This window comes from Echiichthys vipera, assembly GCF_963691815.1.
Source record: "Echiichthys vipera genome assembly, chromosome: 2".
NCBI classification, from domain to species: domain Eukaryota; kingdom Metazoa; phylum Chordata; class Actinopteri; order Perciformes; family Trachinidae; genus Echiichthys; species Echiichthys vipera.
Genome location: NC_139827.1, coordinates 9442867 through 9513529, shown reverse-complemented (window position 1 = coordinate 9513529; position 70663 = coordinate 9442867). Strand labels below are relative to the sequence as shown.

The 70663-nt window shown below is 39.4% G+C and overlaps 5 protein-coding genes across 11 annotated transcripts; 1 reads left to right on the top strand and 4 right to left on the bottom strand.

The window, feature by feature from the left end:
• Positions 1 to 913: 913 nt before the first annotated feature.
• LOC310965067 (oxysterol-binding protein 1-like) lies at positions 914 to 14029 on the bottom strand. Of its 3 annotated transcripts, none has more exons than XM_083938469.1 (16): positions 13927 to 14029; positions 11518 to 11688; positions 11016 to 11224; positions 10699 to 10861; positions 10483 to 10594; positions 10199 to 10397; positions 9948 to 10065; positions 9772 to 9835; positions 9485 to 9652; positions 9142 to 9387; positions 8903 to 9023; positions 8722 to 8825; positions 8511 to 8606; positions 7386 to 7570; positions 7066 to 7295; positions 914 to 3746 (listed from the first exon to the last, which is right to left on the bottom strand). In XM_083938469.1, exons 2-16 carry the CDS (start codon positions 11649 to 11651, stop codon positions 3604 to 3606), a joined length of 2292 nt encoding a protein of 763 aa, XP_083794595.1. In that variant the 5' UTR covers positions 11652 to 11688; positions 13927 to 14029; the 3' UTR covers positions 914 to 3603. The 3 variants fall into 3 exon arrangements, with proteins under 3 accessions (XP_083794595.1, XP_083794596.1, XP_083794594.1); XM_083938470.1 differs by lacking the exon at positions 914 to 3746 and adding an exon at positions 5198 to 6919; XM_083938468.1 differs by lacking the exon at positions 914 to 3746 and having other exon boundaries at positions 5198 to 7295.
• A 2276-nt stretch (positions 14030 to 16305) lies between these two features.
• sart1 (spliceosome associated factor 1, recruiter of U4/U6.U5 tri-snRNP) lies at positions 16306 to 19079 on the bottom strand. Its single transcript, XM_083935044.1, has one exon. The coding sequence runs from the start codon at positions 18778 to 18780 to the stop codon at positions 16459 to 16461; it is 2322 nt and encodes a 773-aa protein (XP_083791170.1). The 5' UTR covers positions 18781 to 19079; the 3' UTR covers positions 16306 to 16458.
• Positions 19080 to 19506: 427 nt separating this feature from the next.
• pcm1 (pericentriolar material 1) lies at positions 19507 to 40080 on the top strand. 5 transcript variants are annotated; one of them, XM_083932210.1, is made up of 40 exons: positions 19507 to 19638; positions 21126 to 21240; positions 21969 to 22217; positions 23363 to 23689; positions 24342 to 24512; positions 25103 to 25222; positions 25517 to 25703; positions 25938 to 26047; positions 26309 to 26582; positions 26671 to 26821; positions 27120 to 27335; positions 27863 to 28038; positions 28547 to 28776; positions 29223 to 29368; positions 29479 to 29608; positions 29712 to 29882; positions 29999 to 30177; positions 30439 to 30648; positions 30732 to 31026; positions 31255 to 31400; positions 31497 to 31723; positions 32232 to 32412; positions 32505 to 32815; positions 32911 to 33063; positions 33228 to 33284; positions 33484 to 33656; positions 34435 to 34566; positions 35283 to 35415; positions 35840 to 36007; positions 36127 to 36224; positions 36436 to 36570; positions 36684 to 36887; positions 36989 to 37048; positions 37139 to 37289; positions 38091 to 38239; positions 38337 to 38400; positions 38497 to 38705; positions 38902 to 38994; positions 39107 to 39230; positions 39408 to 40080. In XM_083932210.1, the coding sequence occupies exons 2-40, from the start codon at positions 21145 to 21147 to the stop codon at positions 39431 to 39433; spliced, it is 6432 nt and encodes a 2143-aa protein (XP_083788336.1). In that variant the 5' UTR covers positions 19507 to 19638; positions 21126 to 21144; the 3' UTR covers positions 39434 to 40080. The 5 variants fall into 5 exon arrangements, with proteins under 5 accessions (XP_083788336.1, XP_083788334.1, XP_083788337.1 ...); XM_083932208.1 differs by having other exon boundaries at positions 29996 to 30177; XM_083932209.1 differs by lacking the exon at positions 19507 to 19638 and adding an exon at positions 20131 to 20267 and having other exon boundaries at positions 29996 to 30177.
• A 1093-nt stretch (positions 40081 to 41173) lies between these two features.
• On the bottom strand, positions 41174 to 48173 carry asah1b (N-acylsphingosine amidohydrolase (acid ceramidase) 1b). Its single transcript, XM_083937607.1, has 14 exons — positions 48037 to 48173; positions 47858 to 47904; positions 46011 to 46101; positions 45839 to 45925; positions 45663 to 45741; positions 45490 to 45564; positions 45353 to 45398; positions 45097 to 45241; positions 44908 to 44962; positions 44721 to 44802; positions 43512 to 43643; positions 42979 to 43102; positions 41912 to 41968; positions 41174 to 41838 (listed from the first exon to the last, which is right to left on the bottom strand). Exons 1-14 carry the CDS (start codon positions 48103 to 48105, stop codon positions 41749 to 41751), a joined length of 1179 nt encoding a protein of 392 aa, XP_083793733.1. The 5' UTR covers positions 48106 to 48173; the 3' UTR covers positions 41174 to 41748.
• A 2677-nt stretch (positions 48174 to 50850) lies between these two features.
• frg1 (FSHD region gene 1) lies at positions 50851 to 62307 on the bottom strand. Its single transcript, XM_083935797.1, has 9 exons — positions 62174 to 62307; positions 60832 to 60899; positions 59680 to 59802; positions 57201 to 57258; positions 56723 to 56837; positions 55192 to 55296; positions 54909 to 55000; positions 52120 to 52230; positions 50851 to 51015 (listed from the first exon to the last, which is right to left on the bottom strand). Exons 1-9 carry the CDS (start codon positions 62230 to 62232, stop codon positions 50979 to 50981), a joined length of 768 nt encoding a protein of 255 aa, XP_083791923.1. The 5' UTR covers positions 62233 to 62307; the 3' UTR covers positions 50851 to 50978.
• Positions 62308 to 70663: the final 8356 nt, after the last annotated feature.

The window sequence follows — 70663 nt, the reverse complement described above, 5'->3', positions numbered from 1 at the left end:
AAAAATTGTTTACTAAATGTGGTTTCAAAGTGCTCTCCACTCCTTTAGGAATACATACATCATGACCCAAAGTACGTCACATTTAAATATAATAATATAAAATACTGGAATTAGCCTGTAAATGATGACAACACTGATTAAAGTTAAACTCCCCCAAATCCCCAGAGAAGTCCCTGACCGGAAGTTGCCATTTCCATAGTAAGAGCATCTATGAAGACAGTAAATATATATATATATATATTTAATTCAGAAGCCTGTGATCGATATCATCAGCCCATTTAAAACATTACATTTATATTAACTCACAAAAAAAAAATCCAAAAATCTGATTTGAATATTGTATTACTAAGCATTTCCAGACATTTAAATTAGATTTTTTTTTTTAAAGAACAGAATAAATATAAAGTGGGAATTTCAAAATAAAGGCGCATTTTAAAGATGTCGATATGAATTAATATTTTAGATGATACTGGATCGTTGATAATTTAATATACATATCAGGATTAGCGTTTTCTACCCTATCAGAAATACTTTAATAATCCCAGGGTGAAATAGTTTTGTTTTTGTTTTTTTTAATTGAAATTATTTATTATTATTAAAAACTGTTTACTAAATGTGGTTTCAAAGTGCTCTCCACTCTTTTAGGAATACATATCATGAAATCTGCTTTATTGACCCAAAGTACGTCACATTTAAATATAATAAATATAAAATACTTGAATTAGCCTGTAAATGATGACACTTCTTTAAAGTTTCATAACTCCCCCAAATCACCAGAGAAGTCCCTGCTTCTGATGTTGATGTAGTTTTAAAGAAAATACCAAAAGATTTGCACTTCATCTCCATTCAGATTTTAATTTCATCCTCCTCTAACACAATCCTGCTAATAAAAGTGAAACTGCATTGAAGGACAGAAAAGGTGAAAAGTATGCTCAGAACAGTGAGTCGACACATATGTACAGTATATTTTAACTAGTGTACACACAGTATGTTTGCAATTACTGAACATGGTTTATGATTTCTTTTCAAAATGAACTCCCAAAATGACAAACTCTTTCAGATTATATGTATATATGTTGAAAAAGACAGGAACGTGAAATCTGTAATCTAAGAGACGCAGAGTAGCATCAAGAATTACATTCATGTGTGTAAATAATGTGTGAAAGAACAGTAAATCAAACTAAGGGGTGGTTCAGATCAAAACAAATTAATATCATTTAAAGTAAAGTTAAGACAATGAAAATGCATTCAGTTCTGGGTAAACAATGAAAAAGAAAACAAAATAAAAAGTGCATCACCGCCATTAGATTCTCTATAACCAGTCAATATCACAACTCAATTACTTCACTATTTAATTTATTTACACAGAAATATTTGCAACATGTTGTGTGATCTTCATTTTCAGTGTTCTCCTTTAAGTACACTTGAAATTTAAAATGAAATTTAGATTTTTCATCGATCGCATACCTTCCACTCATTTCACAGACAAAGACAAACACGACGACTGAACTCAAGTTTTTGCAGTTTTAAAGATCTCGCTTCACACTTTTCATATTGTGCCACATGTACACACACTGAGGCACTCTTATTGCTGTCTGTTAAGAAAATACACTCACAACACACGACTAAAATAACCTACACCAAGATTAAAGCTATGATCAATACGTTTGAAGGAAACCGGGACGACAAAAACACTTGCCTCGCATTTCCCTTCACTTGACGAATCATCAAGCCGGCAGAAATCGGCACGACGCTCAGATCTGCCGCTCTTAAAATGAATTTCAACCGCTCAAATGGTGAGCCTCAACATTTACTCTGAAGGCAGAATTGAAATTAATCCAAATATTAATGAGGGCAAACATTTTAGGTATGATAATTAAAAGTTAGAAATGTGTGTACTGGGATTGAGAATCATAAGACTTTTATCTTAAATATAAGGATTAGTGTCAGTCTCATACACAATATAACTGAATTTTACACAGCTCTCTCTCTGAATAACTTAATAAGTTGGTAGCTACACTCTTTTAATAGCAACCTAACATTCATTTTTAGTTTGAGCACAAATAAAAAATGGATCTGCTGCCCATCCTATATGTCGGGGGAACGCGATGTTGCCTCGTAGTTCTGGGTCATGGTGTTTCACAAAACGTGATTTTTCACAGACGTCTACAAGACAGATTTACAGGATTTTCTCTGTAAAACTTGAAAATAACTTCTGTTGTAATGAAAGCTAAAGAATGGGATCAATTAATAATGCTATAAAATGATTGTACGTATAATTACTAACTCAAAAAGTGGATATAGTTACTCTGAAGGGAAAAATACAGGAAAAACAAACAAAAGAGACAGTTATGAACGTCTTCCCTGATGGCTGGAAATAGTGCCACTGGCATTTTTACACTTCATATTTGGTGCCACCATCTCAAATCATATAGCATTCACTATGTTATTAAATAAAGAACATATATTAAACATGATGTGCTAAGAAAAGTCATTATTCTTCAATAAAAATGGATAGAAAAAACAAAACGGTTTATTCTTATAGTGAAAAAAGGTAATAAAAAACTGCTTATATATGTAGTGAAGTATGTAGAACCAGAAAGGATCTTAACGTGACTAAACCAGACTCAACTGGGCCAGAATATGAGGAGTGATATAATCATAATTAACAACTTTCACATCTCTTCACTGCTACCATTTATTTTTACAGGGCGGTCGGGGACATATTTTGAAATGCACTAGTTAAGAGCTATAATTTGAAAAAAGGCTAATATGTAGATATAGTATCCCTCCAGAGTTGTTTCACTTCAGGGCATAAAGTAGCACCACAAAATACCATAAAATCAAAGGCAAACTATAAATCACGTCTTGGTGTTTGTGACATTTCATACCAGTCCAAAGATAATTGTTGAAATACCCGATTAATTAATTCTTAAAGATCATTTATCCCTATTTTGTCAGAACCAGTGAAGCCCATGCATCTAGAGTATGCATTTTACATGGTCTGAAACAGGTGTAGTGAATATTCACTATTAAAAACATTGGGTAAGATTAAACTTTGACTCACAGTAGCACTGTGCTGTGGGAGCTGCATTACTTTAATTGTAAAAGTTGTCAGAGTCAGGAGTGCACAACAACAACAAAAAAATGACATGTTAGGTAGTAGCTCACTCACTCTCAGCAAACCTTGTATTGTGTAAAATATCATCTGGATGAATTATGCCCTTGAATAGTGCTTTTAAAGAAAATGCATAAAGACAATCCCAGAATAAGTTGCTGCCAGATGCAACTTGAAGGCTGTACCAAAGAACCCTGGACTGAGAACAAGCAGTGGAACAAGATAAACATCAGTGTTTGAGAGGCAGTGAGAGGGAATTCTGAACACTTATTAGCTGCAATGTTACAACAATGCTATTGTGTGCACTGTAATCTACGTTGGGGGTTAAGTCCAGATGCCCATAACCCTGAGCAAATCACTGCTGGAGAAGGGGAGCTGAGTGGAGTGATCATTTGAAGCGACGCCCACTGAGATAGGTTGATGTCAAGCTTTCGCTGATGTAAGATCTGAACACCACAGAGCAAAACAGGCCGACTCAGCTGGGATCAGAAGATGCCGGGGCACATGTCCCAGTTGCCTTGGTCCTTCGCCTCCCAGTAACCGCCCTTGTAGACGTGCAAGGTCTCCCCGGAAACGGTGTCGTCCAACTTCTCAAACCACATTGCTTGGTAGTTGTCTGGATGAGCGCCTAAAGGTAAAAAAAGAGAAAACTTTTAACAAAGAAGAAGCTTTAGAGGGACCTGGGGTGAGAGTTAAGAAGCCACTGATCCACGACAACACATCATGCTTTAATTTAGCCGATGGTCTCAGACGGTTGACTAAGAGATATTCTGATGTCTTAGTCTTCAGATGCAACGCTTTCAAACCAAAAACAAAAGAGGCAAATTAAAGATGTACTCCATGAAATTCCCAATTTGCTCCTCTGCCATATGTGGAGAGAATCAGCCTCATAACTAATGCCCTGACTGCCCAGGACCACGGTACACTGTGCACTGAGCACTGACAGACAAAATGCTACTCTACACTATTCGGTTTGTATCAAATCTACAGTGAACTACAATCTTCTATAAAGGTTCACTAAAGACTACCAACACAAAAAAATTTATTTGGAAAAAAAAAAGCAAAACAGGGGATAATAGAGTGCTACAGGGATGACACATTTTTGTAGGCTGACCTGGAAGTTAGCATCGCCCTGGTTCTCATGACAAAAAGCAAAACTATTCTTGCATAAAATAAACTCTGTTGCAAACAGAAGTTTATGATACTAACATGTTGTGTTTAGCAAGATAATCTTCTTGGATAATAACCACTTTTATGATTATTGAAGCGAAAAATGCAATCGTAAGAAGTAAAAAGCTAATATCTGTCTATAAATAAACTATATCATCCACTAGCCTCCAACTGATTTTTGTTTGTACGATGAGATGACGTTTGTAGTCATTTAGCCCCTTGTTAGCAGCCGCCTAGCTTAAAGTGAAATTCCTGCGTAAAAATCGACACTTGCACACATCATCAGACATCAGAGACAGGTTTTTCCTGTATAAACTATTAACGGAGAAATCCCGGAGAGTCGCAAACAGCTGTTCGTGGCCAACACTGATTAGCTCGGGGCAGTAAGGTGAAGGTATTAAAACAGCTTTTTTAACCACTAATACTGCTCAAAGTAACACCAAACCTCTGCAGCAACATGAGAAGAGTCCCTACACATTAACTGAAGTATCAACAACGTAGTTAATGAACCTGGAGTTAAATAACAGAGTGTTTTGAAAGACTTACCTACTGGCCCCGGTACCAGCTCCTCTCATAGTAAAGTCCATTCAAGTCGATTAGCAAATGCAATCCAAAAGGAAGGAGCCCATTGGTGCTTTGTTTTATGTGTAGGGAATCGAATGCTACTGCAGAGGTTTGGTGTCATTTTGAGCCGTATAAGTGGTTAAAAAAGACGTTTTAATACCTTCATCGTACTGCCCCGAGCTAATTAGTGTTAGCGACTCTCTCGGATTTCTCCGTTTAAAGTTGTTACACAAAAAAAAAAACTGTCTCGATGGCTTATTTGTTGTGTGCAAGTGTCGAAAAAGACCATGGGATGATTTTACCATTGTATTTCACTTTGAGCCTGTGTTAACCAGAGACCTTATTTCAGGCATCTGACCAAAACCCATTCAAGAAACCCACTGACTTCAAGACGAGGGAACCACCAGTGCAAAAATGCTAACTCATTTCCAGGTTTTACGACTCATTCCTGCAGCACTCTGTGGACAGCAACACTGATGTTACTTGCTTTTGACTTGAGCTCCATAGGGACCTTCATTGCCTTCCACTAAGAAACACCAAGTTACAAAAGATGTGAAAAGGAAATGGTGAACAGAGGGGTTTTTGATCTAGATTAAATTACTAGAAAAAAGTGAAATAATTGTACTATATGCGTTATGTCATCATCAGAATACTTGCTTAGATAAGGGGCGAGTGATGGTCCATAAGGGGCTGAAAACAGAAGAATTAAGGATGAATCTTTGACAGTTAAGACATAAAGGTTTGGGTACGATCTGACAGCGGATTAAATGTAAGAGGCTACTTGCATGCAACAGGCGTATGAGGGGGAGAGTCCTCTGTGTCAGCTTAACACCAGCACACAAAAGAAAGATGTGAATCCAGAACTCAAACAGTATGCAAATCCACACAAATTTCTTGTTCATGTCCATTTTAGAAGTTCTGTGTGTAGCATTGGATGTACCATGAGAGATAAATGTACTAATCGTCAACAAAAGACCTTATTCAAAAGACAACTTGACAACTCTATCTTGTACATCGCTACCTTTCTCAAAGAGGATCTCTGTTTCTTAAGTTAAGATATCTTTGTCTGCACTAAACTGTCTTCTTCCCATTTGTGTTGTAAAGAAATATATACTTTTTGTGCAATAAAACCATCAATTTCAAACAAGCAAACGATTCAATCTGACTTAGATTTAACGACAAATGGTAAAAAAATTTAGTTATGGTATTCAAATTGGTATCTGGCCATTTGTAGCTCTTTCATTGAGTTATTTCTCGACAATTATCAACACTTGTTTGAGTAACTGCAATCACAGAGCTCATTGGCTTTATAGTCTGATTATGATTTAACCACTGGGACCAACAGCGAATGTTTTGCGCTTTCCGGTGTAGCCGGCAGATATCTGGGCAAAGACTTCCTCTTCCAAGAAGCCGTTATTGTTTATGGCCCGATTAGCATTTATGCGTATAAATCCAGATAAATAATAATATAAAAGCGAATTCAAAGCAAAATTGTCATCAGTTTACGTGCGTGCAACCAAAACATGCTCATACGTGATTGCTCAACACTACTCGGGCTACAAACAGAAACCAGACTGCTACTGCAACCCAAATCTTGTCCCGTTGCCTACAGATTCTACATTCATGTGCAGAATCTGTTTATAGAGATTAGAGTCACAGTGAAGTCGCTAGTATTGAGAAACAAGCCTGTCAACCTCACTTGGATATATTAAATATGGGTAATTTCTTACTCACGGCTCTGTTAAAATGCTACACATAGCACCTTTAAAAGTACATATAACGTTAAGCTACAAAGTGATACTTGCTTTCATCAGAAGCCTCATTTGCTTCTGTGCCAGTCTCCACTGCATCAGCTAAATGGAAAAGAAATGGATGAAGGGATGGAAAAGTGTTTGAAAGAGGATGTGGAAGACATTTAGCTCCTTCCTGTTACATACACAAACATACTGTACATGTGTTTTTGCATCTAGAGTTCATATGTAGTGTAGATCAAGGGGGTGGGGAAAGGACTGAGAGAAGAGTACTTGCTTTTAAAAGGTGAATCATTGATTGACTCCTCAATGACAGCTTAGGGTTGAGACAGAGAAGATAGGCAGACAGGGTATTCCAAGACACACAAAGTGGACATAAGATGAATGGACAGAAAGACATTGAACAGAAACACAAGACGAATAGACTCCACAAAACACTGTCCTTTTTCTTTTCTGTTTTACCTTCCTCGGGGGAGCTGGCTGCTTTAACAGCCTCCCTCTCCCTTTCTCTGCGGACGATGCGCTGTTTCTCTTCCAGCCTCTGTTTCTCCGCGTTAGCCTCGTCCCAGCGGCCGTCCTCCATTAACCTCTGGTCAGGGCGTCGTCGACTGTCTGTTGGTGCCACTCCCTCCTCAGGTTCATTGAGAGTCAAGGCCAGTGAGGAGAAGAAATACATGTTCTCTGCTCCCTCTCTGTAAAGTCATCACCATAAAATATCAACAGTTTCCAAGCTTCATTAGTTTAAAAGCACTTTGAACTTTCTCAATTCCACCAAAACTCACGGTAAAGGATTCTTTCTCCAGATTTCTTTGGCTTTGAGGGTCTGATAGACGGTCCTCTGTTTGCCTTCGGTGCCGTTCTCGCCTTTACTGCTCTGCATTACCCTGGACAACTCCATCTTCTCATCCCAGGTTCCTGATAGCACGTAATGGGCCTTCCCATCTTTATCTGTTACTACTCCTGTTACCTGAGAGAGAAAAAAACTCAGCTTTCAGTTAAGAGTGTAATCAACAGTAAGCAGTACAGGGATTCACATTCAACGCAATTTAATACTACAGCTCTGCCATTAGTTCTTCTGTCACAGCGTTTAGAATGTGCCGTTTCTGTTGATATTGTGGTTTATTAGTAAAATTAGTATAAATTTGATTATATTTATTTATCACTGAAGTCTAAAGCTAATGGTGGTGTTGTGTTGGACTACATTATATTAAGAGGTGTTGCTAATGTTTTACAGGGGGGGGTACAGGGGGCAGAATATTAAAAACCCTTCAATATAATAACCGCAGTCAACGCCATCACTAACTATGACCTCAGTGCTAAAAGGTTACTTAATTAATACATCAGTGTCAGAACACTAAAAAAAATCTAGGCATCATAAAGATAGACTTTATGGCAGAACATTTTTATTTGATCAAATTAGACTTCATAAACATAGTCTATTTAATCAAACATAATGGTTTCTATCAATTACAATTGAAATTGAATTTGTTGAACCTATAGAGATCATCCTAATTAGAATACGGCATCAAATCTCCATCTATATTACTGTTAAAGTTGAACGTAGCCGGAAATCCCAGACCAGTTTTAAGTTTAAAATCTAACCAGTTGTTCCTTGTTCACCAAATCTTCCAGAAATACATTCAGTTATTTTTTACATAACCTGTTCACTCACAGACAAACAAAACTTATGAACAAGAGCTGTACTTTATTCAGAGCATTAACACAGCTGCAAAAAAATATCTGAAGTCGTGAAGACATTCCCAGACGATTTTTCAGTTTAATTTCGACTACAGCTCCTTCTTCTCTTTTTGTATATACAATATTGCACATCATCCTGTAAAGAGGTATATCAGCTCTGTCTTTCTAGAGCCTTTATGATAAAGAAAACCAAATAAAGAAGAGCCTACCTTTCTTGGTACGTCTCTGGAGAAGTAACTGTAGGGAGCAAACTTGAGGTGGCAGCGATCTCCTGTCCTGTGGTTCACGACATCTATCTCCCCTGACTGGACGGGGACAAAGGAAAGTTTTGCCATTGAAGACTAGCAGAATAATAAGCAAACCTTTCTATAAAAACATCTATGTCATTTATTTATCCTTAAGTTCTGTCAGCGTTGTTACCTGGTCAATCCATAATTTTCCAACGATGATGTTGTGTACTGTTGTGGTCACTTTCTTCCAAGAATAGTGATTGTTGCTCTTGTCAAATAAACACTGGATAGAACCTGGGGATAGAGAGAGGATAATGTTTTAATTTGCTCACCCAAAGTATAAACGTCATATTTGGTCTGCACAGACTCACCCAAAGGCATGATAGAGAGATATTTTCCTCTAAACTTGCTGGCCAGGGTAATTTCTTGTCTGAGGGTCCAGCCCTTTTCAGATATGGCATGGTGAGCTGCAGCAGGTGGATGGTGACTCACCTGAGAGAAGGTGGCAAAGTCATGATTTAACTTTGATTTAACGCAATTCAAGCAATTAAACATGTTCGCATAAACATCCTTGAAGCTTGTTTGTTGTTCCAGCGTGTTTTTAAAGTACCTGTTCACAAAGGGAGCGGTAGCCACAATCTCTCAGCCGATCGAGCTCAAAGGTTTCTCCCAGCAGAGGATTAAAAGGTTTTCCTGTGCGGTGGACAGTGGTGGAGTAGGAAGAGACTGTGAAAGCGGCCACATAACACATCTGCTCCAGTGAGCTCTGGCATTTAGCAGCCTTATCCAGCAGCTCATAGTACTCCAGGTCTTCAGATAGACGTTGCAGCATCGAGATGGGCTCGTTGAAATTCACCTAGTAAGTACGAAGTCACAGAGAGAAGAAGTCTGATTACTTCTGATTCCTCTTGTGAGGAAAAGCTTGGATAGCAACATGAGTGCATGTTTCTTACAGGCATTGGTATCTTTGAGAGCTCCTTCCCAATACAGTTCTTCATGATGCTCCACAGATTGAGGTAATAGTTGGGCTTGTCAGGGATACGAGTCCGTCTTTGTCTAACTGGCTCTAGCTCAAGAGGCTGTGGAGACTCTGGGTTGGATGCCAAAGACAGTTCATCAAACTGGAAGGAGAGAATGAAAACAGCCTTAAGAATCAGGTGACTGTGGCATGTTGACAAGCAGCGGAGAAGACAAGTCAATGAAAAATCAAAAATTGCAGGTAAAAACAAAGTCAACACACATTTACCGACTGGTCGTCCATTCCAATCTCACTGCTGAGCCCACTAACGTTGCTGCCAGATCTCCTGGTGGACGGATAAAAAAAGGAATGAAGTTAAAAACGTAAAACAGAAGAAAACAAGGTTGAGATTAAGAAATAAAATCAGTGACATTTGATAAAGACAGACAGTTAATAACCTGTGATATTTGGGGTCAGCAGGGACAGTGATAAACCCTGCTGGGTCTTCCATAGCATCAAAGAACTCATTATCATCATCATCCTCGTCACTGGCATCACCTTTTCCTGAAACACCACCTAAAGTAAAGAGAGACAGTGGAAGAATGAATGACTAAATGACTCAACTGGGCTCAGTTAATTGGAGTAGGTACGTAGCATTGCGGGCATACTTTGAGTAACTTGAAGTCGAGTTAGGTAATGAGAACCGTACCTTTGTTACTGAGGGCAGGATTGCTGAATGAAGAGGGGAGAACTGTAGCTCCTCTGAAAGCTCTTTCTAAGTGATTGTGCTGCTTAGCCAGCTGCTCCAGAGTCTCCTCCAGCCGTATCCTCTGGTCTCTTTCGACCTGTAAGGCCTTCTGCCAACGCTTACCGTGGTTCTGGGCCAGGGAGAGGAAGTCTCTACATGCCTTGGGGAACATGCAAAAACAAGAGCAACATTTCATTAAAAGGAGTCAACAACATTGTTGTGCATTCATCACTTGGGCGACTTACATTAATCATGGCATTAGAGGTGATTCTAAACAGTGTGGCTCTCTCTGTGACTTGTCTCATCTTTTCCCCCATGTCGCCTCCGACACGAATCCCCTCCAGTTCTGACAAAGACCTGTGTGTTTGTGTGGAATAAAGGAATAACTTAATGTAGGAACAAAAATAAAGTTAAGGTTTTTTTTCTGAAGCAATCAAACTGCCCAGTCTGATAATCGATACCTCTGGAGGGCAGACCCATGCTTGACGATGAGATCATTGCAGGTGTTGAGGTCCTCCACTTTGCTGCCGAGTGTGCGTAGTGTTGACTGGATTTCTAAGTTACGACAGCCTCCACCCTGTCCTGAGGTGGGGGGTACGGCGGGACAATCATCACCGGAGTCATCTAAGGGAGAGAATGGGAAAGATAATATCACCAAAAACAAAGATGTCATGTGTTACACACAGAGAAATACACACATTCTTGCCTGACAGCTGCTGCTATATAAGCTGTTTAGGCTTTTCTATGCAACATAATCCAACATATTTTTCCCTCTCACCAGATTCCGCCTGCATGTGGACGGCCTTTGCCTTGGCGAGCTCCAGAGCAGTGATCCATCGTTGGCGCTCTACTTCCGAGCTGGCCTTCAGGTGGTATGTCTGTGCACCTCCATTGGAAATCACAAAATTGCACGAGTCCTCTACAGCAATATTGGCTGTGGCCAAGTTGATGGTGCCTCGGCATGTGTGACCCATCTCTGCCTGTGTCCTGGAGACAAACAGAATGAAGGGCAAACAATGCAGAGTTTCTGAATCCCTGTTTTGTTTCATGGGAATGTTTTTTTCCTTTAAAGGAAACTGTACATTTGCTTAAAATTGTGCATACAGAGTGCTATATAAATACTCATTTGAGTGCACGCAAACACTGGGTTATGCCTGAGAAAATTGTCCCCTTGTGTTTTACTACTGTGGCTTCCTGTTGAGCAAGGCATAAAAATAAAAATAAATCACTGAAAAAAATATACATTTAATTACAAATTCAGGCATATACATGTAACTTACCTGTAGTAAGACAGCAGTCCATTGCTGAGAACAAACCAGCGCCTCTGGTAACCTTTAATATAGTTAGTCCATTTGAAGAGCCAACCCTTGTACGTGTCTCCAGGGGTTGGAGTTGGGGGCTTAGGCTCCGACATCACAAGAGCCTGTGGTTTTACTTGGTAGAATTATAGCCTGTTAAAAAGAAGAAAAAAACTAAATCAACATTTACATTGTTATAAATTGTTGTTGGTCTGCTTAATGCACACTTGAAACATGAAATGTTTACACAAACTGGTCTTCTTGTAGACACTGTCATCAAAGAGTAAAGTGGCTTGTTAATGCCAATGCCTTTAGATTCATTAGGTCATTCATTGTAATCCTATCAAGACATTGTTGTGGTTGTTTTGTCAGTCATCATTAACCATATATACCACAGTGTAAACTCAAACAGTAAATAATGACTTAGGCTGAAGCAAAAGCTTGTAAATGCCTATCCTTCTTTCTTATTGATGAATTCTACCCACGTCAGAAGAAGAAGAAAAAGAAAATAAGGAAACCAAGATACAAGTAATTCAATTATTCACATTTGTAACCCTCAAAAATAGCATTGCAAACCATTTTCTTGAAAATCAAAATAGAGTGGCATTGGCCTTGTTCGAATAATTTAACCCCCACAATAAAAATGCATCTACTTTGACAACATTACTTAACACTACATGAGCTATGAACGTGACGTAAATCCCTTGAAGCCCCCAAAATATACTCAGCTGGTTTCTACAATGTTGATAGTTTGAAGCTTGGATTCAATGTTAATGTGGAGAACTGCACTGCACTACAAAGCCTAAGTGCAGCAATCATGTTAAATCACTCATAACATGATTTCTGCACAGTTTGGGATAATAATTATTAAATGGCAAACTAGAATTGTTAGAAATTCAATGACTACCGATGCAGCTAAGTTATATATGAATGCAATGATGTCACATTTCACATACTGTCTGGCCAGTTTTGCACAAGCCAATAAAACAACACTAAAACCACTTTAAATGCTACATAAACAAACCCTTAAAGTCCTAGACTAGAAGTCAAACACTTACCACCATTGTCCTATTTTAAAGAAGCATAAACTTCGGAGTTGGGACAACCTAATAACGTATGCCAATATTTGCTTTATTTCTTTTAATTTTACATAATAAAGCCCACCCCAACTCTTCAACAGTGTGTTACTCAGAGGTCAGATACAAGCCGGACAACCAGAGGCTCATCCAGGGGAGACTGTGTTGTACCGTTTAGAAAAAAGTGCCTTCAGCCTCTCAGGAGTGCAATTCAGTACCAGGTGCCATCAGAAACATTAGTTCTTACCTTTTCAGGACAGCTGAAAATGTGTCTCATGGATTGACAGTTATGTGCACATTAGGACTGCAAATGCTCCCCCTGCTGACTTCTTGGTTACAGTCTCATCCTGTGCTCGGGTCCTGTCTTGTGTCGTGCATGTGTTAGTGTCTAAATCATTCTGTTGGTGCTGTGTGTTTGTGCTTCATGCTGCTGTATATGTTTGTCCTGCTTGTTTGAGCTCTCTGCTGCTGTATATGTGCTTGTATGTAAATGCATTTGTCCTGTTTTAAACTGCTGCATAATGTTATAATATCCACAGGGTATAATGTCTTGTGTATGCTGGGTGTTTATTTTCTTATCTATTTGCCTCTGTGTGTCAATTTGTTCTTACAATGTTGTTTTGTTCTTGTAAATATTTGCTTATGCATGCATTTTATCTTTGTAAGTTTAGGTTGCCTTTTGAATATCGGGCCAGGGCCTACAGATGCAAACTAGTCTCTTTGGCTAACTCTGGCTCACTAAAGCTGGGTTGTTGATTAGTGTGCAATGTCCCAGAAATAAACAAATAAATTAATAAATAAAGTAAACCAGAATCCATCATCAGTGTGCTAAATATTAATTCGTTGGGACAATGAACAAACTTTAAATACATTTTTTTTTTTTACCTTTAATGTTTTTGTAGTTTGTGCACTTGGGCTTTGTAGGGCAGTGCAGATGATCACATAAAAACAAATGGTTCAGTGCTGACATGACTCCTAATACTCTGTTTAGCTATAAACGTTCAACATTAACTCTTGCTGCATTGTAACGGCAGAAAAGACAGGTCATTTTCCGCGATGACAGACAAGAGTCAAGTTAACACAGCTTGGAAAATGTTCAGTTGCTTCGAGGAACAAGAAGCCAATTCTGAACACCAAAGCTACTTAAAACAGTGTCCGTCACTAAGCTCACGGCTAGCTGCACAAACAGGAAGCTGTCAAACAGCCCGACACGTCACAGAAACGATGCTGACGGTCATTTACAACTGTCTCATCTAAGTCCGACATTTGAAGTGACATTGAGACATTATCGTAGTTTCATGAGGAATACTCTTACCGTGCAAGCCTTTAGCCGCGGTGTGCATGTCGTGTCGGGTAAAGCGGTGTTAGCTCGCTGGTGTCAGCGCTGCTAACTACTTTCATGGAAGAGAAGCTTCTTCTTCTACTGATTTATGGCGGAACGCAAACCAACGTTCAAGGCGCAGACCGCCACCTACTGTCCGGAGTGTGTGACACCAGGCTCCATTTAATTCGATTCAATTCAATTTTATTTATAGTGCCAAATCATAACAAAAGTTATCTCATGACACTTTACAAACTAGGTATAGACCACACTCTATGACTTATTTATGATAAACATAGACCCAATAAATCCCCCGTAGAGTACGGTGGCAACGAAAACCTTCCCTATCATCTCCTGGGCACTGCCGAGGTGCTGTTGAGCAAGGCACCGAACCCCCAACTGCTCGGGGCGCTGGTCACTGGCAGCCCCCTCGCTCTAAAATCTCTCCTTAATGGGGCGGCAGTAGCTCAGTCCATAGGTGACTTGGCTGGGAACTGTAGGGTCGTTGATTCAAGTCCCTGTGTGGACCATGTATGGACCATGTGTGGAGCGTGGACTAGTGGCTGGAGAGGTGCCAGTTCATCTCCTGGGCACTGCTGAGGTGCTGTTGAGCAAGGCACCGAACCCCCAACTGCTCGGGGCGCCGGTCACTGGCAGCCCCCTCACTCTAACATCTCTCCTTAATTGCATGTATAGGTCCTGTCTGTGCATGTGTGTATTTCGGGCCTGCGTGTGTAACATGATTAATAATAAGAGTGAAAAAAATTCAATTTCCCCGTTGAGGGATAAATAAAGTAAATCTTATTATTATTATTACAGGCAGGAACGTCAGACAGACCCAGCTCTGTGGGGGACGGTCTTGACCGGCTAGCTTCAGGTTACATTGTTAGATTATTTAAAATAAATAATGATGATGATGATGATGATGATGGGAAAAGAAGAAACAGGAAAAACAACCTGCCTACAAGTTCTTCTTCTTCTTCCACGGTCCTTACACCTTTTACGGGGTCAAATTCAAGCACTTTCAAGGTCGATTTTTAAGCTTTTCCAGCACCTTACAGTTGTGATAAATTACACATTTCTACGAATACATTGAAAATGATCATTGCACTCTTTTGTTTACTAAAATCAGGCTAAAAGACATGGTATTATGTTATAAACAACTAAAATTGACGGTAATACCAGCAGGATAAGATATTCAATTACATTTATATTTTATACATATTTGTTGTGAAAGAAATGTGGATACAATTTCAAGCATTTTCAAGTTATTTATCCAAAATTCAAGTATTTTCAAGCACCCCTACAAACCCTGTTCTTTGAGGTTTTATGGCGCTTAAGTTGTACCGTTGCGTTATTCCCTCCCTCTGGTTTTACTCTTCCTCAATGTCCTTTTCCCCTGCTGCATGATGTAACCCATTTACACTGACCTCTACCTACCCTGGTTTCTGTTTCTATTTTATCATTACTTCTCTCTTCTGCATGTTACTAAAATATGATTATGTTTATCCACCATGAAAAATGCACCGTTATACCTACTTTATTTTCAGTGGTGAGGTACTGTAAGTATTGAGTATTTTTATTTTAGACTTATTGTGCTTTTTACCCCATGTTTACAAGTTATTTTGCAGGCTCAGATTAATGGCATATGACCAATAAACAAAGCATGATGTATTATTATGAACAAAGATTAGACTTTATTGATCCCTCGCTGATATTCACAAGCTACCTGGCAGTTTATGTTATTGTTCCAGCTGGAGCATTAAAGTAACGTGAACATCAATAACTGTAATTCAATAATATTCTGAAATGGGCCATTCTGCATAATGAGTACCTTCTCTTTTTATTAATTATATTTTGATAGTAATACTTTTGTACTTTTACATATTGATTGTAATTTGTAAAGCATGGTTATCAGTGCTCTTCCTGTAAAAAATCAAATTAAAAAACCTACACATAGTGTTGGTATAATTTAACAACTAGGATGAAACCATAGCAGTGGAAACGTTAATGTGAAGTTGCGCAAAGCATTTTTAGTGTCTTGGGTTTTGCATTTTGTTTACTGTCATTTCTAATTATTTTGTAAACCACATTTAACTTAAAAACCTAAATCTACTTCTGCTACTTAGAATCAGAATCCAAATGATGATGACTTTTGTAATAAATACTTATTCCCATTCATTGCTACAGGACCTGTTCCCAACCTCATGCCACAAAATGCGCACTAGCTAAAATTAAACATTAAAAATAGTTGCATTAACAGATTTAGGTTCTCAGTAAAAGAATATTCTCAAGCTGAAGACAGTTAACTTTTGAGTTACCCTTGGCTTTGTAAAATAGCAACACAGAAAATAAACATTCATCTAATTTGTATTCATTTTATTGAACAACTCTTAACTACAACAACAAAGCTTGTATGAAGTAGGCATGACATTGGAGCAATTACTTTACTTACAACATCTTATGTGTATGCGTATAGCTATCAGTGTATGTTTGTGTGTGACATAATTAAATCTTCCCCCAGACTTATTTTGTGATGGTGTTTGCATTCATACTTTTCCCACTCCCGCTAAGCACAATGTACGGTGTTTTCTGAGATTTCTGCTTCTCTTGAAGCAGAGCCACCGTCCCTAGAGGAGTATCACTGCTGCTCATCTTCTTCAGCAGCGCCTCTTCCTCCAGCTTTTTCATCCTCCTCTCTGTCTTCATCTTTCCAGATCCTTTCCCATGGAATCGATGTGAAAGCTGCCTGAAAGCTTCTTTTGGAGTGAGTCTCCGGCCGGATTCATCCACATACTCAATCTTGACATCAGGCTTATAGCCATCCTTATCCTTGAAGTCTTGTGTAAAGCCTCTGTATTCTTCTCTGCGACTGTACTTGTCATCAAAGCCCATCTTGTCCTCAATGCAGTAGTTGTCATTTGGCAAGGCGCCTTTTGGTGCCCTGACACGGGCTATCTTCATCATTTCAGTGTCCAATAGACCTTTGTTTTTGCACAGCAGCAAGGCAGCAGCGAGACCAGAGTTGACAATGGGCTCTTCGTCCAAAATGGTGGCAGAGGCTGTGGTGAAATCTGGCTGTTTCACCTCTTCGTCCAAGTTAACTGTGCTCCATCCAACGTTCTCGTCCATTTCTGAGTCTGAGCCCCCGGCATCGTCTTTCTCTTGTTCCTCTTCAAAGTCCATAATGTCCTCTTGGTCCTCTCTGTTGCCTGACAGGCCATAAGTTGGAATATCACCCAGAGTTCTGCAAAACTCTGAGGTGGCGTTGAAAACAATGTTGTTCTTCTTGTCGGGGTCGTTGTCATTGTCAGCTTTATCAAGTGCTTTAATCTGCTGTGCAACCTTCTCCCCGGAGTCTTTGAGAAGCTGCTTCTGCCTCAGCTTCCTCTGTTTCTCCAGTTGTTTCTGCAGCTCCTGCTCTGCCTCATCCTCCTCAATTACAGTTGGCTCAGGAGGTGTAAAATCTTCCTCATCACTAATGTCCATTTCTGCCATCCTAACATCATCAGACATTTGGGGGATATTGCGTGGCGATGTGCTCTTCTCTTCCTCCCCCTCCTTTACTTCCTCAACGTTTTCATCTATCGGTTTGCGGCCTCGACCACGTGCCCTGGAGCCAAAATCAGTGCTGCGGGTGTCATCAATGGAAAGCTCATCTGCAGTTGACTGCTTCTTCCTGATCTTCTTCACGCGGCGTTTTGTCTTTTTAAAGCCCACCATTTCCTGAGGTGTGTAATACTCAGAGGCGATACTGAGTGCAGGCATTTCCAAGGACTGGGCTTGATTTCGTAGAGCCTCTCTCATTGCCTGCAGCTCCCGCTCTCGCTCCCCATCAGCAAAGCCCCCTGTATTCAACCGGAAACTCTTTTTCTTTTCACCCTCAATTTCCTCATCGTATTTTGACAGAACAGAGTGGGACTTCAAATCAACCATGTCGTCCACACTCTCCTCTTCTTCATAGGGCTTGTAATCTGGCTTTTTCTTCTTTAACTCCACATTCTTTTCTGCTTTTTCCTTGTCCACTAGGCCCACATTTACAAGCACATCTTCCTTCTCTTCAAGCACACCCTTGTCTTCTAGGGTCAGGATGACAGTCTGGCCCTCGTTGAAGGAATCCACTTTGTGCTGGACTTTAAGCCCCTTGAGATCTTGAGATGTGTAGGCCTCCTTTCTGCCTTGTCCAAACTCCTCCTCTACCAGACTGCTGACACCAAACTCCTCATCCATCTCTTGGAGAAGTTTGGCTCTTTTCTCTGCCATTTCTTTTTCTTTGGCCAGCTTTCTGCTTTTCTCAACCCAAGCAGCTGCGTCATCCAGCCAGTCCTCCTCTGCTAGGGTCTTGACTTTCCCCAGTTTCTGGTTCTGGATGCGTTTTTCTTTCATAGCCGCAAGCTTCTCTCTCATATCTTTCTGTTTCTTGATGAGAGCAGGGTTGATAGTCTCAGCCACCACCGGTTCCTCTTTGGTGCCGAGCTCCTTCTTGTTCTCATTTAACTCCAGAGGTTTCAGACCCAGCTTGGCTCTGAGTTTGTTGGTCTCCTCAATGCTGAGAGACGCATCTCCACTTGCAGACTGAGGCTCGATTTCTTTATTGCTTTCTTCAAACCCAAGATCGACCTTCTCCTTCTTCACCCGTGGCTCCCCGGTGCTCCTTTCACCTTTGCCGCGGCTCTCCCGTCCGCCTCTGTCCCGGGACCTGGAGCGTTTTCGTTTGTCTTTATCCCGAGTCGCATCCCGGTCGGCATCTCTCTCTCGGTCCTTATGGCGATGTTTCTTATGCTCCCGACGGCGCTCTTCCGTGTCTTTGTCGCGGCTTTTGTCCTTGCGTTTCTTGGACGAACCCATTCTTTTCTTGGCAGATTACGTAAAAAAAAAAGAAACAAGTGTTGGATAATGGAAGGAAAAACAAAAACGTTGCCTGTTGTCCTTCGCGAACTAGCTCACATTAGCTTTGGAAGCTAAGTGGCTAACCGTCGACACAACTCACTCAGTGCGGAGCCGAGAATTAAATCTTACATCCACAATCCGAGATTAATCAACGATGAGTGAGGATGGGAAAAAATTAGTATGTCTGGGTTTTCTTTAAGTCACTTTTTATCCACCAAAGCTCCGCGTTCGGGGTTCACAACTTCATGGTCGTCAAACAAACGTCTGCAACCAACAATATGACTGTTTCCTGCTAACGCACTTCCTGTAGTCAAACAAGGCTAATCGAAGAAGGCTGGGTCACCAAAAAAGTATGACCTTTGGGGTATGACACATGCGAAATGCTGTTAGTGTATTTCTAAATGTATAAATAATAACATGCATTAAATTGTCCAAAGACAGTCAAACAAAGGAATGAAGAATAATAAAAACGAAAACTTATTCTCGTTCTGTGAAAGTACGACAGCTATTGAGCCTCTCGGCAAACTGCGCATGTGCCGTAACCCCAAAGCTCAGACATTTTTCTTTAGGTGACCTTCTTCTATTAGCCTTGTGGTCGAAGCTCAGTTAGTATCTAATGCAACGTTATACTGCCACCTGCTGTACGGGAGTGTTAATATCAGGCCAAGATCACATCCATGAGTTGCTTCGTTCTTTTGGGACCGATAATAAGACGTTATTATTTATCAAATGGCTTTCAGAGATCATTTGTAAAAGCTTTGCTGCAATATACGAAGTGCTAGGCAACGGCATTTCCTGCTCATTTGACTCTGAATGGTAATACCAACGTCCCTTGTCTTAAATTGTATATGCTAACTTAGCAAGCGCAGTTTTATACAACATGACTTTAAAGTTAGCTCCGTGTTGAGCAGCTGCTCTTAAGCGAAGGTAAGCTAACACTAGCGCGTTAAAGTTATCTCAGCAAGCTTGTCCACTTTTCGCTACTTTGTTAGCATACGGTCTTGTGATTGTTTATAATTGACACACATACACACACACAGAAAACGCTAAGTGGTGTGTCGCTTGACCGATACGAGAGTTAGCTGGTGCAGCTCGGGGTTATTGGGTTATTGCTTGTTACCATGGCGATTGTGGGAGAGAACGGTTGTTTAAAGTTAAGCTAACCAACGTTCCGAGCGACTGTCGCTATTGTTTTTTTCCCGGGAATTCGAGCGGGCCACACACACACACAGTCACACACAGTCTCACACACACACACACACACACACAGTCTCAGACACACACGCACTCAAACACAAAACTCACTAACGGCAGCTAACGTTGAACAGTTAAGGGACAGGTCACAAAAATAGCTAGTAACGTTAGCTTTGTTATCGTGAACGTACTGATGTTTTCAAGCTGGTCGTGATTGAAGAGCTACCGTTAGCTAAAGTTAACGGCTGTTGGTAAGACATGACGCATTTGATGCTTCAGTTTAACGTCAACTGTTATTTGTAACGGTTAGGAACGTAACGTAACGAATGGCCGATGTGTCTTTACTCTTTATGTTAGCTTACTAAGGTTAGTGATCCATTCCGTAACTTCACTACAGTTAAATGTCATGTTTGCTGTCGTTATTAGGCACTAACTTACAGTGACAGGTATGAAGCTCACATCGTTAAACTAAGGTTAACCGTACTGGATTTTTTAAAAACATATTTCTCCTGAAATTCCCTTTCTTGTTTGTTCTTTTAATGTAGGTCACTGGTTCTCAAACTGTGGTACTCAAGCTCTCTTTGGTGGTACTTGGAGGAATCTCCACAATAAAAAAGGAAACAAAATCAACATAATACTAAGAAAATAATCTGTGAAATGTAATTTAAAATAAGTTTAGCATTTCCTGTCATATTTTTGTTTCAATATCAGCCTAGTAAGGTAGTCCCAGCCATGAATTGCGAGCTAAACTGTGATGGCGAGATAGTAAGTAAAATAATTAGTTTGAAAACACTGACATGTCAGTTCGGATGCGTCCTAGCGTGGCTGTTGCTGATGACAGTCAACAATAAATAATCTTCTGATTAGGAATAAACATTCCTGTCTGTAGCTGAATAGTGTCGGTCTACGCTACTTTATTTTAACATTGGTCTTAGTGGTGGTACTTGAGAGAGGTTGTACATCATGTACAAAGTTTGAGAACCACTGATGTAGGTTAAATATGTATAACAAGCTTGTAGTTCTGTGTGATGGTCATCAGTAACATACTTTTTATAACTTGCCTTTCGATTTGTGTGGTGACCAGTATACATTGTTGTTGTGCATTCCAGCAAACTGTGAGTGGGTGACATGGCAACTGGAGGCACTCCTTTTGATGACAGCGCGGAAGAGCTGCACAACTGGACCGTAACCAATGGCAGTCTGGAAGATAGACTCAACAACCTGGTAAGGGCTCCTCACAACCTTTTGTTGAAGACAGTTGACTTTTATTATCCGGCCATTTCCATCCAACTGTTAATTGCAATATGCTATAATATATATCACTGTCTGCTCACTATCATGGCTTATTAATGCCATGATATTTACACAATATGCATCAGTCCCTATTCAAGTAAACATATGTGCATACAACATTGTATCCTTAGCTGCGGGCCGGATCGAACTTCGACCTAGATCCAAAAGATTTAAATATCCAGATTACAGAAGAACAATGGCATCATAGTTTGAAACAACTCAATGAATGCTCTAATAATGTGAAAAACGGTCTAATACAATTCAAAATGGTACATAGGTTGCACATCTCCAGATCTAAGATAAGTAAATGTTTCCCCCCGGTTCTGTCTCTGTGCTATAAGTGTCAATCTATTGAAGCCACTCTTGTAAACTGTTATATAATATGTCCTAAGATCAGGGTCTGAAATTAGTTTTTTTCCTCATCTGCCACTGTAGGGATGGGAATTGAGTGGTTCAAGTTGACAAACAGATTGTAATCAAAATTGTATGCATCCAAGCTTTTCAGTTTCTTTTATCAATGCAGCATATTGTGTGGTCATTGCAAAACAATGACGTCAAGCTCATACGCTGCTGGAAACTGTCTGTGCATGACACAAAATAAATGACTCACTTACATACAGTATATAACAATTAGTGCAAATGTTTTTGCTGTTGAACAGGACTGGGGTGTTCAGCAGAAGAAAGCCAACCGACCTTCAGAGAAGAACAAGAAGAAGCTGTCGGCTTCAGTTGTGGAGAGCCGTCTGACTAATGATATTTCGCCGGAGTCCACCCCTGGGGCCGGCCGCAGGAGAGCACGCACTCCTCATTCCTTTCCCCACATCAAATACACCACCCAAATGTCTGTCCCAGACCAGGCTGAGCTGGACAAGCTGCGTCAGAGAATCAATTTCACAGACTTGGATGAGGTAAAAAGCTGATGTACTCATCAGAATTTGTCTCTGTTCAGTGTGGTCAATATCTTGTTAATAAACATCCTGAGAAAACAAGGGTAGATATTTATGATATAAGGTGGCATGAGTTTCATACTAGTGTATATATATGAATGTATGGCAGTAGATCAGTCTGTGGACAAAGATATCAAAGTGAGTTGAAAGTTTGACAAACTAATAACAGCAACTGTTCAAAACAGAAGCCAGCATTGAAAATAACTGACTGCAAAAGTCTGTATTTGTCAAGTCGCATATGCTGTGGTTTAAATGGTTTTGACAACTGGCCCCATTTGCTGCTGTTTATTATGTTTCTAAAACTGTTGGTTAGATAGTGAGTAACACAATTAAAAATCTAGCATTAAGATGCGTGGTAATTCGTAGTACTGCAAGTATAAGGTGTGGGGATCACTTTGGATACCCTGTAGATTTTTTGACCACTACTTGTTCTGTAGAGCAACATCCTCATGAACAGGTCTCCGTGCTGATTGTACCCTTGACCAGCATGAGCATTAGGACCCACAGGCACACAAGTGCCCCAATAATGATCTTTTATGCTTATTGTAGATGGCTTTTTGTCAAGTCTTTTACATGGTCTTTTGTGGAATCTCAAGGACATGGAAAAAAAAATCTGAATATTTATCACACTGTCAAACAAAATAAGAAAGTTGCATCACTTGTCTAGTGATAACATGCCAATGCATTGCCATCATGTATTTGCAGGCAGTAGAGGAAGTGATAGCAGAATATTTTCATACTTGTTTGGCTGACCTTGTTCTGCTGTGGAGTCAAGAGTGTCAGAGTGACTCAGCAGTACAGGAAAAACATGTATATATTCATATGGCTCTTCCATGGTGGAAAAGGCTGAAGTCAGAGAGAATTTTATATAAATTCAGCAGGGGGACTGTTTTTTGCTGGGCTAATAAATTAGATTTACATGCTTGTAGCATAGTTGTCCATAACATCTTATGCGGTTGAATACAGTGTGCTTCGGACAGAAAATAATTATTTAAGTAGTTTCATTAACAATGAAAAAACACTTACATTATCTGAGTTTTTAAAAAAAAAAAGCCCGGAATCTTGAGTGGTGATTTGTCTGACTTATATCTTCTTTTCTCACTCAGAGGAGCATTGGCAGTGACTCCCAGGGGCGTGCCACAGCTGCCAACAACCAGCGCCAGCTAGCTGGAGAGAACAAGAAGCCCTACAACTTCCTACCTCTGCATGTAAACACTAACAAAAGCAAGGAGCTGCTCCCTCCATCCTCCTCTGCCCCGGCCACACCAGCTATCACCAAGGAAACTAAGAAGCAGAGCCCAGGACTCAGGGATACATTAACCCCTTTGATTCCTACCAAGGGAACTCCAAGGCTCAGCCGTGGTGGCACAGAGAGAGCACCCTCAGTGCACAGAGAATATGGGAGAGGAGAGCCAAGAATAGACAGCAGCCAGGTAAGATTTTGTTTTGTTGTTGCCAAGGTTTTACTCAGTCCTGTTTAACTGCCACTTGATGCCTTGTAGTCTGAGATGGTGGTGGTGGGGGTGGTAAGGTGTTAGGAAAAGTCACAGCATTTAAATATTAATTTGAAGATAGGGTAGATAAAGGTTTAGCCTAGTATACATTCATATTTCATCCACACCTTTGTTCTTTTAGTTTGCCATATCAACGTAAATGCCAGTGTTATGTCTACAATATCCACTGATCCCAAGTGGATAGAGAAACTAGGCGTTGCACGTTTAAGTGTACTAATCCTGCTTAGAAAGACATTAATTTCACATTTAATTTAAATGAGTCCGCTTTCATGTATACTATATGGCTGGGTCTTTGTATCACTGCACTCCAGGCTACTTTATGAAACCAGAACTGGGATAAAAGTGAGGGAGAGCTAGTGCAGCTGAGACTAGGCTGTATTTAGGGCAGTTTATAAATATGCCACCCCTGGTGCCCAAGTGAGTTTTGTGCCCAACCCTTTTCTGCCCTTATTTAGCCCACTCTGAGCCGTCGCTACAGATGCTCACTCACCTTTCTTTCTCTGTCTTCTTTCCATTTACTCCTCTGAAATCCACACCCATACACCACCCTCCTCTCTGTGTACGGTCTCAGGTGGTGAGCAAACTGGTGCAGATCCGGGAGTACATCAGTAAGGCCAGCTCCATGCGGGACGACTTGGTGGAGAAGAATGATGTGCCGGCCAACGTGGAGCGTCTCTCTCATCTCATCGACCACCTCAAGGAGCAGGAGAAGTCCTATTTACGGTTCCTGCAGAAAATGCTGGTTAGTCTGGCATTTGTTTCTTCTTTATCTTTTCAGAATTAATCTTGTTAAATCTAATTTGTTTTTCTCCTGCGGTCAGACAAATGTTTCAGTAAAATGTATCAGGCATCTTAAAAAGCTAATTCATGGTTGATATGGGACCTGTTTGTGTTCTAAACTTGACAGCTTGCCACTCATATATTTTTAATGTCTGTTTTTCTCTGTGGCCTGAAACACTTCCAACAGTCAAGTCATGTTTCATGTTACCTTCCATTGCTGCTAGATGGCTTTGTTTTGTGTTTGCTATCACTTTGCCTTGACTGGAACATTTCTGTGAAATATATATAGACCTATTTGCCAGAAACATATTTTGTTGTTATGCTGACAGTTGAACTCACTGCAGGTTTTTTGCTCCCCACATTCCCATAAATTTCCACAAATTGTAAATACCAGCATTTCCATATATGGAGCATTTGAGGGAGGGGGCATGTTACGTTTGAATTATCTCCAGTTACTGAGTTGTTACTTTAACAATGCCAAACAATTGCTGGACAAAGATGGTACTACTTTTCAGTTATCTTTGTCTCTTGCTGTTCTTCCACTATCTATAGACCCGGGAGAATGACGAGGATGATGTGGGGACCCTGGATTCTGCAGTGGGCTCGGGCTCACTGGCTGAGAGCACTTCTCTAAACATTGAGGTCCACTCCTCAGATGCCTCAAATGCAACGGTGTGTACATTTGTGGACTGTTTCCCAAAAATCTGCTGCTTTCTATCTTGTTAATGGGCTCTGTTGCATTACACCAAGTCATAATAAGTATAAGGTCTTTGTATTTTGTCTTTAAATTCAGACACAGGGAAAGCAATTGGTCCTTCCTTTGCTTTTATCAATGTAGGTTATATTTATTTGCTGTGTCAGCACCTGACAAGCCTCTTTTACTTTTTCTGCTGAGTAGCACCACAGCAGTTGTTGTGTTTTGGTAGAGTCAGTATTTGTAATGCTACATGGATGTGAATTTTGCAGGGCGGTAGGCCAGACACTGTGCGAGCTGACCAGAAGGAAGAGTTGGAGAATCTGCGTAAGCAGCACGAGCTGCTGAAGAAGATGCTGGAGCAGCAGGAGCAGCTCAGGGCCCTGCAGGGCAGACAGGAAGCACTAATGGCCATGCAGGACAGTGCAGAGCAAGCACTTGCAGTGATTGAAGACACTGGTGAGATATACATAACTTTTCTCGCAGATGCATCAGTGACATTTCAGCCTTAATCCTTTTAATAATATTTTAATTATTGTTATTGCAAGAACTGATTGTATTATGGATGTTACATTTATGTATCAATATTTTCTGGTTAATATGTTTCTACCACTTGAAGTCATATTTTATGATTAACATAAATAAATACAGTATTTCCCTATGTTTAATTCCTTGGACATTTGTTGTCATTAGTTGTCACAGAAACCACAGGCAGTGTTTCAGGCCTGAGCATCACATCAGAACTGAATGATGAGTTAAACGATTTGATCCAGCGGTTCCACAACCAGCTACATGACTCTCAGGTACACCAGACTATGCGCTTGGGCTGCCACTGTTATGTCGTCGAGAAATCTTCTTACATTGAACTAAATAATTATTAATACAAGTATTCATCATTCTATCAATGTCAGTATGTCAAGATACTTCTGTAAAATATATTATGAAAATACATACTCTGTAATGTTGGCACCCATAGTGTACCTCTTACTTGACGAGCCAGCTTAAAAAAAAAGTGTTTAAAAACAGTTTTATAGTTGACATTTTCCATTATTTATGCCTTGTAGACGAAGGCAGTGCCAGACAACCGTCGCCAGGCAGAGAGCCTTTCCCTCTCTAGAGAAGTGTGCTGGTCCAGGGCTCCCCAGGTTGTTGGTCCACCTCAACACAGGCCTCTCCTCCACTCTGCCTCTGGTCCCCACACGGGCCTAGACACAGGGGCAACAGCTGCAAGTGCCAAACTCACTAAGCTCCAAGAACTCCAAGACAAAAAGCAAACCATGGACAAGATCCTGCAAGAGCTGCATTCTCTCAGAGATCAGACACTCAACAACAACTCGTGTAAGAGTACTACTAAAGCCTTTTTGCAGTATTTCTGATGGCTGTTTTCCCTATGAAGTGTAGACTAACTGTATGTAATTTCCTTCAGGTCGTGGCTTGTCAACACAGTGCAGTCTGAGTATGGGAGGATCTTCAGATTGTCCATCTGCGCTCTGCTCTAATGGGGCCTCAGCTTCCACTCCCTTTCATCCTTCAATCACACAACACCAGAACAGCTCCAATTCCACAGACAAGCTCAGGTACACAAAAACACAAGCAGCTAAATAGACAGGTCAGATATCAGCAGTGGGGTGTTGTATAGAGTGGGAGTGTTGTAACATAGGAGGGTGTAATGAAACCCTGCAGCTACAAAACCTTCTACATGTCCTTGTGTTGACAAGGTTCAGCCTTTGCTAAAGTGTTCTTGAAAAAGACGCTCAGTCTGCGCACTTTTTATAGGGATGCTTTCCTGTAGGTGTCAACATAAGCATTTTAATTATTAATCCTAGTATGCATTCATATTTCATCCACACATTTGTTCTATTCTCCTCCCTACAGGAAGCTAAAGGAGGTCCACAAGCGGTTGAATGAGCTGCGGGAATTGGTTCAGTACTACGAGCAGACCTCTGATATGATGGTGGATGCGGTCAATGAGAATGTGAAAGAGGATGATGATGAGGAAGAGGATGAGGAAGATGACACTGAAGACGGTTCTATGTTTGAGGCCATGTTTGACTCTGAGCAGGAAAACCGCCAGCCTGTAACTAACATCAGGTGTGTTCGTTTGAATTGATAATAGGTGTATAAATGAAGTAATATTCTTTTCTGAATAAATAAAAGACTGATTGGACTTTTATCAGGGAATTTATCTTTATGCTAGAGCTCCAACGATTAGTCACTATATCAATTAGTCGATCAAGAGAAATAATCTGCAACTATTTAAAGCTAAAATAAAAACTGTTTTAGCTTCTCAATGTGAGAATTTGCTGATTTTGCTCATCTTGACTCACCTTGTTCTCTTGGAAAATATGATGAGTACTTCAACATTGTTTTGCTGTTTTTTAGACCAATCAGACTAATCGTCAAAGAAAATAATTGTTAGTTGCAGTCCTACATTATTCACAGATTAAGTATAACTGATGAATTTTAACACAATCTAAAACACCTCAGATGGGAGGAGAAGGTTTGTTGTTTTACTCGGATTACAGTATGATCAGGTTTAGCATTAGTTCCCAGTGCGTGCAATTCTACTGCTGGCATTGTGATGTATCCATAACAGTCACTGCGCTTTATGTCTTTAGAAACCCACAGCGCAGTGGGAACTGGACGGACTTGAACAGCCTAACCAACAGGCGCAGTGTCAGGAGCAGTGCCACTAACAACCGTGATGGCAGACTCAACACTGTGACTCAACAGTGTGAGATCAACAACCGCTCAGCAGCCAACCTCCGCAGCCTCAACATCCCCTCAGCCATAGGTACATGCACGCACACTCCTAAACCGAATCGTGTTACAGCTTTTCCTTTTTGGGGGATATTCTTGGATTTTTTTTCTTGAAAGGAAAATGGGTGGCACAAATATTTGATGGCATAAATGTAGGAACCATCATTTTAATCTATACTATGTAATAAATGTCAGGGTATCTTTGCCTCTGCTGCTTTGATTTTGGTGGTTATTTTATTTTGTTTCCAACAACTTTATGGAAGTTCAATTTTAAATTGGTGGAGGTTTCTCTTCTGGTAACTGTCTGGTATAGTATGCTTAGGTTGTTCAACTGTGAACGGTGACCCTGCTGACTATAACTTTATTGCTTTTGCATGCAGTCGACTGTAATCCTCCCATTTAATTATCAACATTGTGTTTTAAATTGTCTTTTCGTTCATACCTCTGTTGGCAGTAGTATCATCACGTACATTTATATCACATGTGAATTTTATGAGAGAGCTGTGGTTTCAGGAGGTCAATATTGATCATTATTATTATAGAGTGCCAGTACAACAGGGACACCCCCTATAATCAAGTGAAGGATGACGATGAGGATGAAGATGTTCTCGATAATGATGAAGGGGCACAGGCTGTGGCTCCAGACAGTGAGGCATCGGGGTCCAGTCGGAGAAGCAGTCTGGGGAACAATGGAGGTTTTGCCCAGAAAGTTCATCGGCACACAGCGAAGCAGAAACTCCGGCAGCTGCAGGAGCTGGTGGCCATGGTTCAGGTGAGGCAATGACTGAATGAATGAATGAATACTAAAATATTATATAATGGGCATGTAGGTGCTACTTCTTTATTAGCGGAATTAAAGTTAAAGTTGTTAAATATGCAGGATTTGGAGATGGCTGACTTTGTCAACTCCTTTTGGTAGAATTAAAACAGATGCTGGGTTAAATGTTTTTTCATTAAAACTGACATGTTGCACCTTGGTTGGTCACCTTTTTAAGGGAAGAGAAAAGAAAAACAGGTAGTTATAAACAAATAGTTGGCCTTTAACTTAAGAAAAAAAACAGTTGCTCTTAAACAGCAGTGAAGTGTTTACAGTTGGAATTTTGTTACTTTGTTAATTTTGAACTGTTAAACATGTGACATCTCAAACAAACATGTGACATCTCACCCATCATTGTGAACTAAACCCTGTGTGAATTGTGTGTTTCTGTCTGTATCCAGAGTGACGACACTGATGGCACAACAGCTAATGATGATGAAGCTTTACATCAACAGCCAAATAATACCAGAGCTGCTGTAGCTGTGGGATCGTTGGGGGTTGGGTCCAAAAAGAATCCCAGAGAACTCACTCTCTCCAGCAAGGCTAGGTACAGTTGTCCCCAAAAAACATTTTGACTGTATTCTAAATGTTTTACTTCTTGTCTGTGTTTTTTTTATTTGTATTCTTTGTAATGCATCTAAACTATAATGGACACAGGGAGAAGCTGTATGAGGAGAAGCTGCGTCAACAGAAGCAGGAGCTGCAGCAGCTACACGAAGAGCGCCAGAGGCTCATTGAAATCCAAGGCAAGATCCAGGACCTGCAGTGGGCTTGCCCTGACCTCCAGGTACACACACACACACACACACACACACGCACACACGCGCCATTTCTTAAATATTGGTATTTTAAAAATATGCACTTTTAACTTTTTGCGATCTCCTTTCTAGTCATCTGTGTCCAGCACAGTGAGCCAGCAGGGCTTGCTGAGGAAGGTGCCAGTCGCAGTTTCCACTCCAGCCACTGTTCTGGCTTCCTCTTCTTCTGGACCCAAAACTAACTCATCTGTACTCAAACCTACTGCTCCAGAAGCAGCTACTTCTGCAGTCACTGACAATGAGGTAAAAGACTCCACCTTGCACACACGAAGACCCTTGGCTACAACTAACCAAATGTCACAATGAGGTTGGTACACACTACACTTAACTGTTCCCCTCTGTTCTTGCATTGTCAGCAGTTATGGTCTGAGATGCGTCGCCACCAGATCTTGCGGGAAGAGCTGCGACAGCGCAGAAAGCACCTTGAGTCCTTGATGGCTGAACACCAGAGGCGTAGTGGTCTCAGTGACTCGCCCAGACGGGTTGATGACTCAGAAGGCCTTGCTTCACCCTCACAGCCTGTCAGTAGGGATGAAAGGTAGGATACATACTACGCTAGATTTTTTTCTTATTTTATATATTTCATAAGTAAAATAGCATATTCTTGCAGGTGAACCGCAGAACCAACACGGCAGCCGTATTGTGCAACATGAGCTCTTGTGCTTTGCTAAAACATGTCATGAGAGCTGTGGTGATTACTCTTACATGGTTTTGTTTATTTTCTTTGGAGTAGGGATTCAAACTGATGGTTATTCCGTAGACAAACACATTTTCTACTATTTTTCTGATGCGTCTGTAGGACAATGGCTACCTGGGGTTCCACTCCCTGCCACCTTGATGATGATGATGACGATGATGATGAAGATGAGGATGAATATCACTCAGAGATGGGTGCAGAGGAGGAAGAGGAGCAAGAAGAATGTGTAGAGAGCAGCTCTGATGATGACATCCACATTTTCTCATCTAGCATGAACCAGTGCTCATACAGTAACAGGAAGAATCAAGGAAGGTCAGACGAAGTGAAGGCAGAAGGAATTGTATTGTACTAATATCAGTCTTTTGAAATAATGTGCTCATGTTTTTGTTTTTTAGCAACCTGAAGCCTCCACCAGCCTTCTCTGGTGAAGGTAGCCGGAATCCATCTCTCTATAACAAGACTAAGGCCAAGCAGCAGCAGCAGCAGCAGCAACAGCCACAGCCGTCCAGAAGTTTGAACCAGCCTGCGACGAGCCAGCCTGGAGGTGCACGGCGACAAGAGAACCTGCGCTGGGCCTCTGAGCTCTCCTTCGCTGAGGGCTCATGTCAGTGGCAGGAACAGGTCAGCCAGCTGCAAAGACAGCTGGACTTCAGCACCAGCATGTGTCAAACACTCCTGCAGGACCAGCAGGTCGGTGCACTGAACAAATACATGTACAGACACAGACACTGACCTTGATAAGTGACACAAGCTTTTACCGCATTTGGTGATTTAATTTAGAAGCTATAGTGGAATTGTCAATGCTCTTCATTTAAAGCTTTCTATCTAGTCTTTGTTTAGGTGTGTGTTTTATACTTAGTCTTTTTTAATGAAATGAAATAGTTAAAACTAAATAACATCTCTCATCTCCTTCCACAGACACTCTCTTACATGTTGCAAACCCTGCTGACAGGTCAATACAGTGTGTTACCCAACAACGTGTCATCACCACAGGTCCATCTGATCATGCATCAGCTTAACCAGTGTTACACCCAGCTGGCTTGGCAACAAAATAATGTACAAAGGTAAAAATACATTATTATACAATTGTACACCTCTTTATTTCTACCAAGTAGTTCATCTTTTTAAGTTTTCTATATTCTGTTGTACTTTTCCTTCAGACTGAAGCAGGTCCTCAACGACCTCCTTCGTCAGCAGCAGCAGCAGCAACAACAGCAGCATCAGCAGGCTTCCTCTACAACAGCCGGTTGGCAGACACAGAAGCATGGCTCATCCCAGGAATCAAGCTCCGCTCCCTCAGCCTCACCTGGTGTCTTCCTCCCCTTCTCTGCCCTGCATCCTTCAACCAACAACATGTCAACTGCTGCCTTATCCCCATTCCCTCCCAGTATGACATGCATATTTATTTGCTCTTGAGCTTTATTCTCACGCACGTCTAGAATGATGTACATTTAAAGCAACAGAAAGCTAAAACATCTCAACGAGGCTCAAAAGATAGGGTTTACAGTGATTGTGTTAGACCACCTAAGGATGTTTTTGGTTATTGTGATATTATGTAGATTGCTAAATATCCTCTAAGATATTCTTAAATCAATAAAATATGACCTTCAGGAAATCAGAGTCTTCAAGAAATTAAATGTAGAAAATTTAAAATGTTCATTAATATCGTTGTTGTACACGGCCTAAGCAATATTAATGCTGTTGCTGTTACTGGTATGAGTAATCTTTTTTAATTGGTGCATTTGAAATTGAACTAAGTGATACACTCTAAAGTGACTTAGTCGTTCAGAAATGAAAAGCCAAAAGTCCTACTGTCATGATGTGATTAATTATTTGGATCATTACCACTTAAATATGAGCAAATTGAGTATTTTTTTCTTTCTTTCTCTCTGCAGGCTTTAACTTATGTCCACTCTTCCCTGCTCCCATGGGCGAGTTCCTTCAGAGTGCAGCAAGTCAGGAAACCCCTGACCGCCGTAAGCAGCAGTTAGACCCCAACACTTCAATGAGAACAGAGTACATGAGTTTCCCTCCTCCACTGCAGCGCTCTCCTCTGAACACCACCACAGAGAGAGGGTATGCCCATCATTTTAGCCTAAAAAAAACATTTATATTTATTTGTGTAAACATTATTTTTCATATATCTACTATTAACTTGACCCCTTTAGATCAACTGACTGGCTTAATACGTCATACGCAAACAACGCCGTCCAGCATCACCAGTCTAAAACGGAGCCCAAAGAGTCTCCACCCTCGTCCCCGACTTTTGCCAGCTGCCACCCCCGACCTCAAGAATTTGACAGGGCATCACAGGAAAGCTTCAGCAGCATGCCTGATCCTGTTGATCCCACCACCGTCACAAAGACTTTTAAGACTGGACGCAAGGCCTCTGCCCAAGCCAACCTGGCGTCCCGAAGCAAGACGCCCAATTCTAAGAGTCGGCGCAGGAGGAGCAAAGGGCCCAACAAGAACAGTGAAGGTATCAAAATGGAGTTTAATCTCCTGTATTATCTGCTGCAACTAAATTAGCAAAAACAGTTTGTCTTTACGAAAGTTTTTCTGTATTTTCCTCAGGCCATGAGAGTGACAGTGTTAGCAGCACTGCAGACTTTGTCCAGGAGAGAGGAGTCCTGTCTCATCAGAAGGATCAGAATAAGAGTCTGTTGGACAAGCTGACTCAAGAGAAACTTGACAGCAAAACTGAGCACAAACGAAACGACCTCTCGGGTGAGGGTCAAGCTACTTATAGTGAAAGTTATTCACCCACCTCATCTTTCTTCTGTTTTGTTTTGTGTTTTCCTTTCGTTTTTGCGTATTTGTCATGACTACGTGTTTCATTTTAATTTTGGGTTAATTTACTTTGTTGTCACTTTAATTTATCTTACTCACAGCCTATGCTTGGAGAACACCCTTCCTCTCTAACAGAATTGCATGCACAGAAGCACCAGGTAAACTCACAATGCAAACCCAAGCATCATGTGGTTATTACTGTATGTCACCTAAACATCCCATGCATGTTCTATTTTTGACTTAACCCAAACCAAAGCTTCTAAGTTTGAGGACATACACTTGTTTTTTGACTCATGGATGGGGTTATGCAAGTTATCAATTATTCATATGATGTTGTCAAATTGTGAACCTTTTTAGATGCAAGCAGCGACTTCTCACTGTTTGAGGCACTGAGGGAGACCATCTACTCTGAGGTGGCTACTTTGATATCCCAGAACGAGTCCCGTCCTCATTTTCTCATCGAGCTCTTCCACGAGCTGCAGCTGCTCAACTCAGACTACTTACGGCAGAGGGCGCTGTATTCCCTACAGGTACTTAAAGACACATCTAACTGCTGTATGTAGTGTGTATAGATATATCCTCTATGCTGGGCTCAGATTTTAAGATATTCAGGCTGATTAACCTCTTCATTTTCCCCAAAGAGAAAATGGAAATGTTGTTTGGCAGAATATCTGGTCATGTGACTGGTTAGATAAGACTTTGAAACAATTCCCAGACATAATTTGGGTCGTCTCAGTCATTTTAATCTTTGAGGCGTCCTATTTCAGCAAGTTTCAACCAGACCTGCAGGAGACAACGAGAGAAAATTAGGAGGAGCAGGAAAAAGGGGTTTTTTGACATTTCAGTTTTGAGGTTTTAGGGTGAAGGCTGGTGCGAATGAGTTGAGGGTAACATCCTAAACCATACGGATGAATAAAAGATGAGTTGAGGATGAGAGAGGAATACGTTTCCTCTTTCATTCTGCTAGTCATCTTGTGTTGCATATATATATATTCCAATGATTTGTAATGTTTAAGTATTAGTGTTATCTTGTGAATATGTATCTGTTTTGTCGTTTGTTAAAATGTAAATATCAATATGTAATATAATAACAACATGCCAGTAAAGCCCATTAGAATTTGAGTGAGAGGCAGATGAACTGTAGTCTGAGTGTGTTTGTGAGGTGATCTTATGTCTTAATTTTTGTGATTGAATCAGAATTTTAAATAAGTAAGAATTTTAAAACTCCTATAATCTGAGCCTAGTCTTGGATATAAATGCAATGTCCCCTTGAGAAATTAGAATAGTCTCTGTGTGTGTTTCTGTCAGGATATAGTGACTAGACACCTGGCAGAGAAGAGTGCAGCTGAGGACCAGTTGCTCCCTCTTGGCCCTGTTGCGTGGGCTGCAGGCTCTCAGTCTGAGCTCACACCCAGTGAGAGTCTGGCAACCAGTGATGCAGTAAGAGACACATTACTGTTTCCCAGTGTGGCATCCTCACACATTTCTAATCTTGTTTGTTTGCTTTTCTCTTGTGTGTGTGTGTGTTACTCCATATCAAGGCTTCCACCAGTCCTGACGTTTTCTCTCAGTCCTTATTGGCATCCTCCCTCTTTTTTAAATCACTTTTACTTACTTCACTTTCTACATTTTAATGCATCTTTCATTAGTTTCTCTCTCAGCCTCGTCTCCTTTCATCCTTCCATGGCTGTCTTTATTCTCCAACTCTAATTTTCCCTCCCACCATCTTCATTGGCCTTTGAATTTGACTTGACAACAAGACTTCAGAAACCTGTCTGTAAAAACATAGAAATGACCCTCATGTCTCCACGTCTCTTTTGCCAGATCAGACACGTTCTTTGTTCTTGGCCAAGGTCCCCAGAGTTGTACTAATTGGGTGCCAGGCCTTTTTTCTGTCTAAATAATCCCTTTTTCCCAAGAATGATGGATGAAACGTCTCATTTTCATGTTAGGAGAATAGCAAAAGAAGCCACCATTTCTGGTTATAGTATATGCTGGAAATGTCTCTTCTCTTTATGGGTTGTTAGGCTTTTTCTAAAATATGATTTGTGATGAGCTATCCATTATTCTGTAATATAAACAGTTGTGAGTAAAAGCTTTTTGGATGAGAAAATGTCACACATGCTGTGGGTGACTCAATCTTCACTTTTTATCAGGAGGTGTTGGAGAAAAACATGAGGCTCACACAGGACCGGACAAATAAGAAGAAGGATGATGCAGAATCTGTGGACAATGACAGCACCATGTCAACCTCCTCCAATCTGGAACCATTTGCCAACGATGACCTGGGTATAGTTGTGCATGTAGAAACCAATTATATATAAATGTATACCTACCTGAAACCTTTTTGCACAATGGTATTCAGCTGGAATGCTTTGCTTATTGCCTTTAACTAAATCACTCGGCTATTCAGGGCTGGTCTTGGTAAACACACCAATTTACACGTCAGGATCAACACTAGAAGGCCAAAGTAAAGAACCTTACTGTTTAAAAAAGTAATTAATAACTGGACTTAGATTTTGGGGACTTCAGTTATATATATTAGAAGTGACAGTGATTTAGAGCTGGCACGCTTTGTTTGATCCTGTAGTGTAAACCTGGTTACAGATTCATTAATATCCATTACAGTCTTTTCTCTCTTGCCTCATTGATTTTGAACTTTATGTTTCCCATGGGTCTCTTTTTCACTCTCCTTTCTTTGCTGCTCTGATAGGCAACACAGTGATTCATTTAGACAAAGCTCTGGCCAGGATTAGGGAGTATGAGCGCATGAAGCTTAAAGCTGAGTTTAACCCCCACAACGCCAGCTCTGCGGGCACAGGTGGCTCTGAAGTCTCAAATGCTGAACATCCTTCTGCTAACCTTGCTGACACCGCAGAAGGTACCTGATCATATTAGCCTGCCCGAGTACAACACATGCAACACAATCACTGTTGTTCACTTTGCTGTTTAATTTTGCAGATTTTATGAATAAAATGATTTGTGTCTGTCTGCGAGCAGGAGGTGCAGCTGGTGATGTGCGCTGTCCTCAGATTGATACACAGCAATTGGACCGTCAGATCAAAGCCATCATGACAGAAGTCATTCCTTTCCTTAAGGTAGGATGACCAACACAGGGAGCTGCAGAGTGTACTGTTCCTTTACTTTAACTGAGCTATTGCATTAAAAAGGGTGCTTGTTAATTATTCATTGCTAAAGAGTTTTAACACTCAAATTGAATGCAAGTACTGGGTTCACCACTGTCAATGTGAATAGTTATTGAAGAGTTAAATCAAACTATATTGTTCATATTTTTCTTTTTTTCATTAGGAGAACATGGATGAGGTGTGCTCCCTCCAGCTGTTGACATCCGTGCGTCGCATGGTCCTTACTCTCACCCAGCAGAATGATGAAAGCAAAGATTTTGTCCGCTTTTTCCACAGACAGCTTGGAGGCATACTGCAGGTTTAAATAATACTTATAGAGGAAACACCAGCTTCCTCAAGTGCTGGTGACACATGTTTAAGCGGATGACACGAAGAACAGCCTGACATTTTCACTCTCTCCTCTTGCTCCAGGACTCTCTCAGTAAGTTTGTGGGCCGTACCCTGAAGGACTGCGGGGAGGATCTTCTGGTGGAGATCTCAGAGATCCTCTTCAATGAACTTGCCTTCTTTAGGCTCATGCAGGATTTGGACAACAGCAGCAGCATCACCTTGGCAGCTAAACACAAAAATAAGAAGAGGGCTGAGCCACCGAGTAGAGCAAAGCACAGTTTTAAGGTTAGTTTTTTTAATCTATTCTCACTTTGTTTTTTTCATAATATTACAAAAGTTTGTTTGACGATGTTTGACTCTTTATGTTAATGTATTCCTCCAATTAGGAAAATACAACAACCAGTGGTGATAAATCAATGTCTCCAGCCTACACAGATGAAGACAAGGTCAGCCATTTTATACTAATCATGAAATCGTCAATAGCACTTAGAGCCTGAGTAATCGGTTTAGCAGTAATGCCTCTCTTGTTCTTCCAGGACCAAGATGAGGCTGAGCAGGAAGGTGATTCGACTCTCCAGGAGCTTTACTTTCAAACGGAGTCAAAGAACAGCAGGAACAGTGGAGCTTCAGAGGTGGAAGAGGAAGATGAGGATGAAGGGGATGGACAGGGAATCCCTCGGTCAATCAGTAAGTGAAAATATAACAAAGCTCCTCCTTTAGTGAAGAAACAACCACCTAAAAGAAAGCCCTATAATCCGATGTCCTACTTAATTGTAAGTTTTCCTTTCACATTCCTTCCGACATTTTTATCCTGTATGTGGCACAATAACATTCAATTAAATGTACCAGAATTCCCAGGATAATTTACTCCTACTGAATCCTAAAAGCCATAACAAAAATCAACTCACTTGGCGACCGTTGGAACAGTGCTTACAGCAGTCGCCCCATGTCAAGAGGCTAAAGGTCCTCAAGGCAGCGGTTGCGTGTTTGACTCCAAACTACGGCCCTTTGCTGCGTGCCTCCCACTCTCTCTCACCCCATTTCCTGTCTGAAAACTGCATAGTCATGTCATGCGTCGGTCACGTACAAGAAACATAAAACAAATGCAACAAAAAGTACAAAGCTTTAAAATTCTACACATCAACAGAAGTGGTTAAATGAACACAGATATAAAACGGATCAACAGGCATCAAGAGATGATTCAATTACATTACAGCAAGAATCATTCTGATAATCCATCACTGTTAATGAGAAGATGACAATAACATTAAATCAGGATGTAATATTAAGTAGCGTAGTAAAACAACTTTGCAGGAAACTCACAAAAACTCCAATCATGCTAAAAGTGACCTTTTTTAAAGATTAACGTAGATAACAATTCCTATAAATTGAATGTTTTCTTCCTTTAATGCAGATTTATGTAGACATGTGCATGCATTAATGCAACACACATGTACATCCTATTCTTGTGTATCGTCTTTCTTTCAGGTCTTTCCAAAGCAGAGACTCAGGCTCTGACAAACTACGGCAGTGGAGAAGACGAGAACGAGGAAGAGGAGATGGAGGAGTTTGAAGCCGGACCTGTTGATGTCCAAACATCCTTGCAGGCTTCCGCTGATGGACACGTGGAGCAGGAGGTCAGTGTTACAGTGAGATTTTTATCATCAACAACCATTACTTTTTTTTTAAACATACTTATATTAGCCTCACCCGTGTCATTGTTTCATGCTTCAGGGGACGACACCCTGCGAAACTCAGGAGATCAAAGCTGAGCAGAGAAGTTCACAGCATGCTGATGGTGAGGCTTTCAAATTTCCTTCCGGTTTCAAAGTGATATCTTTAGACCTGCTGTTAATTTGTCTTGTTTTTTAATCACATTTTCTTTGTTTTACAGAAATTAACAAGTCAGTTGGGGCCGTGGAGTCCACAGTGGAGGACCATGACATGGCAGAGTACCAGAGTCCTGATGAGAACAGTAAAGCTGGGGCAGCTGCTGCCTCTGAAGGAAACTCCCATGAAGTCTCCCAAGATCAGGATGTCCCCAGGGAGTCAGTCACCACTAGCAGCCCTGACACAGAATCACCCGTCATGATCAATGTAGATGTAAGTCCAAGGCTTAAGATGCTTAAAGTATTTAGTGCCATTTGTATTTTTCCAATTATCTGATTAAAAAGAATGACTCACTGGAAACACACTGGACACTTTGCCCTGCAATTTCCCAGCTTGGGATCAATAAAGTATTTCTATTCTATTTTATTGTCGCTGTTGTGTACTGATGGGATCGATATTATTGATGCAGGAGATGGGCTCAGGTAACACCAGTCAGAAATCTGATGAGGAAGACTTTGTGAAGGTGGATGACTTGCCAATGCAGCTTACAGTCATGTGTGAGGTGTGTAACCGCTAACAAATTAAACGCTCTCAAAAAATATGTATGACGTATTCATTAAAGAGAATGTGTTAAACCATTGTGTCTAATGCTGTAGTTTGTGCTATTACAATAGGAGGAGCTACAGAAGAGAATAGTGGAGGAGCAGCAGAATAATAACTTGTCCGTAGAGATCCTCAACGGGAACACTGAATCGCTGACGGGGCTGGTGGGAAACGCACAGGCACTGAAGGAGCCAGGTATGGATTACAGATTAGTTTTGTTTGTGTAGTTTCTAAATATCTTACAAAAGCCCGATCGCTGTCTCTTGTTACCCTGTCTGCATCCATTCAAGAATGAGCCACTTTTTGTTATCTGTACATAAACTAAATACCATTTTTGGGTGAATTATGTATTTTCTTTTGTTTGTTTTTCAGACACTGTCGGTGCCCAGAGCATGTGAAGATTTATACCGAAGTCCCAAAATCTACTGTTTTTAGCAACACTATGCTTACATCCTCGATCTGCCCTGGATGAACGATTGTTGATTCTTTATCTGCTACTTTAAAGGAGTCACGAGTTAGCTGTGAGTCAGAGACACAACAGATACAACTAAGCATCTACACATAATCAACACTTAAGTTTCTTTTATTCCTGAATGTTTAATGTGATTTATAGGTAATCTAGGGAGGGGATGTCTTTATGCTGCTGATAACTGACAGTTAAGCATCTGTCTGAATCTTTATAGTCGTGAAACTCCTGTTCAGATTCGCCTTAAGTCTCCTACTTGGTTCTGGGATCAGTTTAAAATGAGTTGTGATTTTTAAAAAATGTTTTATTTGTCTTGGCCTCGCCTTATTGTTTCACGGCTCATCTTTTCTGCACTTGATTTTTAATCATTAGGAGGATGGAGGTTCGCTTGTAGCCATGCGGACTTCAGCTAGTTGTTTCTCCTGCGTGAACACGGTTTCCTTTGTATCAGAGCTTTAAGCTCAGATTTAACTTTTAGCCCTTCAGACACATCTTTATGAACTGTTCTGTTAATGGTAAGTCTCCAGTGATTTCCATGTAATTAAAATGTTGACTACAGTAATAAGTTTTAAATAATAAAAACGCTGAAACTTTCAAAAGTGGTGCGTGTTGATGCTTTTTGTCCATCAGTGTTTTCAACTGTGCGTCTTCCTAACACTGTAGTGTTGTTATGCCTTTCTTCACACATCTTAAAATCTAAACATTCACACATACATTCACACTACCATTAAGTGAATACTACCATCACTTACTGTCGTCAGCTATACTGACTTTAAAATATATATTTTTGATAGATCAAATTACATTTTTACACTAGATTATGAATGTTTGACTATACTTAGTTACGCGTTGTATGACACTTTACGGCAAACCATAGTGGGACTTCTGGCATACTATACAATCATTAGGATTACTGCATATACCCGTAAATACATGTTAGATTTGGGTTACTGCATATACCCGTAAATACATATTAGATTAGGATTACTGCATATACCCATAAATACATGTTAGATTGGGATTACTGCATGTACCCGTAAATACATATTAGATTGGGATTACTGCATGTACCCGTAAATACATATTAGATTAGGATTACTGCATGTACCCGTAAATACAAGTCAGATTTGGGTTACATACATCTGTGGGCTGGGGGCGGCAGTAGCTCAGCCCATAGGTGACTTGACTGTGAACCGTAGGGTTGTTGGTTCAAGTCCCGGTGTGGACCATGTATGGAGCATGGCCAGTTCATCTACTGGGCACTGCTGCGGTGCTGTTGAGCAAGACACTGAACCCCCAACTGCTGGGGGCGCTGGTCACTGGCAGCCCCCTCTCTCTAACATCTCTCCTTAATTGCATGAATAGGGCCTGTGTGTGTAACACGTTTAATAATAAGAGTGAAAAAATTCATTTTCCCCGTTGTAGGATCAATAAAGTAATTCTTCTTCTAAATACATGTCAAAATAAATACACATTAGATTAGATTAGGATTACCGTATATACCCGTATATACATGTTGGAGTTTCACTCATTTGAAGACATCGCCTTGTCTGGGAATCAGCCTAAATCGCCTTGTCTGGGAATCAGCCTAAATCAGCTCATAAGGTAAATATATGTAAATAATATAATAATATGTAAATATTACATCAGAAACACACGTAGTACCTTTAATTTGGGAATCATTTTATTAACCATCTTTAAAAATACAAAGGAGGTGTCATCTACGAGGTACATTTGTCAGTAACAGTGAGTGAAATGGTCAGTGGTCATGTGGTGAGAGTTCCTGTTACTTTGCCGTTTATGACACATGATTTGCAATCCATAAAAAAAAAAAAACTAAAGCGGGACCACAGTGTGGAGGCACAAAATGGTGAGGGTGGGATTTGTGAAATTAAACATTGAAAAATATTTTGCATTAATTCAATTATACACACAGACACACACACACACACGTATTACGATTACATATTTACAGTAAAAATAAAGAAAACAAGTTTGATTCACTGTTGTATCAATTTCCCTTATGACAGAGAAAAGCAGGATTTAGTATTTATGATTAAGTATTCCTGAATTGTCTGTAAAACAAAAACACAAAAGTCAAGACAAACTTTTGGTTCAGGTGATTTCATAGCTGTGCAAAACACTTAAAAACGGACAACCTGGACTTCTGTCCCAAGATCAGCTGAGCATGTCTGCACCACCGTTTCTTTGCACAGAGACGTCTACAAACTGACCCGGGGTCGGAGGTTACCAGGGCATGCAAGGGTTCGGGCAGTCGCGGATATACGACTCCAGCTTCCCCTCGGACACTTGCATCAGTGTTGTGTATGTGGTCAACTGTGAAACAGAGAGAAAAAATTATTCACACTGAAACAATTTAATTTAATTAAGAAATACAAACGTCCATTACCTTGTTTAGCACTGGTTTGGTTGAGAGGACATCGTACATGGTCTTCAGTGAGATGCCCTTAAAAAAACAGAGAGAGATGAGACTTTAGGCCTTTTACATTTTTAAGCCCTTTTGTATGACGTGCAATGACTTTGTATGGCATACTTTACTAGGATGTTTTAGTACTTTATGGAGCTACAGTATGACTTTTTTAATGTGTTATAGGACTCAACCAGTGCTGCAACAAAAACAAAACAATAAAAACACAAAAAAACTGGAATAAAAGATGGTTTTAAGACTAGTTTTAAAAATTGTTTGACTATTTCATTCAACATATTATGACTTTTTTCAGCCTTTTTTATCAGCATACTATACTAATACTTATAAGACATACTTTAACTGTTTTAAGGCATAATATACTGTGACATAAGTTTCACATACAATGAGATCAAATGTGTCTTATCACTTTGATAAAACAAGAATGTAGCTTGTCAGACTCGTACTTCAGACCTAAAATCACATGACGGAGCTTTAACTTCATCTGAAAACATTCACATCCTCTTAATCAGGGACAGGAATTTGTCCAGTTCTGTCCAAGAAGTATGAGTCATCAGTCAGCAGTGAGCGGTAACTAAGTACTTTTACTCAAGTAAAGTAGAAATACCTACACATTTTATTTATGTATTTCTATACTCAGGATTCCTACATCTTTCCTAAGTAAAATTAAGTATTTTAAGGTGCATTATCAAGTATTTGCGTCACCTGACAGCTTTGGTAAATTACATATGTATACAGCACATACAGTATACTGATTATGGCACTTGTTAATCCTATTAAATTAGATGTTATTGTCCTTTACACAACCAAAATTATGTTTGTGACAGCGTTCTACAGAAGGGTGACAGCTTGTTTCAAAATGTGTCACGTGTTAGTAAGAAGACTTGGAATCCAATATGACTTCAAATTCAAGCACTTTATTAGAAATTCAAGCACTTTTCAAACCTTCTTCAAATTCAAGTTTTTCCCAGCACCTGTAAGAACTTTGTACACTGTGGTGCTGCTACTTTTACTGGACCTGTGGTACTCACTGTCTGTGCGGTCTGGTTCATGCACTTCATGGCAGGAGTTCTGCGATCATCCAGGAACAAAGGCTCCTTCCAGTGATCGTAGTTGGTCTCCAGGACGTACCACCGGCCCAGCTTCACGTCGATCCTGAAAAACAATAATTCAGTTACAAACCTCACCATGTGACCTGCAGTTACACTACGCAGCAGATTTGTGAAAAAGTTTCAATCAGATGATCTGAAACCTCATCAGTTCCTATTTGACCAATTGATGTTTCACAAGAAAAGCTGAGTCACTGTGACTTTTGAGCCACTAGCACAAAAGATTAGGCACCAATGTTTCACACAAAAAGGCCAGTCAGGCACAACTCAAGATAAATCACTGAGTCTGTAGGTTAAATGATGTCCATTGTTTGCTCAGGGCTGTAACACATACAGTACGTGGGGATGAAGGATTTAAAACTCAGCGACAGTCGTCTCTACGTCTCTACATCCAGGAATGCAAACATACTTTATTGCTGACACAACACACGTACACAATAAACTCCAGTACTTACTCCAGGATATCAATACTGAGCAGCCTGGACCTGGTGATGATGCAGCCCTGGCCTGTCTGGTTTCCTCCAAGGATGAAGTAAGCCGGAGCCAGCATCTTGGTCTGAGCCAGGCGAGTTTTGGCTTCCTCGTAGCTGATGAGAACGGGATAAGACTCATTGTTGGTACAGAGACACTGACGCTTGACACAGAGAGGCAGTGTTTAGTTTTTATGCACCACAAATCTGGACCAAGTCTGCTTCAACTCTCAGTTCTTTTAAATCATGGCTTTAAACATCTGCTTGCCATTGCCTTTTATCATTAAACTTCATTTGTTTGATTCAAATTTAGCTTGTTTTTATCTTCTATTTTAACATATATGTTTTCTTTGTATCACCTTATGTGATACAAATACCATTTTATGTCTTATGTAAAGCATTCAAATTTGCCCTTCTGAACTCTGAAATAAACGTACCTTGAGATTGCAACATTTTATTTTTCAGGGTGCTAGTAGGTGTCCTGTGGAGTTTTGATTAAAGTTATTTCACTGCCAAAAGAAAGTTTTAAAATATAAGAGGGTAAAAAAAAAGAAAAAAGACAAGCTCCTACACAAAGCTCAGTCCCTCCATATCTCTTTACTTTCTCCTTAAATGAAGCTGCCTCTAACTGGGGTTGGAAATGGAGAGATCATAAAAACCGTCTGATGGAAAATAGTCTTATTGTGAAAGTCTACTTGTGAAAGTATACTTGTGCGACATTAGGGGCTTAAAGAGCACAACAGGATGTCACACAAATGGGCCATAAGTGACTCTGACCACTGGACAACCCTGCAGCAATTAGCCGGAGCTGCATGAGGCTCCGTGAATGAGTTTTTTTTATTGGTTTGAAAATGCATTTATGTTCATCGGGTCTGATGAACATAAATGCATTTTCAAACCAATAAATAAAACATCTGCAAAGATTTTTCTTCATCTTTTGAAACCTACATGTTCAACATCAGCTTTCTTCCTTTACAGCACATGTTGCCGTCAGACACAGACATGCATTACTGTCCTTGACCAAAATGTGCATCACATCATCTCATGCATGTGTTGAGTGTGTGCCCATGCACATGCAGCTAGAACAAATATACAAGTAGAAATAGTACATGAACCAAGTGAAGAATGCTGACTCTACAGCAACACTAGTGCCCAAAACTCCACAATGTTCCTTTAAATGTCGAAGAGGAATACCTGTTTGCGTTTTCTAGAACAGAGCGCGTGAGGAAGCTCATCCACATCCCATCTCTCTTCCCTAAGATCCACTCCACGATTCCTGCATGTGATCGGATTTAGAGAGAGACAGGTAATCCATCACAAAACAGAGACCTCGTCTTTTATCCCGTTAGATAAATAGTGCTGAGCGAAACAGTTCACTCACCAATGTATCCTCCATCAAGACTGAAGCGCTCATTCATAGTCAGAGTGAACATGTGCTACATGGAGGAGAGAAAGAAGATTTTTCTTACAACCCGAGCTGTGCAAGAAGTACACACAACACAACAGCTGTCCCAGATGTTCTTTATATTTTATGCGGATTTATTTTCCGTTCTAATACTAAATGACTTACAGGCTTGATGCCAGTCAGCATGCCGACATATCCGGCAAAGTTTGTAGCCTTGAAGACGGTCTGGTTATTTCTCTTGAAGTCGAGGTTGACCACCAGAGGTTTCAGCTTCTCACTAATGATCCATGACTTGTTTTTCACATCCCAGCTATGAAGAAGAGGACAAGTCCGTCTCATGAGATGCTTTTTTTTTTTTACAGGATCTGAGTCAAGACTATTAATCTTAAAAGTTGTGATTTAGAAGTGATTTTTTTCTTACCCCATAAATAATCCAAAGTCCAGATTTCTCCCATGAATGAGGTTACCTGGAAGAGTCAAAAGCCCAAATGCATCTCAGCACGGATATAGCATTATTTCAACATGAATCAATCAATCGGATTTTGGTCGATAACGCACCTTTATTGTCTTCTGCAACAACTGATGTGCACACCGTGAACACCTCATAGAAGATGTTGAACAAGACAACTTCGCCTAGTTTATAAATGAAGAGAAAAAAAACACAAAAAGGAAAGAGGTCAAGGTAACATTTAAAAAAAAGAAATACTAAATAGGGATTTTCTTTGTCTTACCAAGAGGAACCCCTGAAACAGCTGCAATTCCTTTGATTTCATCACCAAAAGGACTTGGGAGTGTGTCCACCATCAAAGGCTGCAGAGCATTATGAAAACACACTGCAGTCATAAAGCCAATGACAATAGAAATATGTAAGGGAACCATATTTCCGAGAGAGAGAAATGACACTCACCAGAGTAACGTCTACCAGCTCAACCAGCTTTCCATCAGGCACAAAAGCATTGGCCAAGTCTCTGATGGCCTGGATCATGCTGACCAGCTTAGGAAGAATGAGATCATGAGTAAAAAAAAACAAAAATGTGATATTTCTAAGACTAATTTAAGTTCTTGACAGCCGTTCTTACATCAGTTTTTTTGTCAGTAATCACAGCCGTCCATCTCTTGCTGGGCGGCAAGTCGAGGTCCACTGTGTACCAACTGACGGCTCCTTTGAACCTGATTAGAAAGGGGAAGCTGTAAGACTACCGAGCGTGACAATGCAAACGATAACATCCTATCCACAACACCGACGATTCAAATGTGATTTTCATTTATCCGTTTTGAATTAGCTCTGAAATGTAATGCCTCTGGAGTTAGGATGCAACAGCCGCAGTCTAATTATATCTGATGTAAATCCTAGTTTAATCTAAGTGTGGAAACAAATAGACGATTAATTTAAACGCTGAATTAATCACCAACAACGTCTAATATTTACATGGATTCGTAGGCCTCTCACGTAGCCCACTTGTCATCTGATCTCTCTCATTTATTCTAAAGGGAACTACACTTCATAAATTTGGGGAACTTGCAAGATACAGATTAAAAATGGAAAAATACGTGCTGCAGAGGTTGATATATTCTGTTTTTTATTCCTTATTATGGGCCAAAATAAAAAAAACTATAACTCAATAACATATTTTTGTAAAACACACCTCTTTTATATACCAAGCCCCAAGTTTTAAATCTATTTCTGGCACAGATATTTTGTCTTGAAGCCTATTAGAGATACAACTAACAACTTTTATTAGTTTCATTTAACCTGCATATTATGTCTTAGATCACTTGTTTAAAAAAATTAGGACAATGTAAGTTCTCAATGCCCAAGATGACATCTTCGAAATACCTGTTTTGCACAAGTAACAGTCAAAGTAACAACTCAAAGATATTCAGTGAGCAATGATGTGAAACAGAGAAAGAGAGAGAAATCTTCAAGTTTGACAAACTGGAACCAGCAAATATTTACTACTAAAGAAAAACGAGGCGATTGTTCCCCTCAAGGGGCTATCTGTGCATAAACTGACAGCACTTCATTTAATGTGTAAACTGATATTTCTGTGTAAAATTGTCAGAGTGCCTCATTAATTATTCAACAACAGTTAATAAATCATGCCCAAAATGTACATTTTCCTACAGCAGAGACTTTGTGACGTTTGAAACAACTGGCAACAAATCAGGAATGAAAATATATCTAAAAAAACATATTCCTATGGAGGACTAAACAATAAATAAATAAATGCAGAAATAAATACAGGAATATAATAAATAAATAAAAGCAGAAATAAATACAGAAATATAATAAATAAATGTATAAAAAATAAATAAATGCACAAATAAATCAATGAATAAATAAATAAATGCACAAATAAATACAGGAATATAATAAATAAATGTATAAATAAGTGCAGAAATAAATACAGGAATATAATAAATAAATAAATAAATGCATAAATAAATACAGGAATATAATAAATACATGCATTAAAAAAAAATGCAGAAATAAATCAATGATTAAATAAATAAATGCATGAATAAATGGGACCTCATACCTAGTTATCATATACACATGGAAATACAGAAATTAATAAATGTAGGTGAACAAAAATGTAGAAATAGAATAGAAATAAATGCAAACCATGTTTTAATTCTTTTATTTATACATTTTTTAATGCATTTATTTATGTATTCATTACTTCAGCATTTATTTGTTAATTTATTTCTGCATTTATTTATTTATTCCTGTATTTATTTATTGAGAAGTCATGTTTTCAACCAAACACAGACTCTTTTAACCGCAACTTGTGAATTTGGAAGTGAGGATTTACGACCGAGGAGCGGACAAGTGAAGGCAGCAGAGCTCAGGTAAAGCACACCTGTCTACGTGAATAACAGGTAACTACTTAAATGGGGACTTTAACAGATTAATGTTACTTACGTGGGACCCTTTGGTGGATACATCTCCGCCCGACAGTCTTCTGTGTACTGTGAATACATGAATATATTTCTGTGGCATCTCAGAGGGTAAACACATCAAAACAGCTCAAGCGTAGTTGGAGTGAATGTGTCAAAATAACGTGTTAAACAGCAGAAATGTTGGGCAGAAATGCCGCTTACCGGTGGGATGAACTGTGTTGAAGCGACGGAAAATAAAGCCGCTAACGTTATAAAAACACAGCGACCCATTTTAGGAAGATTTCACCCAAACTGTTGCCCACGCAGCGCCGTTACAACATGAAGTTCAGTGCGGAAGCTGCGACTGTTTAGTGTTTACCTCGTGACGGTGACCTCACCTTTACGCAAGAGAGGGGGGACCGGAAGCTCTCAAAGGGACGTAAAACCCCTTTTGTACGAATAACCGAGCAACTATTTACATGTATTTTCGACTTAATTGTAAAACTAAATTCCAATTTGGTTTGTTTTGTTCGCCATAAAAGCGAGAGCCTCCGAAAACAAGAGTTAAGTGAAACACAACACCCCTCCAATCAGATCGCGAATGGTTGTTTCCATGCGGAAGTGAAAAAAAACACACCTGCATCTCTGTTTAAATAGTCTATAAATATATTTGTTTTCAGCCATTTTGCTTCACAGAGCAACTTTACATTTTATTAAATAACACATTATAATAAAATAATAAAAATAATATGTAATTAAAGAAAGCATTTATATATAGATATATAAAGAAACATTTACTGGAGGGCTGCACTTAAATATCCCAACACTTTATGGGACTTATGCTTTACTTTAAGTAAAGTTATATTGTGATTTTAACTAAATTACATTTATTTGACAGCTTTAGTTACTTTTACTGAATAAATGGGACCTCATACCTAGTTATCATATAGACATGGAAATACAGAAATTAATAAATGTAGAAATAAATGCAAACCATGTTTTAATTTTTTTGTTTATACATTTTTTCATGCATTTATTTATGTATTCATTACTTCAGCATTTATTTGTTAATTTATTTCTGCATTTATTTATTTATTCCTGTATACATTTATTTATTTATTGAAACTTATGTCATGTTTTCAACCAAACACGGACTCTTTTAACCGCAACTTGTAAATTTGGAAGTGAGGATTAAAGGTTGAATATGTAGAATATTCTTTAAAAGCTATATATATATATATATATATATATATATATATAATAATAATACATCCATGGGGCGTTTTGAGGGGCACAGAATGAAAGTATTAATTTTCCATTAAAAAAAAAAATATTTAGTCTGAATTAATATTTAAAAAAAGAAATTGACATGTTTGACAATAACTTTCTTTCACCATGGTAGCAGCCAATAGCGTTGGACATTGCAGGTTGCCAGGGTTGTCTGTTGTTAGGTGCAGCTACGGTGAGCTCGCACTGGTGAAATGAAGGGGGCGTTATTTGTCGTAGACGTGCAAAAACGTGTCAATAAGATGGAGAATGAGCAGAACACCGCCATCTAGTGTCTCAAAATATAGCTTTTAATAAAGATTCTACATATTCAACCTTTAAATATCCTAAGACTCTACTGGACTTATACTTTACTTGAGTGTTTTCATTTTATGCCACTTTAAACTTCTACTCCAGTATATTTTAGAGGGAAATATTGTACTTTTAACTAAACTACATTTATTTGACAGCTTTAGTTACTTTATCCGATTAGGATTTTACATAAAACAACATATGATAAGCTTATTACATACTATGAATTATAATATATTAAACCAGTGACTCCAGATCTTTTTGGCTTGACATGCTTTATTTATTTATTTTTAAAGTGTATAGTTGAGACCCCTTGTCACATTTCTTTTCTTCGTCAAAGGGCTGTTTAGCTCCTTTGATGACAATATCCACTCTAAACGTCTCAGATGGTTCAAGTCAAATAACATGTTTTATGCTCAAATAGGTCATGTGATCCAATATTTCACAAAACAAATCTGAGAATAGAATAAGGATTTGTGTAGCAGACTTTTATTTGCACCCCATTATTGTACAGTGTAGGGAAAAAGCCTGGCATGTGAGCCTCCTGTTATCTTGGCAAGGGCACTGTTGCTGCTTCTGGGGCCTAACGTCACCCAAGACGACTGAATGGTTAAAGAAATAGAAACGACCCAGAGTGTTTTTCCCCCTATCCCAGGAGTAATAAGCCGGTGGAGCCAGACCATACTCCAGCGTTGACGCAGTGCTGTGGAGGTCTGGCTAGGTAAAACTAATCATCCCACAAGCCCTCAGATTTATCTTGTGACCCTTGGAGGAGGCCGGACCTCTGGGTTGTCACCAAAGCCACCAAACTGTATATAAAGTATTAACAATCTAAAAATATAATATAGTGTAACACATCAGTCTTCATATTGATCCTTTCAGTTGTTTTGCTGATAATGCTTTTGTACTTTTACTTCAACAGGAATTTAAACTAATTTAATCTTACTGCTCATTTCTGTCATACATAATTTATCTTATCTTATACATTTCCCCCACATTTAACTTATGTTTTCATTTACCGTTAATTTCATTTTACCTGTATATAAGAGTTTATTGCTTATTTTTATACTTTCTGCATTTATTTAGCTAAGAGTTTATTGGTTTTCCTATACTGTATTTTTTATTATACCTCCTCATGTTTTTGTGAGCTGCTGGAAACTCAATTTCCTTGTGGGAGTTCATCCCAAAGGGATCAATAAAGAGAAGTCTAAGTGTCTCAGTCTAAACAGTCTTGTATATTTATTAGTGTATCACTTGTTAAGTTTTTTGTACTGCTTCCCAAACTGATACAGAAACATGGGACATCCTGTAAACCAGATTTAACTAAATAAATAAAGCTAAATAAACCTGGTGGTTAATTATTTACACAGCTCAGGCCTTTGGGGTCTTCTCAAGTCTACACGTAAATGTCACCATTAAAATAAACTCAACTGCTAAAACATACACAGACAAACAAAACTGATTTGACCACGGTATTTTATTCAAAATATAGTTACAAAAACAAACAAAAAAAATACATTATTTGTCAGATCAAATGGCCAAATCTTTAAAATCAATTAAAGACAGACATTTACGAAGACAAGTCTTCACTTGCAGTACCTGTCTGCTTTCATTTTGCTTCTCCTGTAACGACAAGAAAGAAATTACATTCAGTGTTACAGTATGTCTTAGCAATCAATCTTTTTTCTGTTGTTATGAATTCAATGTCAATGCCCCAAAATCTGATTATCTGAATTGAAAATATGTTACAAACATTTTTTTCTTTTTCCCCATATAAATATATTTTACTGTATTGTTTTATATAACTGATAATTGGATGTTAATACCTTTCAAAGTCAGTAGATATGTAGCTTTGTTTAGCACAATTTATGTTGCTTGGTGTGAGATATGACAGCGTCTTTTCTGCTAGGATGATTCCCAATCTGTTACAGTGACAGCAGGAGGCGACCTGCACTACCTGTCTGTGCGCTCGCATATGATGCAAACACACTGAAAAATAAGGCTGGTCCCATTGCAGCGTGAGCGTTATGCTTTTATATCACATTTTTGTCTGGATCTACACAAATCTCTCTAATATATCAATGTAGGAAGGTGTATTTAGTGTCTTAGTGTCTTAAGTGTCTTAAACATTTACAGTAGCAGCAATATAATTTAGCAATGTTTAATAACATCTTGTCTTGAGAAGCTGGAAAAGTTGTAGCTTAACATTTAAACTGTAACTACTTCTACTTTTTCTACTACCCTTTGACTGTACGTTTTAAGTATCTCTTTAAAACATTGGAACCTTTTTCAAAAGCAGCTATTTATTTTAAAATGTAGTCCTTCTATATTTTCCATGAACAAACAATAAATAAATATTTCAGTGAACTGAAAGTCAATAACAACATTGCGGTTCCTCTGTACTTTCACATGTTGTGGAAGGAGGTTTTAATGTGTTTGTATTTAATAGTGAAACAGCCTTTTGTGGCCTTGTATTGCACTGAGCGCTTTAATGGTTTTTAAATTTAGAACAAATTGAATACTGTGCTTGAAAACAAGGACTTGGATAGAATTAAAGAATAACATAAAGCCGCAAATTCCTTGTTGCCAACTGCATTTTCACATGAAGGAACAATTAAGCGACAGTGAAAAGAGAAAACTTTGGGTTACTTAACGTAACCTCGGTTCTTTGATAACAGAGTGAGGTGTTTCATGTTTGAGAATAAATATCTAATGAGCTTTCCACACCTGTCAAGCAAAGATTCGTGGAACTTCCCGTCTGTTCTGGCTTTCTTTAGCGTGGTGGAGTCTTCCTCGTTAACCCTGAGCCGACGATCTTGAAAACTCTGAAACTTCTTCCTGTAATTCACACAGCAACATAGTTCAGACAATTACAGAAGGATGTGCAAAGGCAAATGACTCACCGCCCCGTTACTGACATTACTGACATTTTCACAACATCCTCTTTTGAGAACTGACACTGAGGCTCTAAGAAGCAAACTCTTTGAGAAAGAAAATCTGAAACAATAAGCCCAAGTATTAATTAAAGCAGAATATGTGAATGTTGACAGTGGCAGCTAAATGTCCCTGAGCCGACAAACCGCCACAAATCAACATATACTGTAAGAAGTGGAATTTGCTTATGAGGGAGGAATATCCTTTTTATTAATTAGGATTTCAGCTTGAATTTTTACATGCATGCAAATAAGCTCTGCCAGAAGTTTAGTAAGATACCACTGCACTGCCACTACCACTTTATCCTCCTCCTTCTGTCAGTTAGGGATGGGAATCGATAACTGGTTCTAGTTGAGAACCGGTAACAAATTGGAGTCGGAACCATATCAATGCTGCTGTGTTTTCATCAGCCTGACAGCTGCACATTGCAAACAAATAACCAAAAACTCATGCGTCTACACTGCTAAAACTTGCAGGAGGAGTCATGGCAGAGACGAAGAAGTGCTCCAAAGTGTTATAAAACCTAAATAAAACAATAAAGCTGTACAAATATTCTCTCATTTCATCTAAATTATGTCACGACTCTGAGATAATGAAAGTCATAAAAGTGGCGATGCTGAAAACCTGTCCAGGACGACTTTTCCACACCAAAAAAATGATCAGGAATCAACAAGGGAACACATAAAGAACCTTAACGATAATCAGAACCAACACAGGAATGGGTATCAATCAATATATTCCCATCCCTTCTGTCAGTGTCTTCATGGACATTTCCCTTTTTAAACGTGCATCTTAAAAGAATCTGTTATCTTAATGTGTTCAAACACAAACCCCAACGGTGCGATAAACCATGGCATCGAGTCAGAAACTTTGTTGATATTTAGTCTCTTTGCACTGCCTGTGCTTTATGATTTCCAGGCTGCACTCCATCCTGAAAGGCATTTTAGACACTAAACACTACATCAAGACACAGGCTCAAGGGCAGCCATTATCAACATGTCAACATGATGAGTCCATTTCCCCAGCATTCATCTAAAACGAATAATAGAGCTGGAACCCAAGCCAAAGCATGCCAGGCAAAAAACAGCTTCAGACATATTGCCTGGAACTTAATAGGCTACAGACGGGCCGTATAAAACACTTGCAGCATTGGAAGCTCAAATGCCCACTGCCTCATCCCACTCTACAGCAGACCATCAATTGCATCTTTAAAGGCACGGCCTGATGAGGCGGTAGCTCAAAGGCGTGCTCTCGCATCCAGTGATTTTGTTGTCAAAACCCTGTCTGTGCAGGCCGACAAAAGACAAAGATAATGGGAAGGAAATCACCTTCAATTCCCCTCGATCAGAATAAAGTGATTTAGGACTCATTTCAGAGGAGGCTGAAAGGTGTACAACTACACAAGTTGTTGTAAAACTCAAGTATAATTACTGACAAAAGCTTGAAAGCAAATACGAATTAAAACTCGCTTCCATGGTTTATAACAGAAAAAAACAAGAAAGGCAAGAGATACTTTTACTTATTTACTAAAGATCATTTTCAATGTACGTTATGTGCAGGGACACACACCATTTCAAAAAATCATCTAAAAAGCTAGATGGATTCTTTATGAGGCATTATAGTTAAATAATGAGGTTTCATTAAGTATAAGCCTGTGACCAAAATTATTTTCCTGTCATGTGATAACACACATAAACCATCTCCAAAAGTCTCCATGACAACGGAACAGCTCATCTTGTGATAGTGGGTGAATTAACAGAAAACACAAGAGGGACCAGAAAAATACACTGAAGAATCCAACACAGATTATTTATCTCTCTGTTATTATTGTTTGTATATGTGTTTGTTTATGTATGTATGCAGCATTGTGTGTGATGGCATGACTGCTAACACATGTAGACTGGAGAGCAGCAAGGGCACGAGTTTGTCATTGTGGCATTTTAATGCATGACAATAAAGTCTAGGAATAAACGATATGTTGTTAAACTTGTAATTGTTATTGACAATCTGAGTAGAGAGGATTATACTCTGGTAATTAATGAGGCTGTGTTGTACTGTGGACCGTTGTCATTGTGCATTATACTATGGGGTTTAAGCTTGTGACCCCTTAAAATGAGGCTATGTTTTGCCTTTATATTTTAGAGGCCTTAACAGGAAAGGCTGAAAAAATTAGAGTGAATTTGTGTAGCAGAAATATTTTTTTTATGATTTTCTATCTAGTTACTCATCTCACGAACCACTTAGATCTGTCTTGCGGACGTAGTGTTTCTAACATTTTTAATATAGTATTCAGGGCTGTTGCACTGGATTGCATTTGTAATGGAGCGGGGGCGTCACTCTGTATTTAACATGCATGTAAAACAGCAGCCACATCCTCCCACCTCCCTAATTTGAAAGTTTTTGGGTGAATTGATTCTTAAATGTCACATTAAATGTCGCACAAAATGGTCTACTGAACCTGACAGACAATGGTAGACAGGCACTTTGAGCGAGAAGCCAACGTGGATTGCCTTTAGTTGTTATTGATTGGGCTGCTTGTGTATTAAATCCCAACAAAGTTATACACAGTGGAGGTTACGTACACATAATTGACCTCGCAGGACTTCACGTTGCCCCTGTCCTCTTCTGCAATGTCATCTTTATGCTTGACCTCTCGTTCCACACTCGATCTGATCTGCTCGTGATTCAGAAAAAAAAAAATAAACAGAAAGAGGGAGAAGTTTTGCATTAAATTTCAATACCTTGAACCCCCTTGAAGTGAGGTCACACCTTCCATCTCAACAGTCAGGACCCCACAGAGATTGCACGCTTAAAATAAAAAGGATTAACATGCAACCTTGTGGAAGAACACAATTTACACATCACCTTCACCATCTCGCCCTCCCCTGCTGTCTTGCTTTTGGCTACGATGTCCCCACTGTCGCTGTAGGAGATGAAACAGCTATTTGCTGCCAGGAGAGCCATTTTGCCCTGAGGCATAACAGAAAACAGAGGAGGAGGCAGTAGATTAGACAGAATTGCAGTGGGATTGGTTGTTGTGACAGGCATGAAAGGTTTCCTGATTTTTGATGTAAAAGAGTCTCAAGGTTGTGCCAGGAAGGTTGTTTATAGGTTCAACAAAGCATCAAGGCGAGCAGTGCGCTACGGTGATAAGGTAGACGCATTCTGCATAATGAATTAGCTGTTCGTGACTACAGCTAAGTGTTATCTGTCATGGGCGAAATTCCAATCAGGCATGAGGCGAGCCGTGAAAGGCAGGGCGCAGCGCGGAAAAAATGTGTCCCTTTTAACATGGTGGGCCCATTTGCAAAAAACAAAAACAAAAAACAAACTCTTAATTATTTAAAATACTGATTGTTGCTCATATGGGCGTTAAGATTAACTCATTTTTTTTATTACATTTCAATGTTATAATCAGCGTGTAGTTCTTATTACATTATCTACTGTATGCAATATTTATTCCAGCATCCTCTGCACTGTAATGCAGTCTTGCACTATTTGTACCTACCGCCGAAACTAATGACTATTTTAATTATCGATCAATCTGCAAATTATTTTCTCGATTGCCTTGTTGATAAAATGTTAGAAAAAATGACAAATGTCTAACCCACCATAACCCATTCAAATGTGTTGTTTTATTCGACTAACAGTACGAACCCCAAATTACTTCTATTATACAGTTTGTTATCATATACGACAAACAAAAATATTAAAAAGTCACTGATTTAAGAAGCTGGAACCAGTGAAATGTAATTTTTTTCTTGAAAAAATGACTGAAGTGGTTACTTCGAACCAATCACTTTCCTGTTGGTCTGGCTTACTGGATGTACAGCGCAGGTGGGGACGTGGCTCTCGTGCCAAATGTCAGACCCTGTCTACTGTCTTCCTTGTTTTCTCTATCGCTTCTGTTTTGTAAGAACGATGTTGCTGCACCCAGGGCTGTGCGCCACCTGAGTTTAAAGAAATACCCACAGCTTTTCCCCCCTATACTATACTAGAACCATAATGCATCTCTAGAGTATAGAGTCTTATTTTGTTGTTTAACTGATGTTTCCAAATTAAGAGAACCAACATTTCTATCCATATATTGTTTCACACGGAGAGTCATGCCATAAAGACTATACTATACTAGTTTCCTGTCAAGTCTTTCTACTGTCCCAGACTGTAATCAAGGCTTAAATCTACCATGGATCAACAGAAGTGATTCAGGATTGACTGCAATAGTTGTCACAAGATGGGCCTAAGGAAATAAAGTGTTGTGTCAGATGGAAAAATAACTTAACTCCAGTGTCACCCTCTGTTTGAGACCTCCCTCTTCTTTATTCCAATTTAACTGCTAGTCAACAGGGTTAACATGTGCACCAAGATTAGAAGAATCTTCACACGATCCACTCACCTCCTCGAAGACTGTTTCCCATTGTTCCCTGGAGCCAATGGCATCAGAGCGACCCACTACCAAACCCTCAGAGTTGATACCCAGGTACTTGCCATATCCAGTCTTCAGGGCTAACCTGCGACAGCAAAAATAGCCGCGTGAAATTCTACGATGAGTTTACTGAAGAGGACTTTCCAATGTCTCCAAAAGACAGAACATAAAAAAAGCAAATTTACGGGGAAAGCCGATGTTATTTCTATGGCTTTCCATAATATTTTGTCTTCATAGGAGGAAAGATTTAACAATAATAGTAGAGTGTTAATCTGAGATCCACAACTGAAGAAAATAGCTCCAGAATTGGCATCACCTCCAAAGGGAGATAATAAATTGTACATTGAGACAATATAAAAGGTCCCTGCAAAGGCAGAGTAATAAATCTGCCGGAGAAGGATTATCTGTTGATGCAAATATAAGGTTCAGTTTGTCTGTGTGCACTCACCTTGTGTCTGAGACCTTGATGGCAGTAAACTGTTCTGGAGGGTCAGGCCCTTCATCATCTGAAACACATAAAGCAATTTTGAGGTTGTTGGTATTGCTTTTCAAATGACTGCATACTGGTTCATATACACAGTTTTTCATCTGTTTAGATTTGTCATTAATAAAATAATAAAACAAAACAATGTTGCAGCAGGCCCACAGCCAAACAAAAAATATCCTGTGATGCAAGATGCCTGACCCGTAACCAAATTTGGGATTTTGTAGTTGAGACAAAAAAAGCCATTGCCATACAAAAACAATAATTTAGTGTTTAATTCATTCATGTGTAACGATTATGTGCCATTATCAAAATGTGCATAATTTCTTCCCACGGCAAGTTTTTACTTGAGACCGGCTTCATGTTTTAGTAATGGATTTCCCGTGATTAATAATGCAAACCTTCTGGCTACGTACTGCTGTGTTGATCTGGGTCCGTTTCACCACCGCTGAGACATTCGGAATAAGATACGGAAGCAACTGTTGTGTTGCATCTAAATGTTTTATTTTATACTGAGGTCTCCTGGGTTCCTTGTGATTTCATAAAAGTGGCCTGCCTGTGATTCGTTTACCTCCTGACCTTTACGATAAATCAAAGTTTCACGCGATTTGCAGTGCGTCATACAGGCATCAGGTCAAGGGAGAGAAGAGCTTGTGTGACATTGACGAAGAAAGCATTAATAGAGGTAAATTGTGACACAAGCTGCTACTTCAAAAGGCTGATTATCTTTGGAAAATGTCGGGCGCTGACCCTCTGTGCTGGCTAAAAGAACATTAGTATGTTTCCTGTGACCTGCAGGTGAATGTGAGCACTCTTTTGTCTTCTAAATCGCTATCATCCACAGTGTGGCGCCCTGACAGAAAATCCAGTAAAGAGGAGAAAATCTCTAATCTCTCTTTCTATACTGCTAGCTCACACCCTCTTTCATCTCCTAGAAATGAGCTTATGTGCATGCAGAGGATGAGGACCCACTAAGGGAATTGGGATGTTTCAATCTCTCAAGCCGTTTTTACTGGTTCTCACAAAACGTGTGCTGAATTAATTGTTAGTGGTGTCTCTTTTCGGGGAGACTGTTTCAATGAGCTCCCTCAGAATTGCCTGGAGGCATAAGTGAGTGAAAACTCAGAGTTATCTCTGCCCTTACCCTCAACTCAACCCCTGTTCAGCCTTTTCAGTCTGGTGTCTGGATTTAGTTCTTAAATACTTACTGCTTTGTGGACTGAAGGCAAACCCCCGCCATTCCCCCCCAACGCCTGGAGCCTACAGGAAACGCAACCTCAAAATTGAGTTTAAAGTTTGTACAAGTGAGCAGATGTAGAATTTGCATGTTCATCTAAAATGCAGACAAAACGAAATGCAGAACCGTTTATATTCTACATGGTGCTATTTTTGAATTAAAATCCTGCTTTGCTTTCTCCCAGGTTAAGTCCCACTCTTTTCTTCTGAGCTATATAGATTTAGCATTCAGGGTGATGCATAAAATAATTAACAATACGGCAGTTCTATGCAAAACTGCATACAAATTAATCACATTGACAGTTCAGTCCGATGCAATTAAATGTGTTCCTTCTGATGGATAACTTCAAACTGGGGCTGCAACTATCATTTTCATTATTAATTAAAGTGCCAATTGTTTTCTAAACTATAAAATGTCACCAGTAAAAAATACTCAGAGACATTCAGCTGAATATTTTAAATGACAAAGAAAAGCATAAAATCCTCACATTTGAGAAGCTGGGGTTACAAAAGGTTTGTTATTTTTCATTGAGAAATTACAAAAACAGTGAATTATCAGAATAGTAGTTGCTGATTAATCCTCTCGACTCTCTTGCCCCTCGAAAATTGAAGCTATTCTTCACACATTGATATGGCGAGACATATGGTCGCAGTCTGGAGCCCTGTGTGTGCTTCAAGATTCTGAAGACAAGTAGAAAGAGGCTGAGTCACCAATCAAAGATGGCGGTAGCTTTTGGGGTATGACACATGCACAGTAAAATCTGGTCATAGAACTTAAATCATTGAAAGAGAACCAAGCAGCTCCAGTTCCGCTGCGCATGTGTCATACCCCCAATGCACCGACATCTTTGATTGGTGTCCTTGCCTCTTGCCATAGCCTTGCCATAGACCAGTCTACATGATTGAAACACACAAATGACCCGATTGAACAAGAAAACGGCGACAGTCACAGAAAAGTGACAAGTTTAGCCAGACATGTCTCTGTGCCCTGCTTAGATGGACGGCACAGCGCTGCAGTGTTTCAGTGTTTACACAAGGTAATATATGACTGGCTGTCGGACTTCCTCTGCTCAGAACAACAATGAATTTTCAGCCATTATACACACATTCGCATATTCGAATGGTTGAACAATCGGTTCCAGCTCTACTGCTGTATGACTGAATGGCTACTCAGAGATTCTGAAGTCACTCCACTGTATCTTCTTACCTTTGTGTGGTGCACCGAGTGTGAAGAGCCCACTATCCAGGGCATGGATGTATGCGTTGTTCTGCATCTCTATGGCAACCGTTCCAGCGATTTCCCCGAAGCTGCTGACAGACCACCAACCAGCTAGTGAGCAGAAAAGTCAATATCACAAGGTGTAATAATAACACATGGCACCACTGTGTGTTTTAAAGCCAAAGCAGCCTGAAGGTGCAGTGTCCACTCAGAGGAACATTTATGGACTAAACTTTAGTTTCACGACTACCCTGCACCGACACTTCATACTGCACCATCATCACATCTGTGCCTCCTATTTATACTATGTATAATTACTGCTGAGGTCACTTTAGCCATTATTTATATTATCTACAGCATTATGTATATTTATGTATTCATATATTCACAACTGCTCTTTGTTCCATTGCACTATTGATCCTGCCACAAATAGTTTTCATTATTTATTTATAGCATCAACATTCTCATAGATTTTTAATTCAGTTGTACAGTACTAATTTTTGTATCTAATTGTCATCCATAACAACTATTAGACTAGTGTTGACTTAACCACCATTTACCCTAACCCTTAATAGCCTTACAAATATACAATGATCCTAATATAATACTGTAGTCTACAACTACATCCCAGGTGTTTTTGATGCTGTGCACATCAATTATGTTTTTTAAACCAGATTCAAGGTTCATGTTTTTACGAGTTACACAAAATACTGACTATAGGCCTTTTCAAAAACACTATAAATGTGTCCTTTCCTGTTGCCTTGAATGTAAATGGCATCAGCTGACGGGAAGTTAACAAGGACCGAGGCTGTTGCCTAGCAATGGAATTACAGTGAAAAGGTCTATATCAATAATCTTGTGTGCGAAGATAAACATTAAATGTATGTGGTCATAAAAAGTTCTGATTGGACCACGAACATTAACATTGGCTCCTCCAAAATGAGAGATATTTCCATACACATGCTGTTCTTCTCAAGCTCATTTTCTCCCGTCAGTTTAAGAGTATAAAACAGAATTTCTGTCACCCTAATAGTCTCAGTACATGCAACAAAAATATTTACTTCTTAATGGAAAGATTAACAGGATCAAAAAAGTCTTTGGTTGGCTATTACAATTTAGAAATACAGTAGACACAAATACCAATGACATCCGGCTTTTCTTCTTCATCTCCTGCTTTTCTCTTCTTATCTTTATTCTTCCTCTTTTTCCTGTGAAGATATATGCCTTCATTAGAAATTAATTTGCTAAATGTTTAATAAGACAGACATTACATTAAACCCCAAATTATACTTGGCAACAAAGTAATGGCTGAGAAACTCACTACAGTCACCGAACTGTGGAAAAGACTGACGAAATATAATATAGAAGATTAAACCAGAGCATTGTGAGAAACTAGTGATGTCCTGTGGGTGCATTTGTGCTAAAGTCATTCAAAGAAAGGACCTCTACACTTCCTATTCATTTCTAAATCCTAAAACCCCCAAAAACATTGTTTAAATGTGTCTCTTCTGACACAATAGTTACTGTTTTCTTATTTTGCTCACAGGTTTTTTCCCCCTCACAAAGTGAAAAAATGCCCTGGTTATTTAAAATAAACATGCTAGTGCAGCAGTGGTATAGCCACAGTGGATATTCTATCAAATTATGAATAAAAAATAACAATATTTCAGAATAAATTAATTAGTTATAATTTGTTCTCTAATTTTGATCTTCAGTGTGTATATACAGTGCAGTGGGTGGATATGTGTGTGTGTATATATATTAGAAAATATAATAATTAAATCAAAATAATTTGGTGTGCACCTGGAAATAGGTGTGAATTGTATAGATAATACTAAGCAGTGGAAAAAGTGGTGGGAATTAAAATCCCAACGTTAAGATTTGGCTTCCTTCTCCTTTTTGGACACATTGGATTCAATTATCTATAAAAAAAAAATGTGTATGACAGTTTATACTTTTTTGTAATGTTGTGTCACACTTGGGTTTTCTTTTATTTATTAATTTGTTCGAAATAAAGAATAATATTTTATGTATTTTAACGCACCTCAAACACTGTCTGATCCCAAGCTGGGAAATTGCAGTGTAACAGCAGCATTACACACAGATACACCAAATAGGTAATATTAAAATACAATTTAAAAGATACCTACAAAATAAAATGTATAAATAAGCGGGCTAATTGTAGTGCAAATGTAAACATATAATATTATGTTACCTTAACACATCCGCTGACGATAAAACTTAAGGTTTAAGATCTGCGGGAGCCTTTGTCACCATGGTGATGATTAACGTTAAACGTTTAAGAGCGCTAACCAGTAACCTAGTAACACTAACGGTTGTTTTCGCATAGCTAACGTTTTAGCCTCTGCTAATTTAAGCATAGGTTAGCTACAGGAACCGGGTAAGTGAGTGGACAATAATAACACACATGGTAGCTAATAGCAGCGATAAGTGGTACTTACTAAGTAAAATAAACACTTACCCTTTGTTCTGACCTTTCAAAACCAGTTTGGTGGATTTTACTCGAGAATATTCAGCCATTGCTCTACCGGGCTAGTGGTTAGCAGCACGGCTACACACACTGGGCAAGTTGCAGTTGTGTTTCCAGGTTCAGTACATACAACAACAAGTACGGCAGCCGCGGAGGCACATTCAAAGTTCATTCAAGCTCATTCAATCATTCAGTCTGTTGTTGGTTGTGCACAGCGCTGTGGGGTGGCTATGTGTATGTACGTTTATGTAGGCTTATTAAGTGCCTATAGAAAGTAATGACACGCTATTAAAATAGTCACTTTTTTGTTTACTTTTTTTTCTCTACACATTTTGCCTTACAACACTCAAGTGAATTTTTTTCTTCTTCAAAATTTCTGAAAATGAATTAGAAAAAATTAAAAACTAGAATAGCAGGGTTAGACAAAGTGATGAGTCCCCAGATATAATACTTTATTGAGGCACCTTTTGCTTTAATTACATCCATCGGTCTGCTTGGATTTGCCTCTACCAGCTTGGTGCACCTAGATTGTGAAATATTTCTCCAGTCTTCCCGCAGAACTGTTCGAGTTCATTCAAATTCTGTGATGAGCGGGGATGGACTGCACTCTTCAAGTATATCTACAGATGTTTTGTAGGATTTAGGTCACGGCTCTGACTAGGCCACTCTAGGACATTCACCTTCATGTTCTTTAGTCACTGAGTTGTTTTTATGGCAGTGTGTTTTGGGTCGTTGTCATGCTGGAAGGTGAACTACTGCCCATTTTCAAGTGTCTAACAGCAGGTTTTGCTCAAAAATTAGAGTGTTTTTGGCAGCATCCATTTTCCCTTCAGTCCTGACCAACTGCCCAGTCCCTGCTGAAGAGAAACAAGCCCACAACATCACACAGACACCACCATGCTTCACTGAAGTGATGGTGTGTTTTTGGTGGTGTTCTGTGTTAGGTTTCCAACCAAACATAGCGCTAGAGTCCAGCCCAAAAACTTAAATTTTGGTCTCATCTGACCATATAACCTTTTGCCACATAGTATCAGAATCTTCAATATGTTTTTCGGCAATGTAAACAATACTTTTTCAGAAGAGGCTTCTTTCTCTCCACCCTGCCAAACATGTAGACCTTGTGAAATTGTTGTCACATGCACAGTTCCACCAACTTCTGCCATAAAGACTTGTAACTCCTTCAAGGTCACCGTGGGCCTCTTGGCAGCTTCCCTAATCAATCTTTTCCCTGCTCTGTCATCCATTTGGAGGGGCGGCCCGATCTAGGCAAGGTCTGGATGGATCCATATGCCTCCACTTCTGGACAATACTCTGAACGGTACTCAGAGGGATATTTAAAGCCCTTGAAAAATGTATATCCTTCTTTGGGTTGTCATGCACTCATAGGAGTGGAATCCTCAAGGAACAGCTGATTTTATTCTGAAGTAAAATCAAAAACCCCGCAATTGATGTCAGGTTGAGGCCAATTAACTTGTTGTGTTATATGGAAGGTGACTGGTTATACCTGAGGATGTTTATAATTGTTATTCTACAGTGACTCATCACTTTTCCAACACTGCTATTCTAGTTTTTAATTTTTCAGAAATTAAAAAAATAATAATTAACTGAACTGTTGTACTGCAAAATGTGTAAATCACACTGGAAAAGTATATGTTTTTTTATGCATTATCATTTCAGGCTGCAAAACAAAAAAGTGACTATTTCAAAGGGGTATCATGACTTTCCATAGGCACTGAATATGCTACACACCATGTGTATTGACAACAATAGACCTATTACTGGCTGTGTGTATCGTGTATAATCTCTTATCTTCTTCTATTCTAATTTGATTTGTTTAATTTGCTTTATTATTTTCTACCCTATGCCTACCATTTTTGTGAAACTATTTAAATTGTGTAATAGAGGTCTTGATATACTTATATGATAATTATTAAAACTGTAGTTTGGTGATACTGTACTGGATTGCATTAACATGTTGTCTCCCCCCACTGTAAGAAGACACGGAACAAAACTTTTGTAAGGCGTTTCTAGAAGTGTATAAAGTAGAATTAAAATCAGGTTTCATGCCAAGTTTTCACATGGAAGGTATTTACCTTGGTCTTACATAGAAAGGAGACAAAAAACAAATGTCGAGAATCATAAATTAAAAATAGGAAAAAATACAATGAAATCTCAACAACATATATGAAACATAGGTACAATATAAATATCTACATCTACGTCAGGAGATCTCTATATAATTATGTCACATGTTTTATGCTAACCTGCACCTTTGAGTGATTTTTAAACATCCATACTAGCCTATACGCAGTCAAGTTAATCATCACTGTAATTAAAACTATATACAATGCACTAAATGTATTTTTCTGTCAGATTTAATAAAAGCAGATCATAAATCACAAGACAAGTTAATATCAGGGTGCAGGTCAGGGTCTGGAGAAGTGGCATTTGTGTCATCTTGCCAGCCTGAACACACACACACACACACACACACACACACACACACACACACACACACACACACACACACACACACACACACCAAAAATGTGAAATGTTCTCGGAGTCAAACCTCCGAGGCCCTTATCTCTCAAATTCAAAACTAGTCACACTAATCAACATGTGGTAGGCAGGGAGGGGGTGACCTCAAGGATGGTGTGCTCATATAAGTGCTTATGCTAATGTTGCCTCATTTAACAGGAATGGCCCAGTGTGACAGGAGGTAATAAATCATTTGTGGACACTGTCACGAAGTGAAACAAATTAGACAGTGGCTTTCGTTATCTGCTCAGTGCAGTAAAACCCAACTAGTAAGAACTCAATCATCCAACAGGGGGAAAAAAAGTTGCCAGACTTGAGAAAAAAATGATGAAAGCTGCCCAAAACGCCACCAGACTCACCATCATAACTCCAGCACATGACACGTCTCAACTGATGCAGGAGAGACACTACTGTGATACCTTTGAGTCAGACTCCTGGTGTTGCTGTGCTTGAGGAAAAGTTAGTTCGGAGTACGAAAGGTTATCTGGTCCGAAAAGTCTTGTAAGCTTTCAGGAAATTAGCCGGTGGGGTTTTCAGGAGTCATGAATCAACATTTCACCCTGCCTGAACTGAATCCCACTTGTACTCCCTCTGTCATTTGTCAAATTCAATGATACTTTGACAGCAATCCCTGTTGTCGATGGGATTAAACAGTCATAACTTGGACTGAGAGAGCTGAGTGGTTAAGCTCATAAGTACTTAAAAAGAGCTGACAGAAGACTGTGTCAAGCAAAATGGTAACAGAAGGTTCCTGATGTTAACATCTGATTCTGCAGGCTGATATAAAGACATCACTCCCCAATATAGCACGGTAATGCGTTTACTAATGCATTACTATTGAGTAATTCACTATTGTTCAGTTTAGGGCTTAATTCAGACCAAACATTGGTTGTAAAAAGTTCCTTTTGATGGTGTTTATTATTTGTATTTGGTAATGCATTCATAAATGTTAATACTTTACTCTCCAATAATCCATAAAGTCTTTATTTTTACATTTTAAAGTTGAAATCCTTACGTTAACAATGCTATCGAACCCTATTTTTGAATCTATTTAGCAAAGCCGTTCAATATGTTTATATATTGTTTAGGCTAAGATTCCCAAATTCAAATTCCCAGTTGCCACAGGAAACAATGCATTCATGTAGTTTTTTACTATTGTTACCATTATTACATGTTACTATTTTTAGTTTTAATTGTATCATACTGAGCTCCCCTCACTGTTTACTCTCCACTCTCCTAACTCCTAACACCTGACACCATATCAGAGTTTTGTATCATAGTTCACATTAAAAACACTCAGCTGCCAAAACACAGGGTGGCTTTTATCGTGAAACAGTCACAGGAAACATATGTTACTGTGGAGCTACTACTATTAAACCATACTCGCTGTTACCCAAGGGCCAGCTCTGTGGATACCACCAGTAAACATGTGTGTCCCCAAAACAACAACCAAAAAGGACTTGGATGTTAAATATTATAACTTTACAGTGAGCCTAACATTTGTCGATCAGCAGCCACCGTGTCCACAAATAACAATAAAGGGATAATGGTAAATGTAAAATGTCATGTAACAGTGACACATGGTGACAAGAGACATCACAGCGAAATGACTGAGTAATGTCACTGATTCAACTGTATCTACAGTATCTAAAGTGTGCTAACATTGGCCACCCTCATACCAGACCAAGTATTGCTGTAGCTGCCAAACTCCTGAGTGCATCGAATCAAACTAGAAGGGCACTCTGAGAGTGCAGCCCTTCCACCAAGGTCCTTTCTCACAATGTCAACAAAAGTGAAAAAAGTATTTGTGCATCCAATCCAAAATGTAATGGGTTCTTCCTTGGCCAATGCTTCAACCTTCTGTCAAGTTTGATGAACATCGGGTCAGTAGTTTTTACCGTAAACCTGCTGATTGACAGACAAACACAACCTCCTTGGAGGAGGTAACAATCATACATATTTCTGCTTATGGAGTTTATTCCATAGACTTAATCCTTTTGTAAGAGAAATTATGTGTTACTCCTTTCCCCCAAAATATACAGTCTTACTTGAATAGACCATTAATAAAGAGGTTTTTAATTAATTTTCATAATTATCCCTCAAGTCTGCAGCTGATGCTATTAACTTGTTGCTTAATAGTAAGTGGACAAGTGGTCCATTTAGAGGTCTAAAAGCAAAACAAGACAATGCACGTGTCACGCCTTTAATAAAACAAAATGACATCCAAGTATGTTATTATTTAAATATTCATAATTAAAGAAATTCAAATCCAACCAAAATGACATTGATGCAGCTGTTGCGTATACCTCCTGTCCTCTGTATGTTAATTGCTTCACTGATACATCACTATGTCAGTGTTCATGCTTTGCCACCTCAAAAACAAGCTCCAGTGGAGTGACTGAAAATCCTCCTCACAACATATATAGGACAATACAACTTACGCAAGTGCAACGTAACATGCCACACTTTTCAGAGATTTACATCTTGGATCTGTCATCTTGTGAAGGATGAGTTAATTCAAGAACACTCCTGTGTCCTTTGTGTCTTTCATGTCCTTGTTAAAGTGCCTTTTGTCTAACAAGTCTGCCTGGTCCATTAGCTGCCTTACAACTGTGAAAAGGCACATTTATCATCCTTTATATATACTGTATAAAACCCACAACAGTGCTGACAAGGAATTAACTCCTTAATGCTGAGGTGAAAACCTTCTTCTTGTTTGTTTTTATCCTCAAACCATAGTCAACAAAACAAAGAGCATTTTTATCTTGTTTCTCGAGGAAACTCATTTGTAGCCTGTTGAACATTCACCACTTAGATCCAGACTCCAGAAATACCTCCACAGTAAATGATGGATCGCCATGAAATTGTGTCCCGACATGAATGTTCTCCAGAGAATGAATCCTAATGAATTTGGTGATCCTCTGACTTTTTCTGTTGTAACACCATGAGGTTGACATTTTTGATACATCTTGACAACTGTTGGATGGATTTTCATTCAAATTTAGTAGACTAGAGACATTCAAGATATATTGAGAATGAATCCTAGTTAATGCTCAACTGTTATCTCGGAGGATAATATCGATACTTGAGAACTTAAAAAAAACTATATATTTTTTTCCTTTTTACAATTGGGATAGTTGTCAGTGCCAAACACCCCTCTTCCACCAAATTAGCTCTTGTTCTTGAACTGGTTCCATTTATGATTCTCGGGAGCATGGCACTTTTGTAAAGCCAACCAGCCTAAGTTTCCACCAGTTCTGAGCAGAACCATCGAGGATGCGTCATCAATGGAGGGCGTTGCACAATGCACAAATGGAAGTAAACAGTAGGTTCATTGATTACCTGCAATCTTTTGCTCTGTTATTACCATGAAGATATTCGTTTTGAATCCAAAACCAGTCATGTATCACGCTTCAGGGCAAAAACAACCTGCTATTTATTGGATCCAGTTCGGAACCAATTGTTCAGGATCTGAACCAATTGATTTTTGGTGGAAATGCTCAGAACAATGGCTTTGTGCCGACCAGAACAGAATCTGTTCCATGTTTGTGGAAAAGGTCTGGGTGCAATATAGTGTTTTTGAATTGCCTCAAACATCTTTGATGTTTCTTCAGATACATCATCCGTCAAGCTCTAATTCCAGTGACTTTCATTCGATAAGCATGAATCCTACTTGGGTGGTCCCCTAACTTTTGGAAAATGTTGCTAGGTGGAGGGACGTCTGCACTACCTGACTTAGCCTGTTGTCACTGCAACCTGGAAAAGCAGCAATAAATGGATGGATGCATGGCATTAAATTACTTCTACATGTTGCTATTTCGCACAAGCTAATGAGGTCTCTCATTTCAACACCCTCCTCACACCTCTTCTAATTCCTTCTCTCTTACTTGCTTATTGTGCCTCTCTCTTCTCACCTTCTGTGCCTGTTTGTGCTGTTTTCTATTTTCATCTGCTTCCAAAAAACTTTTCCTGATGAAATGAGTTCTTTCACCCCACCCTCCACCTCACCCTGTCACCCCTGCCCCTGACACCCTCCTGTCCTACATCTGTCACATATAATCCCCCAGTGGGGATTTAGGTGATAGAAGGTTAAGTTGCTGACAGCGTGGAGCAGGTGTTTTCATAAGTAGCAGCGTGCTGTTACATTGCACTATGGCCGCGCTCTCACTTTGTCAATGTCACCGCTCCTTCACGTTGTGTTTCCTCGACTTTCACTGTGTGTGTTTGAACAGACTGAGGAAGTTTATGATGTGGACAACATCTGAGAGAGGGAGACAGATGAAGATGGATCCAGTAGCTCAGTGCCCCGGGGGTGCATAGTTAAAAATGGTTTAATGATGTAATTTCCTGAGAGTGACACTGGGGAGGAAAGTGAGATGTTGGACAGGTGGAGAATTTAAATTGATGGTCTATTTGAGTCATTCAGAGTGTGTAATGTGTGGTTATTTTCACTCCATATTTCACTTAAATTGATGACAATATTTAAGTAAGATGTGAAATCAATCACAGCACATAAAGGCGCATGTAAGAGTTTAATTAATGGCAGTTATTCAACCTTATTTGTCATCCCTTAATGGCAGTTTGTTAATAATACCATGACGTTTTCTGCAATGTATTCAGTCTTCCCTTGACTAAAATTACCTGTCACATAGTAGTTATGTAACAAAATATTACATCTAAGGTTGTGATTGAACACTCAGTGAAAAGCAAGGCTATTTGGAAAAGAAAGTGCCTAACATGCATATTTATTCTTGTATTATTAAATGGAGGGTGCAAAAAACATTTATCAACAAAAGACACATAAGTAAGAAGATTAACTCAAAAGTGCAAGGAGGGCTATTTATCCTCGGATGAATAGAGTGTCTGCTTTAATACTTTTCATGGTGGACTGGACTGCCCTATTACTTGACTTCATGGAGCTCTGGGTCTGGAAATTGACTACAGTCTACAGTCATTTAGAGGTCCGATGGCAATTTCGTTGCAGGCTACGGAAGAGAGGAGTTCAGCGAATGGATAAACACCTGTGACATTTCCTTTCAGGACTATGTTCAAGGTAACAGTTTCCACGCTACCTTTTTTTCTCTCCTTTCTTGCTAGATTTTGAACGCCTCCTCTTGGGGAAAATCTGTCCGCACTGGATGTTATTTTTATAATTTTAGTCCAGAAATCACATAAATGACATGACCATTTTTTCCTTTGACATTGGCTTAATTCAAAATGTGGACAGTGACTTCCTAAATCACAGTTTTCTACACAAAAACTACGCAAATGCGGTGTGAATCCGCTCACATTTCCTTGCCATAAATTGTGTTAAAAAGTGTTTTGCAGAGTGTGATCAGAGTGTATTGTGTAATGTGCCCTCTATGTAGATGAAACTGTGCTCTAAATATCTGCTATCAATGACCTCTTTCCAACATATGTTAGTCATCAAGGTTGTAGAGGAAATAAAAGATGTTGAAAACTTTTACAGCCTTTTATGGCCTGCTGCCCTTGAGCGCCGTGTTCAGTGCCAGGTTTTATAAAAAGTACACTGGCTTCTGTCTAACTATAAACTTTCTGAAACCAGTAATTTAGTGAGCCACTGAAAATAAACTTCTCTTGGTACAATTTTTCTGTACGTGGATGCAAGATTGTTGCAGGCGTGTATTTTTCCAAGTTCAAAATGATGACCTGCATACATCCCCCTCTTTCTCCCTCTCTCTCTCTGTCTCATTGACAAGCACTGTGGTTTTTGTTCTGTATGGTTAGTGCTTGCTGGCTGTGGCTCTGCTCTGTTGGCTTGTGCAGCCTTGTTCTTGCCTCAGAGCACCCCAAATCCTGGTTTCCCTCCTTCTGTCACTCGCCCCTCTCTCTTGTCTTTTTAACTTCATGCTTACCGTACACAGTCCTTTCAACCCCATCTTCACAGAGCTTGAGATTGCCTTCCATCAGTTGTGAATG

Bases quoted from the DNA above. Each gene is read 5' to 3' on its own strand.
- LOC310965067 (XM_083938468.1), bottom strand. From the start codon at position 11,651: ATGTCGGAGCCTAAGCCCCCAACTCCAACCCCTGGAGACACGTACAAG. The intron at 10,862-11,015 runs GTGAGAGGGAAA...TCTCTCCCTTAG, and splicing joins CCACATGCAGGCGGAATCTG to ATGACTCCGGTGATGATTGT. The intron at 9,836-9,947 runs GTTATTAACTGT...TCCGTCCACCAG, and splicing joins GCTGACCCCAAATATCACAG to GAGATCTGGCAGCAACGTTA.
- sart1 (XM_083935044.1), bottom strand. From the start codon at position 18,780: ATGGGTTCGTCCAAGAAACGCAAGGACAAAAGCCGCGACAAAGACACG.
- pcm1 (XM_083932208.1), top strand. From the start codon at position 21,145: ATGGCAACTGGAGGCACTCCTTTTGATGACAGCGCGGAAGAGCTGCAC. The intron at 25,704-25,937 runs GTGAGATATACA...TGTTGTCATTAG, and splicing joins TGCAGTGATTGAAGACACTG to TTGTCACAGAAACCACAGGC. The intron at 36,888-36,988 runs GTTAGTTTTTTT...TCCTCCAATTAG, and splicing joins GAGCAAAGCACAGTTTTAAG to GAAAATACAACAACCAGTGG.
- asah1b (XM_083937607.1), bottom strand. From the start codon at position 48,105: ATGGGTCGCTGTGTTTTTATAACGTTAGCGGCTTTATTTTCCGTCGCT. The intron at 45,399-45,489 runs GTGCGTTATCGA...TGACTCTTCCAG, and splicing joins TGTTGCAGAAGACAATAAAG to GTAACCTCATTCATGGGAGA. The intron at 41,969-42,978 runs GTGAGTACCACA...TGTTTTTTTAAG, and splicing joins TGAACCAGACCGCACAGACA to GGCATCTCACTGAAGACCAT.
- frg1 (XM_083935797.1), bottom strand. From the start codon at position 62,232: ATGGCTGAATATTCTCGAGTAAAATCCACCAAACTGGTTTTGAAAGGT. The intron at 57,259-59,679 runs GTAAGAAGATAC...TATGTGTTTCAG, and splicing joins ACTCGGTGCACCACACAAAG to ATGATGAAGGGCCTGACCCT. The intron at 56,838-57,200 runs GTGAGTGCACAC...TTGCTGTCGCAG, and splicing joins ATCAAGGTCTCAGACACAAG to GTTAGCCCTGAAGACTGGAT.